Genomic DNA, 72,089 nt, shown 5'->3' on the forward strand with positions numbered 1-72,089 from the left:
GTAAAACCCTCCCAATTCATTCGTGAAGCCAGTAAAACCCTGATGCTGGAATATAAAAGGCTAAGAAAAATTAACAAACCAATTTAATTCATGAATATGTATGCAGAACTCCTAAATAAAATATTAACAAATTAAATCAGGCAATATGTAAAAATATCATTCATTATGCTACCATCTCAAAGAACAGAAAAGGAATTTAATAACTTTAACATCTTTTCATAATACAAATTTGTAATCACCTAAAAACAAAGATAATCTGTTAGGCAAATGAAACCTTCGTAAGGAACTACTGCATGCACTGCCCTCTGTTCATGAGGATCTACTGCATGCATTGTCCTCTCTGCTTAAGGAACTACTGCATGCATTGCCCTCTGTTCATGAGGATCTACTGCATGCACTGCCCTCCAGATCAGATAATTACAAGCCCACCTTTGCTATAAGGCACAAGGCAGGGACACTTGCTTCCATTCCATATTGCTATAAGGGGTTTTATATGACAATATTAAAAGAATCACAAAGCGGTAATTTTCAAAGACAATATTTGTGGACACATAGGCAGTGGTAAGCATTCTAGTCATAACTTATTATCATCAATGCTATTGTTTAATAAGGTTCTTCTTTGTAGAGCATGAAAACTGAATTATAGTTTACATATAAGCTATAATAAGAACTAGCGTTAAAAATGAGGAATACGCTCCAGGCTGTGGTGGTGCATGCCTTTAATCCCAGCACTGAGGAGGCAGAGGCAGCTCTGAGTTTGAGGCCAGCCTCATCGACAAAGTAAGTTCCAGTAGAGTCAAGGTACACAAATAAATCCTGTCTCAGAAAAAAAAAAAAAAAAAAAAAAAAAAAAAAAAAAAAAAGAGAGACGTAACATTTTTAGTTTCCAAGCATTTAGACCAAACCCAACTAAGAGAGGTATAATACACTTAAGGAAAAAAAAATCATAACACTTTAAAAAAGGGACATTAAAGAAGCCTGGAATAACATAAGTACCCATGACCATACCCTGAAAGACCTTGGTATCATTAAATCTTCAGTCATCTTCAAATGGATGTGTGGAGTCCATGTGATGCTAATAAAACTGCAACAGGAATAGGGACACAAGTGTATACTGGAAAGTTTATGAGCTGTTGTAAGATGTGTATGCCATGCAGAGGGTAAAGGTCATCATGACCTTTTGAAGGGAAAAACAAAGGAAGATGTGATATGGGAAAGCAGGACATACAACAGGCTGTGGGAAGGTAAGAAGATACTTAGACTAGTGAAACAAAATAGACCCCCAGGACAGCTGCAAGCAAAGCTAGATGCATGGTGTTCAGCAATTGTGTTGTGAATCAGTGGGCAGAGGCAGGACATAATAAATGATGAGGCAGCCATATGCTTGACCAAGGACTGAGTCTCCACATCACACACAAAAGTGAAGGCGTGGAGTTGAAACTATGATAACGTTTTAAAGTGCAAGCGCAAGAGAAGATCCTTATGTTTTTGGAAAGACAAGGACTTATTTAACTGCATGTAGATATCAAGAGCCACAAAGTAACTAATTTCAACCTAACTTTTATAAAATTATTTTTAAAGATTAAAAAAACGTTAATTTGGGGGGGGGGGAGGAATGGGAGGATACAAGGGATGGGATAAACATTGAGATGTAACAAGAATAAATTAATAAAAAAAAAAGTTAATTTATTTATTTATTTATTTGTGTGTGTGTGTGTGTGTGTGTGTGTGTGTGTATGCGGGTGTGCAGATACATGTGTAGGAGTCAACAGACAACCTTAGTCCTCAAATTCCACTTTGTTTGAGACGTTTTCTCTGGTTGTCTCCCATTATGTATGCTAAGCTAGCTAATCCATGAGTCCCTGGGATATCTCCTGTCTCCACCTCCCACCTCTATATGGGATTATAGATGTATGCTACCAAATTAATAAATAATCTGTGTTATTGGGGATGGGGATCCTGTAAATACGTACACATCCTCACACTTGCACAGCAAACACATTACCCACTAAGCCATCTCCTTAGCTCTTGAGTGTCTCGCTGTAAAGGCAACAGTGTCCCTCATGAAGAGGCCATCATGACCTAGGCGCCCGCCCCCCAGAACTTCAGCGTAGACATTAAGAGCAGCCACAGCCAGCCACAGAAGGCTACTCTCACTTTGTGTTGTGAGTTCCCAGAGCCCCCTTGTGATTACTTGACACCATCACTGTCTCAGGGATGCAGCGTCTACCTGTCAGAGTAAACTCAGTCGGGTGGAAAAATCATGAGGGTCCCATTTTTTTTTTTTTTCAGAATAAAACAGATTTTTTTTTTTTTTTTTTTTTTTTTTTTTGTTTTTCGAGACAGAGTTTCTCTGTGTAGCCTTGGCTATTCTAGACTCACTTTGTAGACCAGGCTGGCCTCGAACTCACAGTGATCCGCCTGCCTCTGCCTCCCCAGTGCTGGGATTAAAGGCGTGCGCCATCATGCCTGGCATAAAACAGATTTCTATGTATGCAGGTTCCTCCCATTCTCTAGCAAATCAGAGCATGTAATTTGTTAACAAAGGGAAGACTGTTCACAGAACAAAGACAAATGAAGTGCAGAAGGGAGCAGACATTACTGAGACCAGGATATGCTCCACAGAGAAATTCTCAACACTAAATTTTGCTTATTATTTGTGTTTCTTTGGTCCTGGCAAAGTTCTCCCTTTTTCTTGCTTAGTCACTCTTTCTCTTCCACAGCGTCCTCCAAACGGCTCCAGAAATAAAGGTAAATATGTGATGCAAAGCTAAAATACGTTGAAACAGTTAGGGGGTGCTTCATCCCAGTGCTCCCCCCAAAGCCTAGGCCATCCTACCTCAATCACAGCCGAGGTCAGTATCACTAAACTGGATGCTGCATCAATTGGCTGAACATCATAGATTTAGGTAAGTATAAGTTCTCATAGCAACCCCTTGATATAAACCAGCCACAATTTCATTCCTGCTATGTTTCAAAAAAGCCAAAAGCTTTCAAATTTGTTGTCCCACCCTGCTCCGTTAATATAAACACACTAAGCTTATCAAAAGCCTGGCACAATGGGTCCAAGAATATTCCTTGCTCTTGTCTAACTGAGACTTAACTTGTTTTCACGCACTTCTCAGATCATTACCGCCCCGCTGTATAATTGAATCTGTTTATATTAGCATCAAGCCTTCTCGGAATGAATTCATCATTGGGGAGTGGGCACACAGTAGCAGCAATTAGCTGTGTTCACATCTGTCCAGTGGCTTTTCCTGTAGGATATCTGACTTATTTTCAAGTGGGGTCCTATCACTTCAGCTTTTATTAAATCCTCCTTTTCTATCTCTTTCCATTCCTTCATCTGAGGTACCGAGACTAAAAGTCCAGTTTTTGGAATAGATGAACTAGCATATGGTGGCCTTTCTCTTTATGATTGTCCCAAATCTTTGATCTCTGTCGTCCTTTCATTTGGGACTTTTTAATATAAAACTGTCATTGACCTTGGAAGTGCCAGCTGTCCTCTTGAAATATGAGGGCTGGTAATGATGATACACAGCATTGATAATAACAAATGGGGCTTCATATTTCAGCTGAGCTGGGTTTTTATGTTCTGCTTTTAGACTCAATGTATTCAGTATGGATAGAAAAATATTAAAATGTAATTCAACTGGCTGATCTCTCTCTCTCTCTCTCTCTCTCTCTCTCTCTCTCTCTCTCTCTCTCTCTCTCTCTCTCACTTCCCTTATATTTTTTCTTGCTACCAAGCAAGATATCTGAAATTGAAACTTACATCAAGTCTCCTCTCGGCTCAAGCTAGTGCAGGCATTAGGGTTAGGCTCCTCTTTCAGGAGTTTTGATGTTCTTATGTGGAGAGATTAGGTTTCCATCTATGATGGAGAAATCTTTTTTACCATGACGCTCAGCCCTGCCATAGCCTGCAAAGCAAACACAATAACTTAAATTCCTTCATAGTTTTAGGTGAAAATCAAGCCAATGCACAGGTTTGTGTATAGAAACACAGAAAGGAAACAACATAAAAGGAATAAGGCTTAAGCCAAATTCTCGTCATTTCCCGAAAGAAAATGACTCTCCATGCAACCTTGAATGATCGGCCTTTGGTCAGTTTCCCCCTTTGTAGGCACACCCTTCCCTTCTCCTGGGATCAATAAACAGGTAGATAATACTGAAAGGGAACCAGAACCCTGTGTCTCATTTTGGCAGGAAGAACAGGGCTTTCTTTTGAGACTGATTGCACAGTGTAGTAGATACAGTTAATCATGGGGCGCTGCGCATTTCAGAATCAGGAGCAGGTTAATTTTCAAATGTTCCCACCACAGAATTAGATGAGCTTTTTTTTTTTTTTTTTTTTTTTTTGAGGCAGCAGCTAAAGTTGATCTAATTACTCCACTTCATATTAAAAAATTCACAGCATCCCTTTGTGCTTCACAAATACGCACAACTGTGAGTTGTCAACATGTAATTAAAAACCAGTTTTAAACAGAAATGTTCATAGTATCTTGGCAAGAATTTGGTTATAGTAGGAACTTAAAGAGAAATGGCAAATGTTTCATTTTTCTACCTTTCAGACAGAGGCCTTTAAAAGGCCCTTGGCACCCTATTAATATGTGCAAACTTTTGGGCTTAAGGAATAATTTTAGAATTAGCTTAACCCCACTGACTTAAACCTTTGCAGGAGGCTCCTAGCTAGGTCCGTATCAGATCTGTTCCACAGCCACTCTGGCCATGATGTCACTGTTGGGTGGGATTCACGGAGCCAAATTTGCCCTTCAACAAGGTGCAGCTAGACTCAAACTGAATCCGAAAAAATAAAAAACCCATGCAGCTTTTGTCGGACCAAAGGGAAGAGACAGAACTTTCAGCCCACAGGAAAACGCTTGACATTAACATCTCCATGGGCATCTCAATGGAGGGGCTGTCTGCCACTGCTGGGCTGTTAGTTAATTTTATGCTCCAGGAGTGTTTGGATTCCACATTTTTTTTTTCTTTAACAGACCACTTCCTGCGTCTCATCTTGTATCTCTAATTAGAAACAAGACCCAGATCCCAGCACAACGGTATGGCCCGAGACCATATGGTGCTGGGCTGCGTATTGCTGGTTATAATCATATGGACCCTCACACTCCCCAAACCTGTCCATCTGCTAACTATTCTGACTGCAGCGCTACGCCATCGGATACCACTCCCGATTAGATTATTCTGAAGGACATATGCCCGAGTTCACAGAATACAGCATAAACGAACTGGTTACATGTGGTCTGCGGAGCAGGATTGAAGTGCAAAGATTGGTTCCCCGACAACTGTCGACAGGGATTTGGGGTTCAGGATGGATGATGATGGCGGTGGTTGTGATGACGGTGATGGTGGTGATGATGGTGGTGGTGGTGGTTGTGATGACGGTGATGGTGGTGGTGATGATGGTGATGGTGATGATGACAACGATGATGGTAGTGGTGCTGTGTTTCCACTTCCAAAAGAACTTGAAGAGAGTTTGCAAATAAAGGAACAGTTTTCATGACACGCTCCTGAACCTAAAGAAAAAGCTGATGAGCCAATGGGACGTGAGGTGGTAAACTGATGGGTCTGCATATTTTCAAATATTTGAGAATACAGGAACTTGTTAGGGTGACATCAAAGTTCCTGTCAAAGCTGAAAGAGGCCCCTTCACCAGCACTTCCTGCCATCATGTTCTGTGTTCACCTGCAGGTCACGCCTCTTCAGCACGCTAAGTCACCAATAAGTCCTCCCAGTCAGGGAAGACCCATCCCCAGCAGTATCGAGAGTGACTTGACAGTGGACACAGGCCTCTCTGTAGTCTGCACATCAGTTTTCTTCCTTAAGTATGTCACCCCCTCCCACAGGATGAGTGCCTCAATTGCTCCAGAGACAAATTATAATCTCCTCAGAGGATGCTTCTGTTAGCTGTTTTGACCCAGTGATAACAAAAATAAGTAGTAGGGAGCCTTCAGATAGAACTGTTGGGTTAGGTGTAATAGCTAGGGTAAAAGGTGATACTATCATGCCTGTGTCTTAGGGCATGACTGGAGAATAAAACTTAACTATTGCTCAGGAAAGTCGAGTCAGTAGCTTAGATACACCTATGCCCTTCAGGGAGCCTCCAACCTGCTGGTTGCCTCAGGTCAATTCAAGGAGCAGTTATCTACATTTGTGGGAGAGATGCGTCACTATCAGAAAGAAGACACCGATAGTACAGTTCACTATGAGGAGACCTGTAGTCTGTTTGAGGCACTTCACAGATGGGGCAGTGTGCGGCTTCGGCGAGAGTATCTATCCTTAAACACTGCCATGCTCTGGGTGTTCTGGGAAAGGAGATGGAATCTGGTACTGAAGAGAAAAGAGATCACAGTGATGATGAGGCCAGATGTAACCAAGGATGATGGGTGGAAGGAAAGTAGCTGTGTTCGTGCAAGCTCTAGAAGCCCATTGCTGGACTCATGTATCTTCCAACCGAGAATCTACCCTTTCAGTGAGACTCCAAAACTATCTGGGTGTGGCATTCCATCTCTGTAATCCCAGCTCTTGGAAAGCTGAGGCAAGAGGACCATGAATCTGAGGCTAGCCTGGATCAGGTAGGGAGGTCAAGGGCAGTCTGTGCATATCCTTTTAGGGGGAAAAAAATCAAGTAAATTGAGATATGAAGATTCCCTTCCGCTGAAAATTCTAACTCTGTACAATACGAGGCATCAAATCATGCAAAAATAACAACGGACATAGCAATGAGTGGGTGTTCAAAGCAAGAGCAATATTAGCCACTCCTCAGGCCAAGAGGAAAAATGCAAGTCCACACTAGCCCTCTGTGTGGAAATGCCCCACTATTTTATCATTGAAGGTAAAAGAATTAAATTTATTTTTGGTGCCTGTGTTTTGCGTAATACATATGCAGAGATCAAGAATCTACAAACTCACCACCCTTTTCAGACATGCAAATTTTAATTGGGTGTATGGCTATGTGGATGTGTACACGTGAGTGCAGAGACCTGTGGAGGTCAGAGGTGCCAGATTCCCTGAGGCAGTTTGAGGTGGTTGTGAGGCACTCAAAGTGGGTGCTGTGAGTCAGACTCTTTTGTAAGAGCAGTGTGCTTTCTTAACCACTGAGCCATCTCTCCAGGCCCCGCAGTCAGTTATTTATTAATTTATTTTTGAATTTTTGAGACAAGTGTGTGTTTGTGTGTGAGTATGTGTGTATGTGTGTGTTTGTGTGTATGTGTGTGTGTAATCTTGTCTGTCCTGGAATTACCTATGTAGACCAGGCTGGCCTCGAACTCACAGAGATCAGACTGCCTCTGCCTTCCTAATACAGGGATTAAAGGTGTGCACTGCTACTGCCCGATGTCACTTTGTCCTTGAGGCTTCCATGGCACTTCTCATTGATTTTGCATTTATTACATTGCACAGTAGGAATTTATTTGTCTTTCTAGCAAAGTTTGTTTAGCATGTTGACAAAGTACAACCCTGATATTCCTTCTGTAAAACATGCTGGTTGTTGTTTGTGGTGTGTGCTGACTAAGGGTTCTAACTCCTCAATACACCCCTGGACACCTCACACCAGTGGAACTTTTTGCTTAGTGAGAACCAGCTAGGCTGTCTCCCAACTCTGATATGAATGTCCTTGCTACCACAATTACACACTTCAAATATTATAGAAACTGACAGACTATAGGTGCTAAAAGAGCCACTTTATGAAAAGATGGAATAGTTTAGAAATTACTAATAAAACCCAAGCTACTAAAAACTGCTGCACTGGGTAGAAGTGATATTACTGTCATAAAGGAGAGAAAGAAAGAAAGGAAGGAAGGAAGGAAGGAAGGAAGGAAGGAAGGAAGGAAGACAGGAGGAAGGGAAGGAGGAGAGGGGGGAGGGAGAATACACAAACAAACAAACAGATAAATTGAGCACAGAAACCAGACAGGAGTCTGCATGCAGCACTGGAAAACGCCATGAGATTCTGCTCCGCTTGCAACAACTTGAAACTGAGTGTGACTTATACTCAGGCGGAGGGCCCACACTTTAGCAATGGTACACGGAATTATAGGGGGATTAAGCACATTTGTTTGTATTAAATAGGAACATTTAATTATGCTATTGTGTACCGTGCTTATTCTCTCGGTTCTAGCTTATTTTTACTTCTCTTACTGAACACCCAGTCCCAATTATAAAAAGGACGTCTTGTGTGTGGTCACTAATTTACAAGCCCCTGTGTGTTCTGAAGCAGTGATGTCCCAGGCCCAGAGATTGGAGACTGAGGATCAAGAATGGCTGTGTGGGATGGGCGTGGTGGCACACGCCACAAAACAAACATACACCTCACCAGCATGGCTGCGTGCTGTAGAGAACTGTGGTGGTTTGGATGAGAATGGTCCTCATTGGCTCATACGCTTGCATGTTTGGTTCCTAGTTGGCGGAATGTTTAGGAAGCCTTAAGAAGTGTGTCCTTGTTGGATGAGTGCTGTCCCTGGGGGTGGGTTTTGAGGTTTCAGGGGCTCATATCAGGCCCAGTTTCACTCTCTGCCTCCATCTTGTGAGCCAGATGTAAGCTCCAAGCCACATCTGCTGTACATAAGCACCCGTCTGCTGCCATGATCATCATGGACTCGCCCGCTGAAACTGTAAGTAAGCTCCCTGTTATACAGTGCCTCGGTCATGGCGTCTCTGCACAGCAATAGAACAGTGGCTAAGAAAAGGACCATAGGGCTTGGGGGTCAGGGCTGTGTAGCTTTTTAAGAGCTTGAGATAGAAAAATACTTAATGTTAATTTTCTCCTTTTCCTATGCTTGGGTAGGTGATACGCATGTAAGTGGGCACTGTGTGTGTGTGTGTGTGTGTGTGTGTGTTGTGTGTGTGTGTGTGTGTGTGTGTGAGAAATGTGCATGTGGAAACAGAAGATAGATATTGATATCAGGAATCTTTCTCAATAGCTAGCTCTCCCCCGCCCCCACCCCCCGCCTCTCTCTTTCTCATTTTTCAAGACAGGGCCATGTGTAGTTCTGGATCTTTCCTGGCTGTCCTGGAACTCACTCTGTAGATCATCAGGCTGGCTTCAGCTCACAGAGATATGCCTGCTTCTGCCTCCCGAGTGTGCTACCATGGCCTGGCAATGCAGGCTCTCTTAATCACACCACAGAGCTGGCAGATAGCAGTAGCTACAGTAGTCAGCTTCCTCCAGGGATGCCTTGGGTCTGCCGTCCAAGGCTGAAATTACAGATGAGCGATCAGCAGGAATTTACATGGGTTCTAGAGATTTGGACTATTGTCCCACTTATGTGGCAATGGCTTAACCACTGAGGCATTTCCTTAACCCTAGAAAAAGTTCTCAATAAATTTTCTTTCAAGTAAAGCCTTATGCAGTCAGAGACCTTCTAGGATGACCTTTAATCGTTGAGATAGCCAGGAAGATTCTGTTAAATGAATGGTGTGGTGTTCTCACTAATATCCACGATGGTGTCGTCCTGCTGACTCTCCTCATTTTCCACATCAAGTTTTCACTCAAAGTCTTTCCTCTTTAAAAGTCTGGGGCTGTTGAGCTCCTGAGAGCAGTGCTCACTGAAGGAGCTCTCTTAAACTTGAATAATGTACACTCTTCCTTTAAAGGGAAGAGCCGCCTCACAGTGGTCCCCTTTCCTGCTTGTCCTATTACATTAATCTGCTATACTATAAAACAAGTACATTTTTCATGTGAATTAAAAAAGAATGTGTGTTCACAGTTCTTATCAAACTACAAAGCCAAGGCAATTCAGAAATTAAACACCAACAGAAAGGCAAAACCATTAAAATTCAAATTAACAGCACTAATTTAAAGCATAGGCATGGGATTGTTTTACAAGAGCGCTGTTGCTGACTGAGGGGTTAATACACTGGTGCAGCCTCGGGTCTATACATCATCCATTGTGTAGTGTGACTTTGAGAGTAACAACAACAACAAGAAGAATGTTCACTCAAGCGGGGTCCTTTGCCTACTTCAGGAAGCAGCTTCCCAATAAAGTCAACGGAGTGAATAATGATCCTAGAACAATCCCACGAAGCTCCAACTATGTAAATTTTGTTTGAACATTATGGCATTTAAAAAGTATGACTGGGGTTATTTAGTCCAACTATGAAAGCAGTGAATACTTCGTGTTTGTCTGTCAATTGGTTACTCATGCTTAGAGGCCAAGCAGCACAGCAACGTGGAGAACAAACATACTAGATAACTTAGTAGACTTCTTCCTACAGTTTATCTTATTTGTATTTTTTAATAATTTATTCGCATTGCACCCCGATTTTAGTCCCCTCCCTTGTTTCCTCCTGTTCCCACCCTCCCTCCCTCTTCCTCCCATCCCCTTCCCCCAGTCCTCTGAAAGGGGGAGCCCTCCTCTTCTACTGTCTGATCCCTCATTAGGACTGCCTGCATCGTCTTCCTCTGTGGCCTGGCAAGGCCACCCTGAAAGAGAGATTGATCAATTAGTGGGCACCAGAGTCCATGTCAGAGATAGCCCCTGCTCCCCTTACTGGGAGACCCACATGCTGACTGGGCTGCCCATCGGCTACATCTGAACAGGGTGTCTAGGTTCCTGCCATGCATTGTCCTTGGTTGATGCATCAGTCTCTGCAGCAGCTCACCCCCCCACCATGCAGATTTGCTGGCTTTGTCTTTCTACGGTTTTAATTCTGCATGTTGGTGCCATCAGAGTCCTTGTCATGACCAGTTTCCCACATTTCTCTCACGACATTGAAACTGTCACAGTGCCATTTGATGCAAGCAAGGCCACACATAAACACAGTCTCAGGTGTTATAATTACAAGACATTAATTAATCTATTAAAAGGTCCTAATTTTGATAAGACAGGACATTACATTATTTTTTAAGTTTATCAGTAAAAAGAATTTTTTTTAAGTGAAGTTAAAAGTCTTTGGCCTACAGAAATTCTGTAGAACATACCCGGGTCTGTCAAGAGCTCTGCTGATTCATTTTAAAAAAAAAATTGACTTAGTGCCTAGGGAAGGGAAAGAGATGAATAAAATTTCCAGAAGATTTGGGGCAGTCAAATGTGGGGCACTACTGGAGAGGGTAAAGTCTGACATATCCAGATATCCAACTGAGCTCGGTCAATTATGACAGACTCGCTTTCTCAGCGGGGTTCTCTCTTCCCCGATCTGGGACCCACATATTATCTAAGGAGTGTCACATAGTCCTCGGGGAAGATTACAGGCTGGGTCCCTTCTAAGTATCCTGGCATCCTTAGCCCCAATGAATGAGACACACTCACCCACAAACCCCTCCCCACTGCCCAAGGTTTATAAATAAAAACTAGCTGGCATGCTTGGTCGGGTGCTCGCCATTCCTCCATGACCGTCTGAGACACCTTTAATTCTGGGGGAGAAGTGCTGCTCAATGCTTGGTTGTCAGGCAGCGATGGCAGATCAGCCATGGCAGCTGGGAAACCTGCGTCATCACTGCCAGCTCAGTGCTGACCACCAGTGAAGCACCCACCTGACCTGCCTGCCCGTCTGTTTCAGATAACCACCCACTTCCTCTGGCCTGCTTAGCACAGCAGCTACACAAAGGGTTGTAACACGTTGGTACCATCATTGGCTTGTGGAGCTCCCGAGTCTCTACTGCCACCTGATTCCAGCCATCTCATTCTAAAAGAGCTGAACTGTAACACCCAGTGGAAACTCATTTCCACCTCCCGCAGTGAAACCAGGAACTTGGCCTAATGCTTGGGCCTCAGGCCTGACCCTGATGGATCTGAGCCTCCCGAGTGAGAAACTGGACTTCAGAAGCAAGCAGCACCTGTACCAACCAGCCTGACATGGAACCCAGGCCACCCAATGAAAGCTGAATGACAACACTTTTTTCTAGAATAAGGCATCAATTTCTACTATTTTAATTAAACCAACAAACAAATCCCCCAAACAACAAAAATCACGGGGCTGGAGAGATGGCTCAATGGTTATAAGAGCACTGGCTGCTCCTGTAGAGGACTTGGTTTGGTTTCCATGTGGCGGGTCATGTCTGTGTAACTCCAGTTCCAGGGGGCACAGCACTCTCTTCTGGCTTCCAAGCACACTCAACTGGTGTCAGGCAAAGCCCTTGAGGCATGCGTGCTTTCTCCACAAGCACCTCAGCAGCTGGGGGCCTTGCCTCACTCTCTGCCTCCACCACCTTTAACAGCTGAAGGCAAACAGTAAAGATGGGGGGGGGGGGAAGAATGCTACAAAAGGATAACTTCTATTGAACTTTACTGACCTAGAGCTTTCTGATCCTAGAGGCCAAATTGTTAAGTGGCTTTGTAGGTTCTTTCACTTTGTCAAGTTACAAACATAAATAACCTTTCTAGGAAATAAATCCACAAAATGAGCATTGCATCGGAGATGACCATCTGTCCTATAAAAGTCCTGACCCCTAAGTGGCAGCATAGCTGCTTAGCCATGAACTACACTTCTCACTCCACCTTACAGATGAAGTCATATGAGTGGGTTGTGACCATGAGTCTACAGGGTACTTTGAGACCAGGGCTCTGGGCCTGCTTCACCATCTTTTTCTCCATTTTCCCGTGCAGACTTAAAATGTAATAACTAGGATCAGAAGTGAGTGTATACAATTTTTCTATAAAAACCCAGACAAATCATCAAATCATTTACATTTTGTATATAATAATAGGTCTGTTACACTATTGTACTAGTTATTACCATGAAATGAGTTCACCCATGGTATGCATACAACATGCTCACGTGCATGTGTGTGTGTGTGTGTGTGCACATATATGCACACCCACACAGTCAGCACACACTCATACATAGATAGCCATCACACACACAGCCACCACACACACATAGCCATCACACACACTCACACACACACACACGCACACACAGCTATAACATACACACTCACACAATTCAGCTATCACATACACAGCCAACCATCACACACATACACACATACACACACTTACACACACAGTCATCGCATACACACACTCACACACACTACCATCACACATAATGTCCAGAAGTGGGTTTATGAGTGATTCTACATCCAGTTGTGTTGATCTTGAAGGTTAACCATTTCTGTTGGCTCCTACTATGGAGCATAACTTAAAGATGCTCTGTGAGCCAGGGAAAGGGGTCCACACAAGACACTTCTCCCTGTCTTGCTTGCTGGGCTTGCAGTTGATTTGCCTGGGAGGCCTGTGGACAGACAAGGAGGAAGGGAGAATAGAAAGAGCTAGAATCCTAAACCAAATGCTTCCAGTTGCTTGGTGGCTTCATTTAGTAAGACTTCACAAGAAAATGATGAGTTCAGCCAAAGACTGATTAGGCAAAAAAAAAAAAAAAAAAAAAAAAAAAAAAAAAAAAAAAAAAAAAAAAAAAAAAAAAAAAGAAAGAAAAGAAAGAAAAGAAAAGAAAAAGACATTGGAAAGAGTCCAGAGGGGCAGGACTTGCCAATGCTGAAGACTGCATCTGGATGTGAAACAAAAAAATAAAATCAAAGATTGCAATAGCCCTGAGTGTCCAGGAAGGCTTCCAGGGGAATAAAGTGAGTCATCCTTCTATGGAAGGAACACCTGAGGACCCTGCCCTTTCACCAGGCTGGTAGCCGTAATGGATCTCAAGCTGAAAAGGACTGCCCTATGGGAAAGAAAGCGACAAAAGACCTGGACCAGAGGGCTGTGTCTTGGAAAGGACTTTGTCTTACTCTCCCATATATCATAGTGCAAGCAAATAGATCAATGCTCACTAAGTTTCCGAGGGCTCTGTATTGGCAAGAAGAGGTGTCATCTCACCCCTGTGGACAGATTATACACACCTGCCCCTGGCTTTATCACTGTGCCCCACAACAGGAGACTTTGCACAGTGAGGTTGGAGAACGAATCCCAACCCATCCTACACAGACTTCAGCAGCCACGTGGCTCTGATGAGCCAATGTGGGAGCAGGAGTTAGTCAACAAAGCATTACCTCAGAAGAGAGACGTCATAAAAGACAAAGTGGTATTTAATGTGAACAAGAAATAAACCTTTCTCAATGTAAATCACTGAGATTCGGGGGATTGCTCGTTAGGCAGCAAGCAGCAATAGCTGAGAATGTGAAGAAATTATATCTCTGATTCTACATCCGTCATTGAAGACCTTTTTTTTTTTTTAAATGTCAGAGTTGTGGAAACTGGACAGAACCCAATGATTCCAGTTCCCCAAGAATATTCCCAGAAGGCTTTCTGGAAGAGGGAACCAGACTCGAACAAAGGAGACCCTCCTGAAGGCAAACACAGGGTCTAAGGAAGGAACTCCCATAACCCTCCAAATATCAGCTTTGTCAGTGCTGTGCTAGTAGAATTTCATACTGTTGTCCTGTGTCTGCTGTGTGCTTCCTGGTTTTTTGATTATCCCGATCAGGATCTCACTGTGTGCATCCTGTCTTTGATTAATCACGCCATGATCTCTTTCTCAGTGTATCACTGCCAGGCCAAGAGAAGAGCAGGTAGACCCGGTACATAGGGGACTACATCCCCAAGACACCGTGATGTCTGAGCTTGTTGCAGAAAGTGACTGATGCCTATACTTGATCCAGAGAGCAGCAGTTCTCAACCTGTGGACTGCAACTCCTGGGAGTTGAATGATCTCTTCACAAGGGTCACACTAGTGTAGTGCATATAAACATGTTTTTGTTTTGATCCCAAGTGTGGGATGGGGAACAGACTTGTGAGAGAACAGGTGATGTTTACCCACTAGATGATGAACCATTTTGTGCGGGGGCTTGGATTTTGCCAGCTGAACACGTCTTAGTACAGACTCTGGGAGGATACACACACACACACACACACACACACACACACACACATACGTATACACACATGTATATATACATATGTATATTATATGAGCCCAAAACAAGTGTAGGGGGGGCTTTTGGGGTCTTGGTATTGTTTGGCTGTTCATCGCTCCACTTCAAGATGCTCCTAGAGAGAACTGGTCCAGAGAATGCTTCGGGACTCCAGGTTCCAGCTGCTGTTCCAGGTTTCAGCAGCAACTTTGATGGAATTGCTGGTCTGCTGAAATCCTGCTGACTATGCCAAGGCAATCACTCTCAGGAACTAAGTCCAAAAAGGTCTACTTCTCCTGTTCCCATTAACCTCTTCTCTCTCCTATCTAGGGTAGGTGGGTTGGAAGGGAGGTGTAAGCATTTAAAGAACGCCAAATAAAGTAGGTTTGGAAAAGTTTGAAGCCTACACCCGAGACAATTGGAAATATCAGACATTTTCGTTACAATTCATAACAGTAGCAAAATTACAGTTACGAAGTAGCAACAAAAATAATTTTGTGGCTGGAGGTCACCCCAGAATGGAGAACTGTATGAAAGGGTCGAAGCAGCTTTAGGAAGGTTGAGAACACTGCTATAGAGGAAACTAAGTGTACTGCGTGTGTGGAGGGGAAGTAAAACAAATACTTAATACTGGAACAGCAGACTGCAGACAAAGGCTTGTGCTCCCCCTCCCACCCCTCTCCAGCCCCCACCCATCCTTCACCCTGTCCCATTAAAGCCGTGGGACTCCTCCTTGTGGCCAAAGGAATGCCTGTGAATGTTGCAGTTGTCCTATCCATGCTGGGGCTTTAAGAAGAAGGCGTGTCTTCTCTCCCCATGTTGTTGCCCAGATGTAGCAGGTTAAGATAAAGGCTCGGAGAATGTTGGGAGCAAGGGGCAGGAAGTGCGGCCTGCTGATCAGTATCCATGCCTTGGATTTATACATGAATGAGGAGGAAAAATAAAACCTCTATTGCATTTAAATCACTTTTCATTTTAGCAAGTGTGTGTGTGTGTGTGTGTGTGTGTGTGTGTGTGTGTGTGTGTGTGTTTGTGTGCTATATGATAAGGTTTTACGCTGGAGCTCAGGCTGACCTGAAACTGAATATTTAGTCCGGGCTGGATTTGAATTAACAGGTCCTCTAGGCTTTAGCTCCTGAGCGCAACAGTTCAGGTGAGCACCCCTACACTCAATCATTTTTGCATTTTTTAAAGTTTATTTGACCATAACTAATGTTACACAAACTAATGCAAAAATATAGTCCCAGAGATATGTAGAGTCACGGTAAGCTTCAATACTGCTGAGGGGGCCGGATGAGCTACATCATGCAATCTAGGCACATAATAATGTAACAAATGTGCTGCCACGCTGCTTCTCAAGGCAACAACTAAACATCACTTTCCTTTCTGTAACTTTACTTCTCTTTGATTTTATGCCTAGCGTATGTTTACAGAAAAAAAATTTTTTTTTCTTTATCCTGTCCTTTTTACAGGGATCTTAGCTCCTCAAGTTAGAATACGCTAAAAGCTTATACAATTGGCCATGGTTATTTTGACGTTGGAATCCATCCAGATCGTAGCCTACTGTCCCCTGTTCTCCTTCTCACACACAAATCTTTGTTGTCCTGTCACCTTAGCAGCTTCCATTGGGCCCTCCCAGCTCCACTCTTGGTTTTCGCTCTCACCCATGACTTTTCATTCTGGATACTCCTGGAATGCAGTGGCATTTGCCCTCTGTCACCGTGTACCTCCTCTGTGGCTCTGGCCAGTGCTGTAGTCTCCCTCCCTAGATCCACTTGGGGAAAGGGGACTTTTGTGTTTCAGTTGATTCGATCTCAGCTCTTCTTACCACCAGGGAGAGAATGTTATATTCCATGACATTAGGCAGTGTCATGAATCATGTCATTTTTTGCAAGATTGGCGTGCATGCTAAACCGAGTGCCACTACTGAACACACGAACAGCCATCTTGCATGAAGATGCACAATGGGAATTCTGTTGAGACATCAAGAGGCTGACAGAGCCCTTTAGTCAGTATCTTCAGCCTTTTAAATTTGAAACAGTTACCTTCCTGGGAGGAAGCATTGGGTTCTTTCCTTTTAGCTTCTAGAGAAAGAAGAGCCTGCACACAAGCATCTGTTGTATAAGTCACTGATGACTCAGGTCTCCTGTCTTATCATCTTCATCACAAAATTCTACTGCAGGCCTGCTGTAGAACTTCTTTAAGTCTCTACTTGGCTTAGTCCTTGTTCATTCAAACTTCTTTAGATTTGTAACCCAGAAGGGGAAGACCTACTTTTTGTCAGTGAGGCCCAGTGGTCAGCTAAACTCAACTGACTTAGGACCTGAGTATCAGCAAGGTGGACATGCTCTGTCATTGTGCAAAACCAACATCTTCTGCAAGTTCAAAAGCATCTGATGTGGCATTCCCTCAAGCCCTCCACCATTCACAGAAACATTTTGGAATCAATCAAATCTGCTATGTTCTATCCTCATAATCATTTAAGGTGATGGGAGACTTATCAACCCCCGCTGTGAACCAGTTGTGTGACACACCTTACTTAGCAAAGTGAGACTTCTGGAGACTCGCTAATGTGGGGAGTGAAAAGTGAGGACAGCCTTACAGAAACACCTTCTTCAGTGTGGGTATTTACTGATGTTTATCTGGTCCAATATCTCTGTTATATCTTAACAAGTCATAAATGGGATATTCTACGACTTTCTAAATGAAAAGATTCTCTTTTTAAATTAAATTTTATTATTCAGATTACAACCTGATTGTTATCCCCTCCTTTGTATCTTCCCGTTCCCCCTCCCTCCCTCTTTCACCCTATTCCCCTCCCCTAGACCTGTGACAGGAGGAGACCTCCTCCCCCACCAGATGATCACAGCCCATCAGGTCTCATCCAGATAGCCTGCTTCCCCTTCTTCTGAGTGACACCAGGCCTCCCCACCAAGGGGAAGTGGTCAAATAGGGGGGCACCAGAGTTCATGTCAGAGGCAGTCCTCACTCTCCACACAACTATGGAGAATGCGCTGTCCATTGGCTGGATCTGAATGGAGTCTAGGTTTACTACATGCATTGTCCTTGGTTGGTACAGCAGTTTGGTTATCTTATGTGTATGACTTTCAATGATATACATAAGTTGATTGGCTATTTGCCATAGTGCCACTTCCTGGCCAAATATGAGAAGTGTGAGTTGAGGAGGTCTGTGCTAGGGATATAAGGATCCTTGTGTTTTTCTCAACCAAGAGGATCCAATGACAGCAAAAGGAAAGGATTACAATTTCATTGAGGGAGTATGAATTATTCTAGATGTGTTTTTATTGCATGTTGTTTCTGAGATTTTATGGTCAGTTATCTTCTGTTTGTCTAATCCAATGGTTCCCAAAAGTACATCCTTCAGACCAACTGGAATATGCAGAAATTCATTAGAAGTTCACATAAATCTATTGCTTTATAGACCTGTGAACTTTTAGTATTAATTTTAGCCACTTTAATGAACAATTCCTTTTGTTTTCTAGATTTTGTTTGACGCTGTATAATCTGATAGCCCCTTAGAACAGTCATTTGGCTAAGTCAGTATTTTCCCTTAGACTTTGATATCTCCCATCCCCCAATTTATTACTGAGGTTGATGATGTCAGAATCACATTTCTAGGACATAAGAGCTGTGTTAATGATCAGATTAGCCAACCTTACACAGCCTCCTCAAAAAGGAAGGTGCTGATCTGATGGAAAATGAGCCATTTACAAAGACTTGGGTTTATTACAAAACTGCAGTGGTTCAACTTTGTTTGGATTCCTGCTATGACCATCATGCCAGAGAGTCCTCTGAGCCAAGTTACCACAAGAACACTGTGGAGACATCCCCCATTGCATGTCTGGATGGTTCTGCCCTGCTCTGATTCTACTGAGCTGTGCGTGTATCGATCCCTATGGTCATATAGGGCTAACACGTTATTGACGTGTAACACTGAGTATGTTCGTCCTTTGTTATGTCTTGTGATCTGAGGAACCACCCACCTCCTCTCCCACGTCCTTCCTAAGCCTCTCCTGACCATTGAACATTTATCTCAGAGCCATGAGGCTTGGAAGTTGTTAAGTCCTTCCCTCCGAAGTGCTCTCTGGTCTTGTGTATATCTCTAGTTATGGAAGTCTGACATGCAGAGCAGGACACAGTCTTCATGGACTTCAAAACTCACCACTCATTTAAAGACGAGTATGAAGTGTCCTAGACAAATGAAACGCAGGAAGAATGTCGCCAGGTTGAAACAAAGTGAGCAGGTTCTTGTAGCTGTCTGCATCATCTGCACAACCCTCCCTTAGTCACCCCTCCACCTCCCAAAGCGGTATCTGAAGGAGGTCACTGCTCTCATGCATGGGATGGTGGTCATTGTCTGTCACTTTAATGTTTTTTTTAAATATCATCAAAGATGAGTCTAAATCTTTCCACTGTTCATTCTTTCTCAAGACGGTAACTGTCTATTGTGGTCTTATAAAATCTCCGTGAGTTTTATAATACTCCGTGAGTACAGCTCTGAGTCATTGCTTTCCAGCTCATCACTGTATTTGCCTTTTCGGGTTTAACTTTATTCTTACTGTTACCTTTTAAGACCTTTGAGAGCTGACCCCTGCAGAAGTGGAGATTACTCGGCCTCCATATTTTTTTTATGTGATCCTTTCATATGAATTTGAAGCTGTGCTTAAAATCACCACAAATATCTATGAGGCAGGTAATGAAAGTGTGTGATGTCCTTCCAGAACATTTGAGCCCTGAGACCAGTAATCGCTTCCCAATACCCCAGGTGATACTCCTTTGGTGTTCTGAGCCTCCCTCGAGAAGATTAAATTTGGCCCATATCTCTGTGATTCTGGAAGTCTATTAATAGGTTAATCTCTGAGCTGGATCTGGCAGATATAAATGTGAGCATTCCCAATGAACAGCAAGTGACTGCACACATAGCACAATGTCTGTCTCAAAGCTAGAAGGAAAGAACCAAGCATCCTCAATGTTGTGGCCTGTTGATTCTACTGAAATATCAGATTCTTCAAAGGACTTGATCAATAAGATCAGTACACAGGAAGGTCATGCTCACCTCAACACTGTTGAGGTCCATCACTGTGGTTTCAAGGGCATTCTGGGAGAATACTTTAGAAGCAAGTGTTCTCAATTTTCTGATGCTTAAAATAGATCCATCAATGAAATGATGTTTGCTTTCTGTATTGTTATAGCAGAAATGAAAATAATTCTAAGGGATTTCTTCCCACAGATTAAAGAAAAATAATTTTAGCCTTTTTTTTTTTACCCAATGGAGTCTATCTTCATTAGATAGAAGGCAATGATAAATCACTTTTGGCAAGTTATTCAAAAATGAAAAGAGATAGTTATAAATTACACCCCTCAGAAAGATTATATCTGAACCTTTAGTAGCAAATATCCTGGAAAACATACAAATCTCTATAGACCTCAAAATAGAATACTAATCAAGTGAATTATATTGGCTTCCATGCTAGTAAAATTGTGCCCTTTATTTGTCAAAAGGAGAAGCCTGTGAAACACCATAAAACATTCCTGGAAAAGCCGATTAAATTACTCAGACTGCAAAACTCAAATAAAGTAGTAGTTGAATCATCATTACTTTTCCTATGAAAAATTTAAAGTATAGAAAATAATTAACCAACTCCCATGAAAATCAACAAATGTTGTTCACACCTTGATATTTTTGTTGTAATTCCTAATTTTCTCTTCTCTCACAGAGACATCGTATACATTGATGATTTAAAAATATGATACATGTTTTTATACTCGGTACACTTACATGATATGTTATTTCTTCTTAGTATACATAAATACTGCCCATGATGGCAATTTTAGATGTAAACTTAAGTGGGATAAGGAATGTCTACACACCTGAAAAAGCATCACTTGGGTATGCCTATAAAGGCTTTCCACAGAAGCTTAGCATGTGAATCTGAGTAGACCCACCCTGAGTGTGGGCAAGCACCATTCAACAACTTGGCTCCCTGTAGAGAATAAATACAAAGTCCTGTTGGTTTCTCCATTTCCCGTTACTCATCCTTGGAAACTGGAGTATAGGTCTCTTTCCTTGCATGTCAGCCACCCCCACTTTCCCAGTTTTTTATAATTCTTTTTCTAAATCACATTTTAACTTAATGATGGGGGCTGCATGCCTTGAGGAGTGTGTGGATGTCAGATGACAACTTGTGGGAGCCAGTTTTCTTCTACCACCACGTGGGTACCAAGTCAGGTTGTCAAGCTTGGTAGCAGGCACCATTTGCCACTGAGCCAGCTCGTTAGCTTCAATTATTTGGATTCTTAAGACATGCCAGTGAATCCTTCTCTAATTTCTCAGGCTTTTGTCCTTGGACCAATAGTTATGCCATCAGCTTCTCTAGTTTTTGGAAGTTGGACACCACTCATATTCCAGGGCTCCCATCCTGAAGACAACTTGTGCCGAGGCCTCTCAACTATGATAATTTAGTCAGGCACTTCCCCAATACATTGCTTTTTATATAACTGTACACATGTCATATTTGCCATGGCTAGAAAGAATCCTCAAATGTACATATGACCATTTCTGGAGTCAAAATTTTTCTTCCTCATTATGTGATTGAGAATAAATGATAGAGAGACTCTCTTGTGTACTGTATGGAAGCATCACCTGTCAATAAAAAACTTGATGGCAGGAAATAGGAAGTGGGAGTTTCAGCAGAAAAGTATAGACTCTGGGAAAAAGAGAGGTGGGAGATTTGTGCTAGGACTCTGAGGAAGATGGACTAGGAAACTGAGGAGAGGTAACCAGCCATATGGCACACATAGAACACAATAATATGAGTAATGAGCTAGTCAGAGAATGAGCCAAACGTTATGGCTTAGGCATCTCTTCACAAATAATAAAGCCTCAGAGTCATTCTTCCAGGAACTGGGACATGGGAGGAACACCCTGCAGTTACAATAAGCATGTTGCCAAATGTATACATACACCACTGTCTTTCATTAGATGTAGTGTTTTATTTATTGACATAATATACTGTACTAGTGATGGAAAAGTGGGTCACTTCCTATAGCATTATGGGAAAGACTGTGATGGTGGTGATAATGGTGGTGGTGTGGCATTTTTAATGCTTCAATGGTTACTATCCTTTCTGAGTCACCTTGTGCATAAGATATGGAGTTTATTCAGAAATACCTTTATATTTGTGTAGGGCTATTAAAATCCTCTCCATGACAGCCATACCAGCAGCAAGAGCTCTTGACTCTCTATGCCCTTTTTAGTATGTAATATTGGCAATGTGGTAACCACTTGACATTCCTTTTGGCTTTTCATCACTTTACTACACACTGGAAAAATTTCCAATTTTGACTTCTCCTTCAGAAGCTAGGTTCCCTCCTCACCAGAGGCTCTGCCAACACAGTCATGAATTAAAAACCTAAGAGAAGCAGATGGTCCTTGGAAGCCATTGTTTTTAGAAGCTGCCATTTCCATCTCTCAAGGACCTCAGACACAAGAGGTTCCCAAACCAGGGAGGGTTTCTAATGGTTGTTGAGTTTCCCTCCTGTTCAGTGGTGGGACTTTGGGTGTGGTTTCTGGGCCTTCCATAGACTGTGAGCTCTCTGATGGCTGAGTGTGGCTCTAAAGTGCACACTCTGCAGATCTGCTGCCTGCTCATAGTCTAAATCATTGTCTTTTGACAAACTAGCCATGTGACCTTGGGCAAATAATCTCTCAAAGCCTCCTCTTCTTCCTCTGTCACATGGAAAGGGGGGGGGGGGGAAGATAACCGCATCTATCTTATAGCCTTCTGATGATTAATGGAGCAAAATCTATGGTGCATTTGGAACTGTGCCTGGCACATAGTCAGCAAGCAGTGTGCACCAGCTATGATGATTGAATATGCTCTTTTCTCCCGATTTAACTGTGGTTGGCCTCTATAGATGGCAACTACAGAACCATGTCTAATCATTTGGGTCGTTCCACTTTTCCTAATCTGTGAAATGAATCTTAGTTTTGATTGCAAATCCCTTGATACAATTGAATCAATGCACTCTCTCATATGCTCATGGACAGTTCCTATTTTGTGTTCTCTGTACTCCTGTTAATAGCCTTCACATATTCTCCACTGGGTTTCATTTCTTTTCCTTGTAAAACTCTATGTGGTCGTTTCTGTGCTCCGGATGTTCAACCTTTCTTTCCTTTATGTGTTGAAAATACGTTTCTTCAACTCTTTCATTGCCTTTAACTTTAGTCATGGTAGGTTTTATTGCATTGAGGGTTCATATTTTGATGTGATCCAATTTTTTTTCATCGATTTCTTTATCAGTTAGGCATTCTGTGTCCAGCTGAAATTCTCAACTCTTCCTGCAATCATAAATATATTATCCTATTTCTCCCCTTAAGAGGTTTAACATCTTCCTTTTCAGATTGCACTGTTTATATTTTACTGTATGAGCTGTGAGTGTTATGAGTAAATGATGATAGCATTTACAGCAACAGTAGCTTTCTCATTAACAATGTGTGCAAAGGGTTTATCTATTCAGAAATTGAAGATACAATTTGCTGAGACAAAGGAAGCAAGAGGCAGGACATCAGAAAAGACTGATAGCTAAGTCTGGCTCGGGGCTGGGGTGGGGGAAGACCGACATATCTAGACGATATATTATCTTGCCTTTGTAAAGCCTTTCCAATATCTTACAAACATACCCCACATGCATCTAGGACAGAGCAATCTAAGCAAGGGTTTGTGACTGAGGAGGTAATTCTTATTAAGATTAAAGAGCAGCATAAGAAAATTTTCGGGAGCTCAAAGATGCCAACTGCCTTGGTCCATCCCTACTCAGAGTCAAAGCAATGAAGGTCTCCATTCACTGCACCAGTGCACCCGGCTGAAACTCAAAATGCATTGTGTCATTTTAAATTAGTCATTTCCAAAGTACCCTCCATATCTGTTTTGGCTCAGAGTAGAAGTCTGGTCCTGCAGATTTTTTCCTACCTCTCAAATAAAAATGACCATCTTCACTTTGCTTTTCTCTCTCTCCCCAAGGAGCTGATATAAGGCTGGACTTTGTGCATATACTGTATAAATATTCATTTACTTAAAACTGGCTTACTTTTGCTTGAAATTGAAATTGTTGGGGGGTACTGAGGTGCAGTTATAAAGGCATGGTTGAGTCCCTTGGAGACCTCTGTAATTACTTGGTGTCAATCTGACTTGCACTTGAAGTCCTACCAACAGACATTTAAGATTTATGAGTTAAGGCTTTGGTTTTATAACTGTAGGAATCAGTGAGAATCATGAAGCTTCTAAGCCTCGTTTTCTTAGCTCTTTATTCAGTAGGCCTGGAGGGAAGCCCAGGACTGAGCATTTTTATATAGAAAAAGGCCCGTTAATCTTACTTTGAGAAAATGTGAGGTAAGGCATTGCATTCTCTAGGCACAGTCTGCCTAAACGTTCTACACAGCCCGGAGCAAACTAGCAATTCATACACTAATGTAAATCGATGATCAGTTTTGCTTGTAATCTGGGATCTTTGGAAGAGAGCTATTTGGGGGGGGGGAATCTTTTGTTGAAACGAAAGGCAGAGGTCGAGATAGATTTAGAGGCTTAAGAGAGCTTTGCCAGGAAAGGAAAAGCTTTGAGGGTCAGTAAGTATTTCACACCAAAAATTCACAAGACCACGGTGGGGCCCAGGGCAGCGTTCCTTTGCTGGTCCCTCCATGCCACCCACTGTCCGTCCTTCCCACGCATGCTTCGGAACATAGTTTGCACAGTCCTCAGACCCTGCCCCATTGCTTTCTCTTCAGTAGCACTGACATTAAGTGGGTAAATTAAGGTGTGTACATTGTACAATAAAGCTGAATTGATTTGGATTTAGTTTTAGTATATTTAGTTAAAATATAACACAGGCAGCAAAAGACAAGACTGGTAAACTTTCAAAGAAACTTTAGTATCCAAAATAAAGCAAAAAGGGACAATATAATATAATGTGAGATGATGAGATGATATAGGGGAGTCTAAGAACTATGAGAAGCAGGGCAAGGTACTCCATGCCTATAACCCCAGCCACTGGGAAGTTGAGGCGAGAAGACCATATGTTTGAGGCCAGTTAGAGACACACAGAGAATTCCAAGCTGTCCTGGGCAATACAGCAAGACTGAATCTTTTAAAATAAGAGACTAAACCAGAACACTTATGACATGTGCAATTCCTCCACAGAGGAAAGAAAGGCACTGTGCCTACAGTACTTGGAGAAATAGTGCCATGAAGTCTCTGAAGTGGGGAAGAAGCATCGATACACTGAATGAAGAAGCCCTGTGAATAAAAAGCACATATAGCATATCACATATTCATAAAGATGCACAAAGCTACACATTGGCACATTTATAATCAAACTCCTAAAAACAGGTTAAAAATAGTTAAGTGATCACACTGGGATCGTTTCTTCACATGCCCTTTTGTCCCTTGGATAGACTTGGGATGTCGTTTTAGAAATAATAAAAGGGAGAACAAAAAGTGTTGGTAGAGCATTGACATTGTGCCAGTGGCTGGTGCAGACTGTTGAAATATGTCAGGAGAGAGGTGAGGGGAGCAGGGAGGGTGGGGGAAGGGGCACTGGAGATGAACTGTCCAAGCAGTTCCCAGTGCTAGTTAATGTTGTTCGGATATCTCCTGCCAGTCACAGCGCAGCCTCAAGAACTCTATAAGGCATCCGGGCGTGGTGGCGCACGCCTTTAATCCCAGCACTCGGGAGGCAGAGGCAGGCGGGTCGCTGTGAGTTCGAGGCCAGCCTGGTCTACAAAGTGAGTCCAGGACGGCCAAGGCTAACACAGAGAAACCCTGTCTCAGAAAACCAAAACCAACCAACCAAACAAACAAAAAAACCAGAACAAAATAAAAAAGAAAAGAACCTTACAGGGATGTGTTTATCCTACTGTACTCTATTACCACTACTGGAGTTTGTATTTGTGAGTTTGAACCAGTCACAGGGGCTTCCGGTAACAGTAGGAGAACAGACGGCAGACAGTATTGTTGTCTGATACACTCCAACAACATGAAGATGTTGCTTAGCCACAGAACCAGGCTCACCAAGGACTGATTTCCATGTCTACTCTCGAGCTTTCTAAGCGCAGCCCAATCATCACCAGAGACGCTTCCTCTAGCAGCTGAAGGGATCAGATAGATGCAGAGACCCCCAGCCAAACCTTAGGTGGCGCCCAGGGAACCCCAAGAAGAGCGTGGGGGAGGATTGTAGGAACCAGAAGGGTCATGGACACCACGTAGAAACCGACCCACAGAATCAACTGAGGCCTCACAGTTGATGGGGCCTCACAGGGACTGAAGCAGGAATCACCGAGCCTGCGTGGGTCGGAGTTAGGTCCCCAGTATAAACATTGTGGTTGTTTAGTTTGGGGTTTTTGTGGGACTCCTAACAGTTGGGAGTGAAGGCTGTCTCTGATGCTTTTGCCTGCTCTTAGGACCCTTTTCCTCTTGAGCTGTCTCCTCCGGCCTTGATATAAAGTGTGCCCACTCTTACTTACTGCGTCTTGCTATGCCATGTCCAGTTGCTACCATTAGAAGGGCTGTTCTTTTCTTAAGGGAAAAGTGGGTCTGGGGGAGCAGGTAGGTGGAAGGAACAGGGAAGAGTGGAGGGAGGGGAGACTGCTGTCAGCATACATTGTATGAAAGAAAAATAAAGAAATAAAAATAATACCATTGTCTCATAAGATCATTGAGACAATTACAGAATATATAGTATATATTATTTGTGTGTATATTATAACAGATGAAAATATACATATCCAATGGGTGCTTTACAACACTTGTTTGCCTTTAACTAAAAACTGAGAGGATTCAAATTCCCCACTGCTCATATCCTATTGATTCATCACAAAGGAGTTAGTAAAAAGCTATCATTGTTTTAAGAGGAGAGTCTTACAGTTGGTTATTTGTAATTCACCTTCCTCTCCAGAGGTATGACTTTTATTAGGTAATTCAAATCCGTTCTCCTTCACTACTATCTTAAGATTATTTCAAAGGAAAATTTTAGGATTGCACATATATATATATATAATAAGACAGGATAGATGCTTCTTAAAATTATTTCCAAGGATTTTTTTTCTTGAAAAATTAAAAAGTACTCGGGAGGCAGAAGCAGGTGGGTCAATGTGAGTTAGAGGCCAGCCTTGTCTACAAAGTGAGTCCAGGACAGCCAAGGCTACACAGAGAAACCCTGTCTCAAAAAACCAAAACAACAACAACAAAAAAGATGCAATTGAAAATAGATACATTTGATGGGCAGTGGTGGTTCACATTTTTAATCTCAGCACTTGAGAGGCAGAGGCAGGTGGATCTCTGTGAGTTCAAGGCCAGTCTGGTCTACAGAGTCAGTTGCAGGACAGCCAGGACTACACAGAGAAACACTGTCTCAAAACAAACAAACAAAAACCCGCAACAAAACAAAACAAAACAAAACAAAACAAAAACTCCTCACCAGACATGGTAGCCCAAGCCTTTAATCCCAGCACTCAGAAGGCAGAGACAGGTGGATTTCTGTGAGCTTGAGGTCAACCTGTTCTACAAAGTGAGTCCAGGACAGCCAAGGCTACACGGAGAAACCCTGTCTTGAATGCCTTCCCCCCCCAAAAAAAGACAGACTCCTTGAATTTTAATAAACACAAGACACCCTGATCACCACTCAGTGCTCCTTCAGTGTGTTGCATAAATATTCAATTACCTGTGGCTTTTACTTACAAAACCACATTTAAGGAATAATTATTTTTCCTGTTCAGCAGAAATTAAAATTCACTCCTCATGATAGTTGAATTTTATTCACTATAAATAATTTTCAGGTGTTCCTTTCAGAGTTCTGAATATTTTGGCATATATTTCCCACTTCCTTGCAAGGGAAGTCAAGTCTGAATGAATTTGTCTCTAGTCTCATTATAAGCACTTCTCAAAGACACACCAGGTGGAGTTATCACTATGACATTTTCTGTGTTGGATGCAATCACTCTCCTACGAATATGTTGCTATATTTGGAAATTTATTTCCCGTCATGCAAATTTCATCTCACATGTTTCTGTTAATAGGGTTATCAAAAGATTAAAATTTCATTCAAAGTAAAAGACAATATTCTGTAACAGAAGCTTTTGTGCTTTCTGGATTTAGGGAAATAATGAATCCAGAAGCTCACCCAAACAATTAATTTTTAAATCTCCTTGGTATACGTTAGGTCATATACTCTCTCTGCTGTGCCTGGCTGCAATTGGTTGCATTATCTCATCTGTGACAATATTTGCTGCAGTGAATGATACATCTAAAAATGCAGTATTTGCCTAGCTGAGGGACCCATTCAATTCCAGATACTGATGGAGCGATGCTCAACGTGTTTTCTTGTGATCAATAAGAAAAATTCCATAAAAAAAAAAAAAAAAAAAAAACTCTGACTCCACAGACGTTATCAGCCATGTCACGTTTAATAGTTACGTAGTGCTATGTTCCTGGGGAAGGTTCCAAACACTCTATAAAGTCAGGAGAAGTGATAAACAAACCTCAAAGATCATAGCATTGGCTCGAAATGCTGTCTGTCCTGGGGTGAAATTAATGCTGCCTTAGAACACAAAGTGATGCTTCCTGCTGCCCACAGGAAGTAGGCAAGAAAGAAAAGCTGAGTCATGGCTCCAGGCAGCTGGATGAGACATCTGTGTATTTCGGTTGTGTATTAAAATTTTCTGGGGTACCTCAGACTAGGATTCCGGTCTATGCCTTCATTGTCCAATTAAAAATAACACATACTCGAGATGGCAGAATATCAAACCTAAATAAAAGGTAGAATTTACCTGGGACACGAATCCTGGAGTGTGTATTTAGAGTCCACATTTAGATGGACAAAGCAAAATTTAATCCACAAGTTGGAGGAAAAAAACTAATATGGATATTTGTGAACAAATTTACTAGCTAAAAGTTCTCTCTCTCCCCCTCCCTTCCCCTCCCCCTCCCTTTCCCTCCCCCTTGTCTACTTCCCCTCCCCCTCCCCCTTCTCTGTTCCAAAGAGAAAGTGGTCATCCAATGTAAACTAAAATTCCAGTGTGATCCAATTGCTGTGTGAGATGAAATCTAAAATCGGCTCACAGTGATCTCAGCCTCCAGCATCTCCACCTCTGTGGAAGCTGCTCCTTCTGAGCACACAGAAGAGTGCTCATTGGTCCCTCACTGGAAGAGCGTGGCAGGGATAATGATGCGATCCCTGTTTTGTATCACTCTCCATAGGCTCTGTATTTACCGCTAGAGACCTTGTGATGTTCGCAGCATTTTTGAGATGATCACGCAGCAGGAAGAGGAGGGCAGAATCCTAGAACATGGACAACTTCAAGGACTTTACTACGGCACCATCACTAGTCAGAAAACATCCTGGGGCCGCTGGTCATCTTGCAGTGATAAAAATGAATTCAGCCAACAACCTGACTGATGACCTTATGAACAGATTCTGGCCCAATCAAGATGCCAGGTGTCTTAGAGTTTTATTGCTGTGAAGAGGCACCGTGACCAAGGCAAGTCTCATAAAAGAGAACACTTTAATTGAGATGGCATAGCACCATGCAGAGGACTTGGTTTTGATTCCCAGCACCCATGTTTGATGGTTCGTAACCACCTGTAACTCCAGCTCCAGGGAATCAGATAACCCCTTCTGGTCTTTGCAGACATCTACACAGACACGTGTGATGACCCGTCATTAAAAGTAAGACAAATTTTAACATAACAAAAATAAAGCAAATATAAATACGCAAGGTAAATGAGTGAATACACCAAGAGGTATGTTCAAGCATGTTGCTAGCCAAACTGTTTGGAATAATCCCAAACCTTAAACAATCATATGCTGGTGACTTGATCTTGGACTGTGCAGTCACCAGAACTGTGGGAAATGAAGTCCTATTATTGACAAGTTGCCATTCTACAATACTTTTGCTAGAGCAATGCAAAAAGATTAATAATACACACACACACACACACACACACACATGCATACACATTACACATATGCATGCACATGCATTCCAGGCAGGGAGAAGGTGTCATTAAACAAATAGACTCCTGGCACTCATGGTGCTTCATTGCCTCTCTCAAGTTGAGGAGATTCTTAACCCCGGCCCTTGCAGCTACAGCCAGGTCGACCTGCTGTGCACACATCTACTTATAAAATAGTTTATGGAGCGCTTTCACATCATTATCTCTTTTGATACTTGGAACAGCCTTCTGGTAGAGCCAGGGGCTATCATTATCCATTTATCGAGGAAACCGAAACTTTGAAGTTAAGTGAGCATTTCATGGTCTTTAAAGAACTCCTAGAATCCCAAAGCCCATGTTGTTTTAATTCTCCCCTTTCCTTCCACCCAGGGCCCTGGCCTTCGGGCACAGCGGGGCTTGGCTCACAGGATAGGTAGTACACGCTGTGTGGTGGGACTATTCAGCTCTCAGCTTACCCCACATCAGTACATGTGATGTGTGAGAACTGACTCAATCATCATTGAATAATAGAACTGCACAATTGGTATCCAGAACAAAATGGTAATCAAATAACACTGGCAAATCCATCATTCTGGACACAGTCAAGCCACTCTGAAGGTAATGGAAATATGGCACGAATGTAAATGCAGGAAGGCTGTACTTTTTTACAAAATCTCACCAGAAATACTCCGTGCTTGGTTGTTTATGAGCTTGAGAGAGTACTGGAAAAAAAAAAAAGCAAACCGCGAGACTGTTGCCATCCTGAGATAGTCAACAGCATTAGTGCTTTCACAGAGACTGCATATCTATCATATGTGATGTCACATCTCTACATGGTCATGCCTTATATTCATGCTTAGCGGTGGGTTTGTAGCCCTGGCCTGCATATAAAAGACAAAATTGTATGTTACAGTTGTGAGAAATGTGGATTTTTCATATTCGCTTCATACTTTCCAGGGGGAGATCCTCAGTGAATATAGAAAACTGCTTTGATTTTCCTAAATAACGGAGCACTCACAGCATCTCCCAGAGTTTTTTTTCCTGAGTTGGGGGAGTCTTATGTCTCTCCCGAGGAACAAGCAAACGATAGCCTTTATCATCAGTGCAGAGGACAAACTCCACCACAGGAGAGCTTCCTGGCTTAGACCATGATGCATTTCTATCTCAGGCGCCACCACCTCCTTGAGTCTGTACCACAGTAGACAGCACCAGTCGCCTCTACTTCCTGACTTTGTCCCATCTGTCCTTTTCCATCACAGTTAGCACGTAAGTAGTCATTCAGTTTAGAGCATGAATGTGGCCCAATGGAAGGCAAAGGCATGAGAGTCCAAACACATAGGATAAGCCTCACCTTTGTCTGTGGACACCTGTCACTTTGAGCCTGTCACATTGGTCCTCTGAGTCTTAGGTACCATCATCTTCTCAACTCTTGAAGTTATTCAGACTTGCTTCTCCTCTTCTGTTTGAAGGGAGAAAGGATCTGCTACTTTATTTGGTTGGTATCCTAATTTGCTTTCATTCGTTGTGATAAAACAGGACTAAAACCTTGTTGGGGAAGAACAGGTTTATTTGGCTTGTGTTCTGATTACAGTTTTCCTCTGAAGGAAGTCAGAGCTAAGAGCCCAGCAGCTGCTGTGGAGGGATGCTGCTTACTGGCTTGCTTTCCATAACATGTTCAGCATGCTTTCTTGTACGCCTAGGACCACCTGCCTAAGAGTGGCACCTCCCGAGGTGGGCTGTGCCCTCCTACAATAATCACTAATCAAGAAAAAGCCCCACAGAGAGGTCCGCAGACCAGTCTGATGGAGGCTATCCATCAGTTGAGGTTCTCTCCCCACAGATGGCTCTAGTTCGTTACAGTAATTGCCAAAACCCAACCAGCACTGAAGATAACTACCTGAAGAAGGCCTTCACTCTGCCTGGTGCTCATACATACCGATACACACATGAATACGGACCCTATCTCTTTTTTTGTAATAAGATCAAATGTAGCATAAATATTGGGCTCAGATAAAGCTAAATATGATCATAATCACTTAGGAAGAACAGAGTCTGAGTGGGAACTTGTCTTTCACAAATTTTTTATTGGGATTGGGAAAAGTTTTTTTTTTTTTTTTTTAAATAGAGAGCTTCTGATGAGCCAAACTCTTAAATGGGTGTTAGGGCTGAATACAATTGATATTTTTATTTTTAGAATGTACATAGAGTAAAAAGAATATGAGGAAGTTGAAGGAAAAGCCAACTGATGGTGTAATAAGAGATGAAACAAACTAACAGGATAAAGAGTGGTCAGCAAGGTGAGTAGGAACAGGAAGTTTCCCTGAAGAAACGGTGGCTATGTTGGGACATCTGGACAGAGGTCTAAAAACCTGATGACAGAGTTCAGGCAAAGGAGAAGCATACATGAAGCAACGACTTCCAAGATGTCTCCACTCATTCAAGGGAGACAGTGAGCACTGGGGTCAGCACAGGTTAGTCATGGTACCACCACACATGAGGTCAAATTGCTGAACCAGGCTGTAAGGTCTGTATTATGGCATGAGACAGAAACAGGGCTCAGAGGGTTTCTCTGTGTAGCCTTGGCTGTCCTGGACTCACTTTGTAGACCCGGCTGGCCTCGAACTAATAGAGATCGGCCTGCCTTTGCCTCCTGCGTGCTGGGATTACAGGCATGCACCACTGCACCTGCTCTGGCTAATCTTGACTTAGGTGTGTTTCCCCCAGTAATCGCAAATCCACTGGTTTCACTCCACCCACTGTCTTTGCCCTTTGGAAAAAGCAATTATGTTCTGCTGAGAGAATCTCACTTTTCCTGGAAGAATGGATCGTGAGAGGCAGTAATCAAGGGCTAGAGAGAAGAAATGGCGGTGTGACAGATGACGGGGAATTAAATCATGCAGCTACCATGTTGGGAGGCTGGGGAAAGCACTTTACCTGTCTTGATATCTGTTTTGACAGCTGTAAAATGGAGGCTTAGACAAGATAATCTTGCCAGTCCCTTGCCTTCTCTAAAGAAAAAATTGTTTATTTGTAGCTCTCAAATGGATTTTTAAACTAATTTTCTTGCTATTTTAACATCTCTGCCATGGTTTTATGAAGCACACCAGTTGCGTGCTAACTCTAGTCCTGTACACGACCAGCTCACAGTGTTTAAATGATTGATTTCCATTTGCACATGTTCCCATTATATTTTAGTGCTACTTCGCACGCCCCTAATTTGCACATGACAGAGGGAGGACTGGGTCTACTAGACACCAACATTTGGGGTGAAGTGTTTGATCAAGTGAAAGTGCAAGTTTGTCTTTTTATCACCGACGAAGCATGACACATGTGGATTCTCCACCTTCTTTCTTTTTTTTTTTTTTGAGGTCACAACACCATTACATTTCTCCCTCCCCATTTGTTCCTTCCAGCTCCCCTACATGCCCTGTCCATTCTCCTTCAAATCCATGGCCTAATTTCCATTAATTTTTATGATATGCATATATGTAAATGCACATACATGCAATATGCCTATATACACACATATTCATGTATACACATACATATATATACACACAAACATACATACATACATACATACATACATATTCCTAGTGCTACTAGTGCTGCTTGTATGTATGTTCCCAGGAGTGATAGTTTGTCACTGGACACTTGGTTGCTGTTTTATTCCTTGGGTAAGAACATCTCTCCCACTCCCAGCTTTCCTCAGGTACCTATAGTTCTCTGTGCAATGTTGAGGCCTCGTGGGCCTTCCTCCTCCACTGAGGCACGCCCGTTGGTGTCATCCTTGCTCAGCTGTCATTTACGTAGTCACGTCGGTGAAAGTTTGCGGGTGTAGCTTCCGATCTTACTAGGAGACACCATCTCACAGCACGCACCCCGATCCTCTGCCTCTTGGAATCTTTCCACACCTTCTTCTGCAATGTTCCCTGGGCCTTAGGTGTGAGGTTCTTTTGTAGAGATATCCCATGGGACTGGGCTCCACAGCTCTGCGTTCTGACTGGTTGGTTGTGGTTGTCTTACGGTTGCAAAGACAAGTTTCCTTGGAAGCCCTGCCTGGTACTGGAAACCTAGCTAGCTACCCGGTGCTGGGGAAGCCATGGCTATCGGAAGAGACTCTACAGCAGTCTATAAACATTTGTCCTAACACCCACAGGGGAGTGTGGTCTCCACCCATCTCCTTCCTTTAAATCTCCAAGCAGTGTTTGCCAGGCATCTGATCGTCACAGTTTCATCTTCTACCTTTTAAATATCAGCGATACTTTTACAATCTTATGAGTCCCAGAGCGACAAATCCACACGAGAGGAAGTTCTCTGGTAAGTCTTTATCTATGCGGGACTTCGATTCTTTCTTATCAGTGTCTAAGCTGCATTTATGTTCTGGCCATTAACTTCTCTCACTAAGAATATACAGTGAAATCAACACAGGGTATTCTTTAAATTATCTCTGATAACATCCTTTATTCATTTTATAAGATCCAATTATTCTAGGCCATTTTCCTATCTAAATATATACTTTGATCCAAATAACTTTTCTTTTTAAAAAAAAAAATCTTAAAATTTTTTTTTTGTAATTAGTATATATATATTCACTTTACATCCTGATCATAGCCCCTTCCTTCCTCTCCTCCTGGTCCCTCTCTTCCACCCTCTTCCCCCATCCCACTTTTCCTTCTCCTCAGAAAAGGGGAGCTCCCCTATTACTAACCTCCACCCCAGAACATCAAGTCACATCAGGACTGAGCTCCTCTTCATCCACTGAGGCCAGGCAAGGCAACCCAGTTAAGGAGAAGTGATCGAAAGCAGGCAATAAAGTCCATGTCATAGACAGCACCCGCTTAACTTACTAGGGTACCCACAAAAAGATCAAAGTGCCCATCAGTTACATATGCGTAAAAGGGGCCTAGGTCCAACCCATGCATGCATGCTCTTCTTTGGTGCTTCCATCTCTGTAAGCCCCCGTGGGTCTAGGTTAGTTGGCTCTGTTGGTCTTCCTGTGGCTTTCTTGTCCCCTCCAGGTCCTTCTATCCTTCTTACCTGCCCCCTCCCCAACCCTCCCACACTCTTCCACTGGACTCCCTGATCTCCACCTAATGCTTGGCTGTGAGTCTCAGCAGGTGAGTCCATGAGCTGCTTGGGTGGAGCTCCTCAGAGGACAGTTACGCTAGTCAGGTATGGTGTGTGGGGTAGGCTCTCTCCCAGGGGTGGTCTCAGGTTGGGCCAGGCATTGGTTGGACATTGCCCCAGTCTCTGTTCCATCTTTATCTCTGCAGGGTAAATTTTGGCTCTAAGGTTTTGTGGGTGGATTGGTGTTCCCCTCCCACTGCTGTAGGTCTTACCTGGCTAGAAGGGGACCTCCTCAGCTTCTATGTTCCCCGCTGCTAAGAGGCTCAGCTACAGTCATCTCCATACCTTCCCTGGAGCCTACCCTGTCACAGGTCTAGCAGCGTGTCTCAGAGATGCCATCACTTCATGTTCCCTTTCCTGTCCAAGTCTTCTCCCCTTCCCTCCCCACCCTCCCCACATCTGACCCCCCCCAACTCGTTTCCCTCCACACACCCTCTCCTTCCTAGTTCCCTCTCTTCATCTACTTCCATTGTCCTTTCTATTTCCCCATCTGAGTGAGATTGAAGGAACGCCTCCCTCGGGCCTTCCTTGTTACCTACCTTCTTTAGGTCTGTGTGCTTTTGTGTGGTTATCCTGTATTATGTAGCTAATTCCTGAGTATAGGAGAGTACATAATGTATGTATCTTTCTCAGTCTGGCTCATCTCATTTAGGACAATCATTTCTAGTACCGTTTATTTGCCTGCAAGTTTCATGATATCCTTGTTTTTAATAGCTCTGTAGTATTCCATTGTGTAAATGTACCACAGTTTCTTCATCCGTTCTTTGGTTGAGGGACATCTAGGTTGTTTCCACTTTCTGGCTATTACGAATAAGGTGGCTATGAGTATAGTTGAGCAAATGTCCTTGTGTGAGGAGCATCTTTAGGGTATATACCCAGGAGTATTATAGCTGGGTCTTGAGCTCTGTTCCCTATTCCCAATTTCCCAAGAAAGCATCAGATTGATTCCCATAGTGGTTTTACAAGTTTGCTCTCCCACTAGTAATGGACAAGTGGCCCCTCGCCCCATTAGCCACATTCTCTCCAGCATGTGCTGTCACTTGAGTTTTTGATCTTAGCCATACTGGGTATAAGATGAAATCTCAGAATAATTTTGATTTGCATTTCCCTGATGACTAAGGACATTGAACATTTCTTTAAGTGCTTCTCAGCCATTACGGATTCCTATGTTGAGAATTCTTTGTTTAACACTAAACTCCATTTTCTAATTGGATTATTTGGTTTGCCTGGGATGAAGCCTACTTGGTGTGGTGGATGATATTTTTGATGTGTTCTTGGACTCGGTTTACTCAAAGTAACTTTTCAATGTGTTCCATATTTCTTATTTGTTTTTATACGTTACTTATTTTTATTTATTATTTTACTTAGGAGGCAGAAGACATTCAATAGGTAGTTTATCGATAAAAAATACAAAGCTGTACCAAACATGAAGATACATGGTTTATTTCAGTGTCTATCAAGCTATCAGTTCCATTAGAGCAATTAAAATGTACATTTGTTTTTAAAATTGAAGTTCAGAAGCTGCTTTGGGTAAATATAAAGACACACATGGTTTGTACTGTGGTATAGTCTTACAAATATCATACACATTAATAGTTTAATTGTCTGTCCATGTGTGATTAGGCACTAGACATTGGAGATGTGTCATAGCTTCGGCAGCAGGCAATGTTGTTTGCCTAATTCAGCCACAGCTTTTCTTTCCTTCCCTAATTTTGAAGGCAGAATCCCAGCTGAACTCAGAGATCCACCATTTTTCCAATGCAGTGCCGAAGTCAATCAGGGCGTTCCTGGTGGCAGTCTCCTCCTCCTCCTTCCTCCCTTTACCCCATTTTCATCTCTGACAGCTGCTTGGGGAAAGTTGGTTAAATAAGATCTTTTCATTTTTTAGATGGATTAGGCAGCAGTAGAATCATAGTTCCGGTGCTAGCGAGTCCTTGTGGAAACAATCCCTTCTGAATATTCTGCCCTTGACTTACAGAAAGTCTCTCATTCTGCTTGGCAAGATGCCGCCATCCCAGCCACGGGCACTTCTAACTCCAGTCCTTCTGAATGGTTAATTTCTGCATAAATGTATGCTGGTCTATGCTCTGAGGATTATTTGGAGCAATCACTGGAGACACGGCCAGCTCAGTGTTTGGGCTGATCTCTCGTCTCAGGGACCTGGCTTTAGGATCACTGCATGTTTTAATTCTCCCAAGTCCTTGCCTGTGTTTGCCCATCCCAGTATGTGAGGTGGCTTCCCTTGAACTGCATTTTGGAAATTCTCTCCAGGCAGCAGCCAGTGCGTCATCCTAACAGTAGCAGTCACCATCTAGTTTTCAAGGATCACCAGTCCTTAGCTGATTGTTGTCCAGTTTGTTTGTTTGTTTGTTTTGTTGTTGTCCAATTTTAAAAATGCATTTTTTCATGTATTTCATCCATTTGTTGGATTGTTTTACGGAAAATGACAGTTCTGGTCTTACACTCCATTCTTTCAGCTTCACAGTTTAAATTTTTTATTTTCAGTTTTCAGTTAAGCAAATAAATTTCTCTGTAGTCACGTTGATCTTTTTTAGAGGTCTTCTTTTGCTCTCCACAGTTTTCATAAAACATTTCTGCAAAATATTCATACTGGCATTTAACCGAGGGTCATTACAGAATCAGGGTTACACTCTCAGACCAGTTCTAATTGGGTCTGTAGTATTTTTGCAGATCTTTACTATCCTGTGGGTTTCCTTTGCTGGGCTGCATGCATAGCTTTGTAGTTAGGTAGGGAGGTGTGACCATCTCCAGTGGATGGGTTATGAATGGAATCAACATGCTTTGCCTTTAGGTCAGAGCTTTCAAAGGTAGAGTGAATTCTCTATTCGTTCTCTTGCTTGCTAGAGAACGCTCTCAATGGAGGCTGAGATAACAGTATCAAGCAAATGTCAACATTCCATTAACCCAGTGCCTCTCAAACTTCCCAATGCTGCAGTCCTTTAATACAGTTCCTCATGCTGTGGTGACCCCAAGCATAAAATTATTTTGTTGCTGCTTCATACTCTCGTTTTGCCACTGTTATGATTCATAATGTAAACATCTGATATGCAGGATATCTGACATGTGACCCATGCAAAAGGATAGCTTGGCTCCCAATGGGGTTGGGACCCACAGATTGAGAACCACCGCATGAGCTGACTCCTAGAAAGACTTTCTACCTAATTACACTCAATACTTAGGGAGAGCAAGAGTTAACATGTGGTGTGTAAAACCGTTGAGATCTTGGAGCTAACCTGATGATGCAACTAACCCTGACTACCACAACTAATATTCTCTGAGATAAGCATAGCTTTTCTTTCTTTCATTTTTGATGTAAAAAAAAATGTATTCTCTTGATACCTAAATTGTAATAGTAGAGCTGAGAGCAGATCTTCACTGCTTGAGAATAACCAATAACTTTAGAACCTCTCCAAAATAATTTTGGGAAAAGATAATAATGTTATTACACAAAATGATGAGAACACTTTAAGCTAAAATACATGGGATGATGCAAGATCTGCATGCAAATGGTTATTACCATCTGACTGAATTCAATACCGCAAAATGCACCAAGACCAAATCAGGCTTATTGCAAATGTAATTTAGTGTTAAGAAATCTACTAACACAAAATATCTACATTAAAAGGTTAAAGAATGAAAATAGTCTTCACAAAGTGCTAAAAAGAATTTTGATTTGATTTAAGATAAAAATAGCATCTTAGCAAATGTGACCAGGAAGGCTCTTGCTTAAACTCACAACATGAACCAACTGCCAATTTCAGTAACAGCTGAACACAGCTTTCTCTTTTAAAGCAGTGAAAAGACAAGGCATGTGTGCTGGCTAGCTGTACTGCCAACCTGATGCCAGCTGCAGTCATTCAAGAAGGGGCAACCTCAGCTGAGAAAATTCCTCCATCAAACTGACCTGTGGGCAAAACTGTGAGTCACTATTTAACAAACGGGCTCTAGTTAATGGTACATGAGAATGGGCAGAGGTCACAGCTGAGTAGGACCACTCCTGGACAGGTGGTCCCAAGCTGTCAATGCAAGCGGGCCAAGAACACCATGAGAAACAAGCCAATAAAGAGTGTTCCCGGTGGCTTCTGCTTCAGGTTCTGTCTCCAGATTCCTGCCTGGAGTTCTTGCCCTTGTTGGAGCCTGCTCTTTGACATAACTTCAGCCATTTCTGCATTCATCTTCCATTTTGCTTATAAGGTGAAATTACGTTCATTAAAAAAAACTTTTCAACTTTTCTTTCTAGAAGTAGTTATTCATAGCTGACCCTAACAGACCCTGCTAGAGGGTCAAAGTTAACCTTATATTTCACTATGACGCAATGGTCTCAGAATCCATGCTCTGTGAATTCCACACTTGGCTACACTCTCTGGTTGTCATCTGGAAGACCCTAACCACCACCTCATTTACCTCACTTGGGACCAATCATCTTAAAGGTTAGCTGCTAAAAGTTTGTTCAGTTAGCGAAAAAAAAAAAAAGAAAAGAAAAGAAAAGAAAAGAAATATTGCTTTGTACAGTTAGCAGAAATGTATTGCTGGCCCCCCATTGTCTTCTGCACTTGGTTTTCCTATAAATGACTGTCATAAAAACAGGTTGATGTCACAGTTAAGCTCCCGAGTCCTTTCTGTGGCCCTGATTGGGATCAGCTTGGCAAAAAGGCATTTAATAAACCATCAGTAACTCACTGAGATTGACGCCTGAGTGGTTTGTGTGGCAAATACTGGGCTACAACACCCTGAGTCCCCTCCATGTTAGACTGTGATAGAGACATGGAAGCTGCAACAGAGTCTTTCCTCCCCATGTTTCTTTTAGTCATGGTTTTTTTATCACAGCAATAGAAACCCTAAGGCATTCTTTTTCATCACTCTTATTTACTGTTTTTCTGCAGCTTCTTATATGTGTTTATGGCATTCATATGTTTATGTACTCGAGTGTATATGTGCATGCGTGTGTATGTGTGTGTGTGTGTGTGTGTGTGTGTGTGTGTGAGAGAGAGAGAGAGAGAGAGAGAGAGAGAGAGAGAGAGAGAGAGAGAGAGAGAAGCTCAGAGATTGACAGTTGCTGTTCTAGTCAGTTACCAGCCATCTTAATTTTTATCAATTAATTTTGTTATTTGACAATTTCATTCAGGCCTGTGACATAGTCTGAGTACTCTGTAACCTTCCTATCTTTATCAATGCCCCTTAATCCCCACCAGTCTCTCTCCCAGATTCCTAGTTTTGGGGATTGCTTTGTGAGACATTTAGCTGAAGCAGAGCCACCTGTGGACTTAGAACTCTCCACCGGAGCCTGATGGTGTCATCATCAGGAACACAGCTGAAGGCAATGACTTTCCCAACTCTGAATCTGTCACTAGCAAATAGTTCAATGAGTGGTAGGGCCCACCCAAGTCCCTACACTGCCCATACTTGACTGTTGATAGGTCCATTCTAGAGCAAGACCCAGTGCAGGTACCCTCAGCTGCTGTGAAATCATTATTTCAATGGCTGCGTCTTGTCTGGAATATGACATTTTTGCTGCCCTTCTCCTTATCACCAAGTTCTTACATTCATCAACAGTGTTCTCTGAGCACCAGGAGTGATGGTACAAATGTGTTATTTAAGGCTGAGCACTCATGTGCCACTTATTCTCAGCACTGTGTACAGCCATGAGTCTCTGTGTTGAGCATCATTCACTGGAGAGAGACACTTTTTATGATTAAGACTGAAAGTAGCATTTATCTATGGTATAAACATAAGATTTAGAGCTCAGCTCAACGCTATGTCTATTTAGCTGAACAGTACTCATTTCCTCTATTGTCTGCCGTTTGATTCAGTTTGATTCCCAGCATTCCCCATTTCTACTTTCATATTATCTGCATTCTACTGTTCCCTTCTATTAAAGCATCTTACTCCCAATGGCCTTGCTAAACTTCCCTAACTTCTCAGGTGTTCCAAATTGAGCACAGAATTAGAGATATGGGGCCAAGATTATTTTTTTAAAAATAATTTATTCATGAGCAGGGCGTGATGGCGTCTGCCTTTAATCCCAGCACTCGGGAGGAAGGCAGGCAGGTCACTGTGAGTTTGAGGCCAGCCTGGTCTACAAATGAGTCTAGGACAGCCAAGGCTATACAGAGATACCTTGTCTTGAAAAAACAAAACAATATTTATTCATATCACATCCTGATTGTTATCTCCTTGCTTGTGTCTTCCCGTTCCCCCCCTCCCTCCCTCTTTCGCCCCATTCCCCTCCCCTAGGCCTCTAACAGGTGGGGTCCTCCTCTCCCACCGTATGACCACCGCCTATCAGGTCTCATCCGAATAGCCTGGTTCCCCTTCTTCTGTGTGCCTCTGGGCCTCCCCACCAAGGAGAAGTGATCAAATCGTGGACACCCGAGTTCATGTCAGACGCAGTCCCCTCTCCCTCCACAACTGTGGAGAGCGAGCTGTCCACTGGTTATATCTGAACAGGGGGTCTATGTTCTCTGCATGCATTGACCTTGGTTGGTACAGCAGTCTGTGAAGGCTCCTCCCCCAGGTCCACATCCTCCAGCCCTGATGGTCTCCTTGTGGGGCTCCTGAACCCTCTGGGTCTTTCCATCCTCCTATTCTTCCATGAAACTCTCACTCTCCACCCAGATTCCAGCAGCAAGTCCCAGCATCTGTCCTGATCCCTGCTGGGTGGAGTCTCTCAGAGAACATCTGTGTTGGGCTAATATCCACTTATAAGTCAGTATATACCATGTATGTCTTTCTGGGTCTGGGTTACCTCACTCAGGATGACCATTTCTAGCTCCATCCATTTGAAGGTAGGATTCTTATGTAAGGGAGAACATGCCATGTTTGTTTTTCTGTGGTTGGGTGACTCTCATTTCATATAAAAAGTTTCAATATTCTTATATATATTTGCAATATTTCCTTTGTGTTAGAGATGGCTAAAATTCTATTGTACCATATTTTCACTCCCATTAATCAGTTCTTGGATATCTACACTGATCTCATTCCTAGCTTTTGTGACTAGGGCAGCAGTGAGCAAGGATGAGCAAGCATCTTCATAGCAGGTACATGATTCTTTGGGTATATGCCCAGGAGTAGAATAGTTGAAACCCTGAGTCATCTCCACAATGATTTCCAGAGTGCCTGAACCATTGTTGCATTTTCTGCCAACAGTGAATACAGGTTCTTCTTTCCCCACGTCCTCACCAGCATTTGTTGTAATGTAATTTCTTTTTTTCTGCTTCAAAATTATTTTTGGACAGGGTCTTACCATGTAGTTCTGGCTGTCCTGGAACTTGCTATAGAAACTGTGCTGGCCTTATGTGTATAGCGTTCCACCTGCTGTTGCCTCCTGAGTACTGGGGAAAAGGCCCTCGCATTTAGTTCTTGATAATAGCCATCCCAACTGGAGTGCAATAGAATCTTGAAGCAGTTTCACTTTGCGTCTCTGACAGTTAATGATGATGTTGAATACTTCTTAAACTGTCTATCAGCCGTTTTTATTTCTTCCTTGGGGAATTCACTGTTCAGATAGAGAGCAGCCTTTATTGAGAAGTCTTATGGAAACTGAGACGATAACACAGAGTGTGCATTTCATCACGCCCATTACATTGCAGAATAGCACAGGAAATATAGCATGACCATTTATTCAGCACATGGAAAGTTACCCTGGCCCTAAGAGACTTAGGAGGCATTTAATCATTTAACTGGAAACACAGTAGTCCCTTGCTCACCAACTTTACAACTGTGATTGTAATAATAATAATAATAGTAATAATAATAATAATAACAACCTTGCCTATCCTCACTGTACCTCAATATTCATGACACCTCAGTCTACCTACTTTCTTTATGATATTATTTGATGCTAAGGAAAATTCTGTTCCAAAAATAGTCACAACATTTTTTTTTTTTTTAATCCCATATGTTCATCAAGAACCTTGACACACACCAAAAATATACAGTCTGTTTGGTCCCTTCTTGAACTCTTAGGCCACTAAAACACAGAAGAGGTGATGGTATGTGGCTTTCAAAGCTGTTTATAAACTGAACACAGTTTTGCTTGGCTTTTTGGAGGGTGGGATCTCATTAGCAAAACAACAACCCTTGATGAAGCTTAAACTACCCAACACGAGGGGGAAATACAGACAAAAGTGGAGGATGCCAGCTAGTGCCCAACACATACTTCTGAATACGAGTTATGAGCTTCTGGATGACCACAGGCTACAACCCGTGAGTCAGCTGAACACAACTCCAGGGACTGAAGAGATGCCGTGTCCTTCCCAAAGTCCTGCCCCACGAAGGTGATGAATGGTGCCTTTATGACCCCCAGTGTTGGTGTAATGTGCTGTGCAGCCATAGTAACTAGGACAAAGACGAGAATTTAAGTCTTACACTTAGAGCTTATCTAGAGCAAGTGGCTGGGTCCTCCCATCTCAGTATTAGGCCATAAATAGTTTCCTTATCACTTGGATTTATCCATGTTCTGTGAAGTTCTTTAAAAAGGTCAATTCTCTGTATAGAAATGGATAGTTTATCCTTTACTTTTGAATCAAAAAGAAAGTGCTATGGGAAGAGATATTATTCATAGCAACAGTCAGCAAAAAAGCTGATCACTAACAAAAACCCCATAGTGCCTAAATAAAGAAAAATGAACACTTTTTCTTCTAAATAACGCAAAAGATGTCATAACAAAGTGTGTATGATTAGTGGGCTTCTAAGGGAAAAACTAAAAATATGTTCCCTTGGCATGTACATATTAATCCTAAAGTTTATTTGGAAAAGTAAATGGACATTTTTATGAAATTTTTGAAAATGGTTGTGTCATCCCAGGTCCAAATAATTAGGAGAGAGAAAACAATAACTTCAACAAGAGTATTTTAATGTCAAGAATTGTTAACTACAAACAAACATTAGGAAAGAAAAGGGTTACCCAGCTAAAAAGTAGAGAGAAAGAGAATATGAAAAAGAAAAAAAAATCACATGCAATAAGCCACGGATTGGGTCTCCTAGCAAAAAGAGCTCTTGCTCACCTTCTCAGGGGCCAGCCCCCAGACCTCATTGAAACATAATTATGGTTCACTTTCAGTGGTTGCTGTGGTGGGACACCTGTGGAATGTGCTTGACATCAGAACTCTAGGCTGCTGGGTAAAACCCTGGGCTCCTAAGAGCTGCTGGCTACAATGCGGAGCACAAACATGGAGCTCGAGAACTTCTGACAATGTCTCTGTAGCGTTTTCTACCTACAAAATCCCAAAGGAGCTGGGTGGTGGTGCTCACGCCTTTATCCCAACACTCAGGAGGCAGAGGCAGGTGGATCTCTGCATTGGAGGCCAGCTTTGTCTACAGAGCAAGTTCCAGGACAGCCTGTCTCAAGAAAAGCAAAAACAAAAAAACAACCTCTCTCCAAAACCCAACAACAACAACAACAAATACATAAAAATAGTAAAGGAAAATATTCAAAAGACCCTACCTCATTTTTCCTAAGCACCCAATGAAGAGTTAATTTGGAGACGAGAAATAATAAATTAAATACTTTCACCCATGTGGTTTGAGACATTATGACCTGACATTGAAATATATTTCAAAACTTTAATATTGAAAACAACCACAGAGTGGCACAAGACTGATCACTGGAAAAGAGTGATGGTAGAATGCTCAGAAATAGATTATATATATATATGTGTGTGTGTGTGTGTGTGTGTGTGTGTGTGTGTGTGTCATGTATTCAAACATGGATGTATATATAAGCACAAAATTTAGCATATGAAAAGATACCATTTAAAATAATTAGATACATTAGTTATTACTTTTAAAGGATGTTTAACACAAAATTAGATTCTCATTTAATATTATATATTAAGGTAAAGCTCAGATGTATTTTAAAATAGAAATTTCCCCAAGTCACACACAGGTACCAGTCCTAGACCACTTGTTGGTTTCCATGACAAAAAGCAGGGCTCAGATGAGAAGAACCCTCTTCTAGTCTCTGGGGGAAGCTGAGTCTGGAAGTCAAGGCTCTACCACTTGTGTCAGCAAAACATTTCCAGGTTGATGGAAAACAATAAAGACAAAAAAGATAAAGCAGGACAAGAGCAATGCTGCCTACGGGGGCCCCATAGCACTGCAGAGGAGTGGGTGACTGGAGGCATGACATAATGCCGAATACACTGGTCATAAAACACACAGTGGGAACTCAAAGATTGCACCGCGAAAACCCCTGAATGCTGTCAACACCGGGAATAACTACATCCTGGGCAAGCAATCCTAATCAAAAAGGCCATCTGGAAATAAGAGGAGGGTGGTAGAATAAGTTTTGACAAATTCCTGCACTAAGAAAAATTCTGTGACATGGTTGTTAAGACTATAGACTCCGGTTACGCATTGGAATCTGTATCTTCCATTTCTTACCTTTCCAGACTTGAGCAAGTCTTAAGAGAACATCCTAGGAAGGCTTTCTTCAGCATTAAACATGTGCTACAATAATGTACCGAGTGTGTCTGGCACACAGTGCTGATGAAAATTAACTATAAGTGTTTTCTTTTAATAGTATCATGAAAACATTAAATTATGTCTTGACAGTTCATCTAGTAAAACAAGAACATGCTTACAATGTATCATCACGGGAAGAGGAAAGGATATAAAATTTTATGTAAATTTTATGAAACAAATTAAGAAGAGAATCGTAATACGCACATAAAAACCAGGACAGTGTACACCAATATGTTATTAGTGTTATCTCTAGATTATTTTCTGCACTCCTCTGCAATAAACACCTATTTTGAAATATTTTTAAATATCATATACAAAATCATAAGAATGGCTGAAAATGTGCTCCACTTTCTCCTCCTTGAGAATCTACTGTGCTCGCCCTTGGCATAAATAAAACATTACACATCATTTTATTCTGCTATTCTTACATCTTCAACACATTCTTTCCTGTAGCTTCTCGGGGGATCGCTTTCCCTTCACTGTCTCCTTGCCTCTTGGCAGATAGAATTACCAAGAGAGCTAGTGAAGAGTGTCCTTTTGGGGTGTAGCTGATTCAATGCTAGTCCCACACGCTGTCTGATTAGCTCTGCGACCCTGATAGGACTGAAGGTTAGTGATAGAACAACTTAGATTGATTTATTAATATTCAGAAGACTGTTTTCTCCTATTAAAAACTATAACTTGATATCCATTGCGTGTCTAAGTAGTCACTACTCTCATCACCTAAAGAACAATATTAAATGATAACGGTGGTCAAATGATGGAATACAATGCCGAAAGCAGAGAAGATGCTCAACAAATACCCAATAAATTGAACTTAGGGAGATGCAGAATTACCACACCCGACTTAAGTTGTCCTTCCCCGTTGAGATACTGTGTATTTCACTGTGTGCCAAGGGAGGGCTGCCATAAATCTCTGCCTCGGGAACGGGGCCAGGGTATGTTTAATGGTACTAAGCTAGTTTTCTACACGATCCCTTTGACAAAGCATTTGAAGACAGTTTCTCTCCTCTTTATAATAATGAATATTCCTATGTTTACTGGTCATCTCCTGACAGGACTATTTTCCACTGTCCACTCTCTTGTGACTCACACTCACCACCGTCAGGGTCTCTGGTCCCTCACTGTATACCTGCACCCGTTTGACTCATATGCTAGCATACATAACCACAAGTTGTAGTTTGTTTGTTTTTCAGGGAAGTTTAAGTTAGGAAGTGAGAAACAATAAACCATAACCAAGAAGACAGGCCCTCAGGAGTCCAAGGTACACCCACTCACCTGCCACATCCACAGGGTGTCATTGACCTCATGATCCAGGCTGGCTGGTGAATATGTACCCACCACAGCCCTGTTCTAGGTAGTACGGAGCATGCTGTCTGTATCGCTTTCCTTTATCAAACAGCAAACCTTCTAGAGGTGCCTCATGAAAATTCCTTTTTGTCTGTCTTAGTTGTCTTTTGTCCTATAACAAATTATACCAAAACACAGTAGTGGGAAAGAACAGACATTTGTCACCTCACAGGTTCTTGTGTGTCAGCAACCACAACCCATATACAATTTGGCTGGATACTCAAGGCTTAGGGTCTCCCTCAAGGCTGTGATTCGAGTTTGCAGGCTATCCAGTCATTCAAAGGCTCGCCTGGGAGGACGTGGCTCTGAGGTCATTCCCAAGGTTGTTGGCAAGCCTCTGGTCCTTGCTGGCTGCTGGGAGAAGACAATCATTTTCTTACAACACAGATCATGCCATAGAGGTGATCACACCGTGGGGGCTTCTCTCTAAGCAGCGAGTGAAAGAAAAAATAGCAAGATGAAAGCCAGCATCTCGCCCCAACCCACTGCTGGATGTGATACCCTCTCACGTTCATCTATTGTGTCCAGCGGAAGTGAATTGCTGAGTCCATCCCAGGCTCAAGAAGAGGATGTTTCCAGGTACATAAATACAGACAGGAAGTACCCACCAGGGACCAACCATGTTAGAAGCTTCCCGTCACAGGATCTCATTACACAAAGCATGGCCTCTCACACCACCAGGGAGTCTGAGTGATTTGGAGCAACTCCCCTCCAAGACAAAAACTTCCATCTTGGAGGAAAGTTTATAAAGATATTTGATGTTAGAAAGAAGTCGTTCTCAAATCTGTAGAGTGTGATCTCTTTGCGGGGGGGGGGGGGAGGCTGTCAAATAATTCTTTCACAGGGGCCACATTATCAGATATTCTTCATATCAGGTATTTATGTTACAATTCATATCAGTAGCAAAATTACAGTTATGAAATAGCAACGAAAATAATGTTGTGGTTGGGGGGGGGAGGGTCACCACAGCATGCATGAGGAGTTGTATTAAAGGGTCGCAGCATTTAGGAAGGTTAAGAACCACTGTAAAGGGAGGTGAAACACTCCACCCTCTACGGATGCTTCTCATGCTTAGGAAGTTAACAATGAAGTCCCCCACACTGACCAGATTCACTAGGTCCATACCCCTGCAGGTACACATGAGGACTGCTGAGAGATGCTCAAACAAGCTGAGTTGCCTAGAAAAGCCTTGGACCAGCAAGCCACCTGGAAGAGGCAGCTACCAGCCAAACTGCCTGGAAGACACTCCAGTTAGCTAAGCTGCTTAGGAGAGACACTCTCCAACCTGCCAGGCAGCCTGCAAAATTGTGCAGTGTGCTGTAGGTTTCCAGCGTTCATAATCTGTTGCCTGTGGAGGGGGGAGGCTTTGGTGATATCACTGTCTTTGAGTCCTGCACGTAAGCCCAACAAACTTATATTTCAGCGTCAAGTTCGTCTGTCTCTCATTGGTTCCCGGTCTCGGGTGAGTTGGCAGTTGTTCATGTCTTCCCAGGAACAGTGTTGCACAACTCTGGGGGGACTGTAGATCTTAGTTACAGGAGAATGTACCTGGCTAAGACTCAGGCTTCTGCGACTAACTGAGAAGGGAGAGGTAAGTATCTGGACGCAGCACACAGACACTCTATGCCTCGCTCGCTGGCACTTTAACTCACTCTGCAATCTCCTGCTCCTCCTCCCACTCTTCTTTCTTCTTCATTCAACAGTCCCTGGTTCAATAGATATCTCTATAGCTGTCATTGTTGGGCCAAAGCAGCACTCGCTTTGACTGAGACTTAGACGAACAGCAGGAGTAGGAAGCGGCACTCACTGTGTTCTCTCAAGCCTGTCTTCCGAGGGTAAAGTAATGTCAAAACAATAAGCCTGTTCCTTAGGAAATCTCTGGAAGGCAACACCCTCTCTTTTTGTTTACGTGTTAACTGCCCTTAGGGGAACCCTCAACACACAGCACTTGGAGATAATACTGGTCGACCTCAACGTATCTCCTTCCTGTACACATCCTTAAAAGTAATCCCAAGAGAAGAGTCTTCTAAGAGAGTTACCCAAAGGTGTAACAAGTCCAGCCCTTGGATAGATATGTGGGGAGCTGGCGTGTAGTCTCAGTTTGCTTTATACAGACTATGTAGCCTCAGGAAAACCCATCGCTCCTCTGGTACTCCATCTCCTGGCTGTTATTTAACTAATTAATTAAGATAATCAAGTTCCTCATGCAGGAGGGGAAGGGAATGGTATGGCTGGTGGCTTTCTCTTGCTCCTTTAAGTTTCACATTCACTTAAACACACACACACACACACACACACACACACACACACACACACACACACACACACACGTACAAGGGGCCTAGATCTAGATACGGCATCATCCTGCATACACCTAGTAAAGTTAAGGGAAAAGGGATGTTTGGATCCTATGATGGTTTTCTTCCCTTCCTGACATTTGATGCTTCTAAGTCACACACCTTCTCAAATCAGAGATCACCAGTGGCCTCCCAATGCCCACTGACCCACTCATGTATTAAATAAGAACACTGAATGCTCACAGTAGCCGGTCTTTATAAAGAAATATTTTTAAAGATTTATTTATTTAATGTGAGTGTGTGTGTATGTGAGTGTGTGTGTGTGTGTGTGTGTGTGCTCGCACGTGCACATGCCCTATGTGTGCAGGTGCCTGAGGATACGAGAAGAGTGTGTTAGAGTTCTTGGAGTTGCAGGCAATTCTGAGAACTCATGTCTTTTACAAGAGCAGCATGTACTCTTAACTGCTGAGCCATCTCCCCAGCTCCAACCCCAGAGCCTTTGAGGGGTGGGCAGTGAGGAAGGTGAACATCACTTACCCAGTTTTTGCTCTCAGAAAACTTATCAGTAATGGTTAGAACCACACAATGTAAGAATCAGGGGCTATGTAGACTGTATGTGCTGATTAAGGGCTAGAGTAGACCCCCGTGGTAAATCGAAGAGTAAGTCTTCTCTGTTCTTTCAAATCCTCTGGACTCTTATGCTACCTGTGGTGTCCTGTTTGGTTTTGTTTTTTGCTCTGTGCTTTCTGTTTCTCTCTGTTCAAATTAGTCTGCAAGCTACATGCACTAACTTATGTTGAATACACTCTTTGGTGCTACAAAATACCTATTGTCTTCAAATTAAAAAATCTATCTGGAACCCCCTCTCTCATTTCTATTGTTGGGTCGTGTATACTTTAATTAACTTCAGACACCGGGAAGCTTTGAATTCTAGCCTATCTACAAAGCTTGGGGGGCCATATTTTTCCTGCCTAATTCTCTCTCTGTCTTGTTTTCTCTAAACTCACCCGGTCTCTGTGGGTTATCCATCTTTGCGTAGCCCTTGTCTTAGTTTCTTTTATATTGCTGTGATAAAATGCCTCGACTAAAGTGGCTTGCAAAAGAAAGCATTTAATTTGGATCATGGTTTCAGAGGGTTAGAGCCTATGGTGGTCGAGCAAAGGAAAGCCTGCCCCCAGTACACATCTCCCTCAGGACACACCTTTTAATCCTTATTAATTAATCAACTCTACCAACTGGGGGCTAAGTCTTCAAACACGAGCCGATGAGGGTCATTTTTTTTTTTTCAGACCACAGCATTATTCAAAGTGACTAGTCTACTTGCTTTACAGTACAATCATTTGTTCCATGGAAATCCATTAAAGTTCCTTTCAAGGATTCTGGTGACACAGGTTTTGAAACATATTCCAATTATATCAGGTATGTCTTCTTTTGTTGTAATGTTAAGCATGGGTGCATAAGGCAGATTGAGGCCGTCTGTGTCCATTACATGTTTGTGAGACACACCATTAGTGACGAGTGAGAAATTGAGCCAAGTGTTTTCAGGCCTACTTCCACCAGCCTTTCCACCAGGAAACTGTCTCTGTCTGTCAGTCAGTTGCTGGGAAGTTGTTTCTGTATTTCCATCACTCCTATGCTGTGCTTGATATTTTCTCAATGGTATAATACAAATTCTTTCTGAAAATAGCTTGAGATACAAATTGACACTTGAAAGAGTATGCAGGACAGTAGTTGAACCTTTTTTCGGAACGTAGATTCTGCCAGCCATTTGTTGCATGACCTGCCACAAGTCGCCTGTCCACCCACACTTCCTTTCCCATTACGAACTAGAAATTGGTAGCTCCAGGGAAGTATGTGGCTAAAAGGGTGCCTGTGAAATCTGACACGCGTCGTGAAAAGCTTGTTATGTGATTTAAATTCATTACCACTGATATCAATCAGCCTCCCTTCCTGATACATTATTCATTTCAGTTAATTAATATAATTAGTAGATCTCCACAATTGTGTCTTTCACAATGAGCAGAGCATCTCTTTTGTCTCTGTCCTTTTTTTCTTGCTGGCATTTAGCTTGTTACTTACAGTGATCAACGTGCACACTTCACTCATGGGAGAAAAGGCAGTACATTAATTGTTATCAGCCACCAAATAGATTCCTTTACTTTTAAGAGAGAGAGAGAGAGAGAGAGAGAGAGAGAGAGAGAGAGAGAGAGAGAGAGAGAGAGAGAGAGAGAGAGAGAGAGAGAACCCCTCCCCACTAACAATTGCTATGCCCCGCCACACTTGAATACAATGGTTGTGGAGAATTGTTCTTACCTGTTTTTGCTGATAGAAAACTGAAAGTCTAAATTTTCATGCCTCACATAGGATAATTTACTCACATAGCATTGGTCTCCAGGAGGAACTGAGAATCTACTCAGAACAAGGCTTAAGTATAGACGTGGCCTAAGGCGGTTTCAAATTTTGACTTGGAATGTAAACCAAACTCTAGCATCTTCACTTACTTTAAACACCCGTTCTTGCTTGCTTTCTCTTTTTATGTTGCCCCAGGAGTCTCATGTTGTCACGGGTCCCCATTTCTTCTCAGCTCCATCTTCTGCTTGTCTTATTCTGTCCCCCATGGGCGTTCTTCTATCCCTATAATACTAAGCACCCTAGAATGGCAGAGCTGGAAAGGACAGTGAACTCATCTGCTTGTAAATGACACTTTGGTTCTGACTGCAACATTGTCATGGCTGTTTGCCTTCAACAATTAAACCTTCAACAATCAAAAAAAAAAAAAAATCCCTAATCCTCAGAAATGACCAATTTCCTCCATCTTTTGATGACACTGTTCCAAGTTTTTCTCTATTCAATAAAATATCTGCTACTTGTTCATTTCCACCTTTGCTCACCTGTTTATTGAAGATGAGAGATTAGAAAGACTATTTAAGGATCATGGTAAGGGTTTCCAAAGAAGGGAGAGAGAAAAAGTGTATGGAGAAGCATGAAAGCCAAGATGGAGGTTATCGGGGGGGGGGGGGGGGGGCGCAAGTAACCTACCACCCTCTGCTATTGTTTCAATGTTCATCTATTACAAGTACCAACTTGTAAAGTGATGGTCCAGGGGGTAGGCTATTGGGGGGTGGGCCATTGGGGAAAGTGGGTAGATCTTGAGACCCTGACTTTAGAGTTTGGAATAATGACATCATCAAAAAATTGGCCTCATAGCAAAGACCCTGAAGAGCCTTTCTACATCCCTTTCTACCATGTGAAGACTCACCACAAAGGAACCATCTATGAATCAGAAAATGTGCCTTCCGTGGACACCACATTTGATGGCACCTTGATCGTGTGCCAGCCTCCAGGAATCACAAAAAAAAAAAAGCAAGCTACTGTCGTTTATAATCTCCATAGTCCGTGCTGCCTTGTTATAGTAACTCAAATGGGCTAAGATAACTTTATTGTCTCTCTTTTCTGTCTTGGAGGAGTCTCCAACTTTTGCTGTCGGTGCCCTTCTCCAAGCCCTGTACTATAGACATTACCACTTACTGTCTTCAATTGCTCATGCCTCTTATATCCTTTCAATCATGCTAAGCAATTGTTCTGCGGCTCTGCCTGGCTTCCGGTTACCACCTTCCTTTCCCTCTTTTCATAAACAACCATAGGTGTGGTCCACAGGCAATGCACTCCAGTTACCCGCCTCTTTGTTTAGAATGGAGACCGCTGAAGTACTATCTGCCCAATTTTTCCTGGAAAGTTCATTTATTCTTATTTTACGAGTAGGGATACTGTGTCTGCAAGTATCTGTACACCACCTGCAAAGGCCGGAAGAGGCCATCAGATCTGTCATCTTGAACTGGAGTTAAGATGTTTGTTAGTTGCCCAGAGGGTGCTGGGAACAAAACTTGGGTCCTCTGGAAGAGCAACCAGTGCGTTAACCACTTAGTCGCCTCTCCAGTCTTTTGTTCTTCTTTTTAAACCAAAGCTAGTCGGGTTTTTTAAAAGTCACTCTTTAAAAAATTTGTTCACTTTACACGCCAACTGTAGCCCCCTCGCTCATTGCCTCCCAGTCCCACCTCCCTCTCTCATCCCCCTTCCCCTCAGTCCTCAGAAAGGGGAAGCCCTCCTCCTCTATCATCTGACCTCAGCCCATCAACTCTTATCTGCACTGCCTGCATCCTCTTCCTCTGTGGCCTGGCAAGGCCACCCCTGCAGACGGATGTGATCAACAAGTGGGGACCAGAGTCCATGTCAGAAGTGGCCCCTACTCTCTATTTTATGGGACCCACAAAGAGACTGCGCTGCCAATCTACTGCATCTGAGCAGAGGGTCTAGGTCCTCACCATGCATGGTCCTTGGTTGGTGCATCAGTCTGCAGCATGGAAAGGTCTCCCATGCTCATGGATTGGTAGGATTAACATAGCAAAAAGTGGCCATCTTACCAAATCTACAGATTTGTACTAAATCTACAGATTTAATGCAATTCCCATCAAAATGCCAACACAATTCTTTAGAGACCTGGAAAGAACAATTCTCAACTTCATATGGAAAAACAAACAAACAAAAAACCCTGAACATCTAAGACAATCCTGTACAATAAAAGATCTTCTGGAGGTATCTCCATCCCAGATCTCAAGCAATACTATAGAGCAACATTAATAAAAATGGCAAGGTACTGGCATAGAAATAGACAGGTGGATCAATGGAATCAAATCGAAGACTCAGAAATAAAACTACATACCCATGGACACTTGATTTTTTTTCTTTTTTTTTTTACAAAGAAGCCAAAGCTAGTAGTTTTAAGGATTAGGAACCATAAAGCTAGCAAAAGCTCCCCCTCTCCCCAGACCCCTGTAAAGAAGTTCCCACTCTTGCTCCGTACTAAAACTCCAGCATAGTAGAGCATGGAGAAAGTCCATACCGACGCCACATGCAAACCCCACAGCCTCTCCTTGGAGGCAATTCCTTCTCCTTCAAGTTTCTTCCTTGGGTGACTTCCCCCTTTTCTTTTTGCCTGCTCTCTCACTGTCCCTTTCTACACTCTTTCATTTGTTCATGCGTTGTATGAAATAGTTTTCCAGGCATCCATCTTTTCCTCTTTTTTACAAACTACATATGCTCCCAAACTGTTCTAAACTATGGCCCAGCCGTGTCCTTTCTGTGGCAGCATTCTCCCTCAACTCTATTTCCAGCTTCCTACTATTCCTACTAGCAATCATCTATGTTAACATTAAAAAAAAAAAAAATTTTATAGGCCAGGTGTGGTGGCGCATGCCTTTAATCCCAGCACTCAGGAGGCAGAGGCAGGCGGATCAATGTAAGTTCGAGGCCAGCTGGGTCTACAAAGGAAGTCCAGAATAGCCAAGGGTACACAGAGAAACCCTGTCTCAAAACAACAACAACAACAACAACAACAACAACAAAAGATTGTATTTTATTTATTATGTATACAGTATTCTGCCCCCATGTGTGCCTGCATGCCAGAAGAGGGCACCAGATCTTCAGATCTCATTATAGATGTTTGTGAGCCATGGTGTGGTTGCTGGGAATTGAACTCAGGACCTTTGGAAGAACAGACAGTGCTCTTAACCTCTGGGCCATCTCTCCAGACACGACATTTTTTTTTTTAAAGAATAAAACTCTCCTCAAAGTGTCCTCCACCCCTAAACTGTTTCTCTAATTTGTGGGGTGAACAAAATATCAGTGAGATGGTTTCAACTCTACCATAAAACTCAAACCCCATTGGTCTGAGAAAAATGTATTGTTCTATACAAAGAGTGCTTGGGAAACAGTCCAGCTCTTGATTAGTCATCTCATATTACCAAAGATATATTGAGCAAGATGTTGGCTTCTTTTCACCTTTGCTTGCTGTGATTATCAGCCCATGGCTTCCTTTCCATGCTAGATGCCCACGAGATAGCTATGCAGTTCCAGGACAACAGCCAAATACACCGGTATCCCCCTGGAGGAAGGTAGGGGCCATTTCTTCTCCTGGGTCTTTTCTCATCTACAAATTAAAACTTCCCACTGAGCCTCCTCCTCTTATCCCGTTGGCCGGAACTGTATCACATGTACTTTCCAAAACAGTGTCCTAGGAAATGGAAACAGAAGAACCACTGTGACACGTATGACTGTCTTGCAACACATAGTTGCCTTAAGATAGGTGTGTGTCTGATCAGAGTCAGAGCTCTGCTAAAAAGAGAGAGGGAGAGAGAGAGAGAGAGAGAGAGAGAGAGAGAGAGAGAGAGAGAGAGAGAGAGAGAGAGAGAGAGAGAGATCAGTTAATTTGGTTATGACCAGATTGATTAGTATGAACAAAGCTCCAAATCAATATTTAGAGGTGTAAAGAAATCCAGAGGCAGACAAGCCAGTGTAGCTGGTACCCAGACAAGCCAGAGAAGAAAAGAGGAGTTCGAGCTCACCGTGGGCCTTCTTCCCTTCTGCCCAAGCATCCCTTGCCCCAGACCAGCCATTGGTGATGCCTTCTAGGCAGCAGAATTAGGAAAGCAACACAAATGATGCAGCCCCTCCCTCCCTTTAAGCCTTTAAAAACCATGTTTTTTTCTGCAAAGTTTTATTAGTATATTAATCGGCATGCAAAGATACAGGATTTATTGTGGCTTTTTTTTGTATGTAATTCTTGCTGTTGATTTCTTCCCCCAAATCTCTTGTCCTGTTCGCCTGCCTGTCTCCTGCTGGTCCTCTTACTCTGTCACATAGCTCTCTTCCATCTTTCACATAACATATCTTCTGCTACTGTTTCCCCCTGCCCCAATACATCGCTTGTCTTCTCATGTCCCCTTTTCTAGTTTTACGGTCATAGTGACACACATCACTATGATATAGGGTCTGCCTATAAGAGAAAACATTTGGCTTATTTCTCTTAACATAACGGCCCCTCAGTTCTACCCACTTTTCTGCTCATGCCGGGATTTCATTCTTCTCTATGGCTGAATAAAATTCCACTGTGCATATGAACCACATTTTCTCTGACGGTTGATGGCCACCTGGCATGATTCTATTTCTTTGTTACTGAGGCTAGTGCAGCCATGAATGTGATGTGCGAATATCTCTGTGGTATGTTGGCTTAGCATCGTTTGTGTCTGTGACACAACTGGGCCTTAATGGAAGTCACGCGCCTGGCTCTGAGAGCTGGCTAGCTTCATGCCAAGTTGACGCAAGCTAAAACCGTCTGAAAGAAGGGAGCCTCAGTGGAGAAAATGTCTCCCCAAGATCATGCTGTCGGCAAGCATGTAGGCCATTTTCTTAATGAGAGATTGATGGGAGAAGGGCTCGTACCGTTATGGGTGGTGCCATCGCTGGGCTGGTGGTTCTGTAAGAAAGCAGGCTGAGCAAGGCAGTAAGCAGCATCTGGATATGACTCTGTCAGCTCCTGCCTCCAGCCCTGCTTGAGTCCCTGGCCTGATTTCCTTCACTGATGGATTATTGAAGGAGAAATAAACATTTTTTTTTGTAGATCACAAGTGGGGGATGAGAAAAAAGACTTGTGAGAGAGCAGGTGATGTTTATCCCCTTAGAAGTCGAAGCACCATGTGGGGAAGATTGGTTATTAAGCAGCTGAAAAACATCCTTGAACAAATGCTGAGAGGAGGTATAAATGTGAGCCAAAAACGAGAGGCGGGGCCTTTGGAGACTTGGGATAGCTTTGACTGTTTGTCGCTCCACTTCAAGATGCTCCTAGAGAGAACCACTCAAAGGAAGGCTTCAGGACCCCGGGCTCCTGCTGAGGTTCTGTGTTCTGGTTACTCCAGGTTCCAGCAGAAGAAATCTTGCTGATTATGCCAGGAGAATCATTCCTTGGAACTGATACCCTTATGGTTTCGTTATTGTATTCTTTAATCTTCTTTTCCTGTTGTTTAGGTTAGTCATGTCATAAGTGAGGTACTCTCGGTTAATAAGTTTGTAATAAAATATATTTGTTAATAAAATTGAGCCTACAGATTATGATGTGGCAGTGTAAGCCAAATAAGCCCTTTCCCCCTCTTCACCTTGTTTTTGGTCATGGTGTTCCATTGTAGCACTAGTAACCCTAACTAAGATATTCTAGGAGAGATCTTCACATGGATCCCCACAGTGGCCACACCCATTTACACCCCAGCAGCAGCGGGTAAGCATTATCTCCCCTGGCCCATCCTTACCATCCTCTGTTCTGACGATACCTCCTTGATGTCCCAGGCAAGATTTCTGCTCATGTTACAAAAGAGGCTGGCGGGTGACATTTCTAGCTTGCTTCTGGCTTCGTCACCTGGGAAGAGGGTCTACTGGGAGGGCCACCAGCCGCTGTACCGCGTGGCGTATGAATGTACCTGAAGTGTGAGCCAACACTTCACCGTTCCCCTGAGCCTTCGAGCTAGAATCTAGTGCTCTAAAGTTGTGTCCTCACGTCAGCCAGCATATTCAATAGGCCCCAAGACCCCAGTCAATTAGTCTGAAAACCACCTGCCGGCTGCTTCTGGCTTGACCAGACCTAATGCTGCCTGGATGCTGCTCTAGCCCCCCTTCAGTTCCCCTTACTTCCTACCTGTGCCTCACTTATGTTCTGTCTACACATAACCTTTAGGCTCTTTCTTAAATATGACTTTGTTTGATCTATAGAGACAACAACAGTAGAAGAAAATTAACCCACTGAGTGTGCCAATCAAAATGCTTGCTATGTTGACCTCCACCAACGTCACACTAATCTGTACATATTAGCCACTCAGACAAAATCCTTTTAGACTCGCCCATGGAACTCTGAATTTGGTGGTTTCTGCCATGATAATATACTGCTATACACTGTTAACGTCATTTTTTTTCCTTGTTCCGGAAGCTGCCCAATGGCTGCAACCAACGACAATTCTTTGTGCTTTCCTAGCTCGTGTCTATTCTGAGATACATGTGGCTTGGTCCAGCGTGATTTTTCTCTCTGTCGTTTCTTTGTACGGTCCAGCAAACAGTTTGAACTTGTGATAGCTAACTAAAGATAGGTGGGTTGTATTACCAATCACCTCTTAAGAAGGAACAAGAAATAACTCACTGACTCAAAAACACAGGTATGGAGGAAACTGAGGGAATCTTCAAGGTGATCCTGGAAACACCAAACAATGGAAACCATTTGGTAACTATGGAATGGTAGAAGCCTGTTGGTAGGTGAGATGCACAGTAGATATCACTGCCAAGAAGCTGACTCAGTCATCGTCATTGGAGTTGGAAGGTGTGTGAGTTGAGCCAATAGCATGGCTCTTGGAGCTGGAAAAAAACCCATAGCCCAAGCATGTTGCTGTAGATTGATATCTGCATGTATGCAGCAGAAACATGCAGGTATAGTTACTGTACTCATTTCCAGGAATGTATACTGTATCTGTGTATACAGTATAAACAGGCTCACTTATTTCATATAGTTTCTGGCCTCTGTTGGCCTGAAACTCACCATGCAGCTGAGGACACCCTTGAACTCTGGCCTTCATGCCTGCAGCTCCCACATGGTGGGATGACAAGTGTGCACCATACCTGGCCAGAAGCTCCTTAAGCTTATGTGCCCAGCCCATGTGGGTGCTTCTTCTAGTTCACACACTGTGACTCTGGATGTATCTTAAAATAATTTAAAAGCGACAAAAATAACAAAAGGATGTGTGTATTACTGGCAGGAAATCCGAGTTGAACTTTGACAAACTTCCTGGATATGAGCTTTCTGCAAGATGGTGATTTGGGGGATTTTGTTTCAATTCCTCTACACTAGAAGTGTTTCTCAGTCTTTGCTGGAAGTTCATGACTTCAGTCTTTGGAGGATTTCTAAACAAGTATTTCATTAAAATGCCCTTCAGTTTGTGTCTTTGTGGTGTTTCCTCATAGTTCAACTCAGCTGACCAATTTTGAGTAGGATTCATAACATCCTTTCAGGTGGCTCTCCTTGGTCTCATGTTAACTTCAGTGAGACCTGAGATGGTCCTGAGAAACCAAGATCTTGGCAACAGAAGCATATGCGCACATACACACACTCTTCAGCATTGTATCGCCTACACATGAATCCACAACGCTTCTAATTTCAGTCCAGTACTGCATAGCTCTGAATAGTCCATTGGCTTTCTGTCTTTACCATATCACAATTCTGTCCTGAGACAGTGGATTCCTGACTACCAAGAGATCAGTTCATCTACACATTGGGTCCGTTTTCCCCTCAGGTAACCAGTCTTCATTCTCCCTGGCTCCACCTCCCCCCAGCTGTGGTCCCCATCACATAGGCACTATCTTGTCCTCATTGTAAGTATAATGAGCCATGTATTGGCTTTTGTTCTTGCCTTCCTTGATCTTTGGTAGCATATTCTGGGCAAGCAGTAACATGTCTCATCTTACCTTATACTCAGCCTGCCTTTTTTCTAGTCTATTCTCTTGCCTCATGGCCTAACTTGTCATTTTTTTTTTTTTTTAGGTCTGACAATCCATACATTGTCATTTCTCCTTGGTCCTTTCTGTGCTCTGTCTAACCCAAGAGGAAGTGCTGTTATTACCCCACCACCCTTCCTTGTCCCAACTATTTGATTTGAGACTAATTTATATAGGAAATATGGAGAGAGAACGAAAGGTTGGGAAGGATGGACTTTTCAATTTTATAAAATAAGGTCATTTGCATTCCCACAAATTTAAAAAATTAGGTGATGGTACCCTGAAATCATTTAGGGGCACGATCTCATCACTGAAGCTCCCTTCCGTCAAAAATCATCTTGTGTTGAGTGCAATGCAGTGGGCATAGCCATTTTAGGAATCTTGCTAAGTTGACTTGGAGTTATATGTGGTTTAGCTAGAGGGAGAGATATATTAAGATACCTAACTTTATTTTGCAAAGAGTAAAGCATTCAAGTGAATGTCCTTGCCCAAGTGAAACAAGTCTGTTTTGTTACAACCTATCACTAAACATTTGCAGTCAATTGTTGTGACAACCAGTCATTTAAAAAGGTGAAGGCAGAGATCTTGTTATTAAGACCATTAATTAGCTTGCAAAATATGCTGCGTGCAGCTTCTTCTCTGAGGGTACTGGAGGGGAACGTAGTCCCACTCTGCGAGGTTAATGGTTGGTTTGATATTTTGTAAGAGCTAGGTTTTTCTCTCCTATGTATAATTATATATATATATAATAAATATATGATAATATATATGATTTGAATACATAAAAAGGTATCTCCTTTTATTATACTTGAGTCTGTTTATTAAAGAAGCATAATATGTTCAGATATAAAATAAAACATTCCAGCGAGCAGGCTAAGTGGATGAACATGCTTGCTGCCAAGCCTGGTGCCTTGAGTGTGCTCCCCAGAACCTGCATAATTGAAGGACAGAGCCAACCTTGGTTGTACTCTGACCTCTATGCATATACCATGGCACCCATACATGCACACCACACAGACACTAAATATATAAATAAATAATTTTTAATAAAATAGAGAACGTAAGACAAAGATGGGTGATGAAGTATGTAGAAGTTCTTCTGGCAATAAAAAGTTAAAAAAAAATTACCTATGATACAATTAGTAGAGAAAAGTGAAGCACACGGGTTTAATGGGGAAAAAAAAAAAAGAAAGAAAGAAAGAAAGAAAATTCCTTGCTGATTTGACAAAATAACTGGCATTAAGAAAGATAAAATAAAATCTATGCTATGTCACTGTAATGAAGACATTAATGACAGCGGGCTAATGATATAATTAATTCAGAGAGAACTGAAGGTTATCCTCTGCCTAAAAAAATCTTGAGCTGCAATGAAATCTTACTGCTCATGCGCCAAAGGTGATTGGTGGATGTTCCCCAGCTTTGTTGCAACGCCTAAAATGTTGCGCAACACTGCTAACAAAGAGATGTGACACTAGAATACATTTTTTTTTTTCTAAGTTGGTAGTAATAAAAGTAGAATTTTCAGCTAACTTGCTGTAGGCACATGAAGAGGCAGTGAATGAACATATCTGGGGGATGGGACTGTACAATTCTGTTAGGTAGCTAGTTAGGTGGCTAGTTAGGTGGCTAGTTAGGTGGCTAGTTAGGTGGCTAGTTAGACTTATACTAGTATCTAACTACTCATGCTAGTTAATGTGGTTTTATTTTCCTGGAAAGGTATATGTATCTTATTCATAATAAAGGACAGAGATGGTCACATTCCAATTTGCCCCCCCCCATTGGACACAGGTCCCTGAAGTCCAGACAGGATTACGCGGATGAGATTTGGCGAACACAGGTGAGTGGATGGATTTATGAATGAGTCGTACTGTCACACATGGTGTGTGTGAAGTTGCAGGACCCACAGCTGTCAGTAAGCAGGGTTAGTACAATGATTTCCTTATTCCCTTCTTACTTAAATTTTTAGGTTTTTTTTTTCCCCCTGAACTCCTTTGTGCCTGTACAATTCAACACTTGCAGATGTCCATTGCTGGAGAAACACTTGTGTTCTCTAAAGCTGTTGTTGAGGGGTTGAAGAGAAAAAGGAGGCTCTACTGTGCTCAGGGGGAGCCTAGCTTATCTTGATATTGTTAACAAAGGAAAGGAATCCTTTGGTGCGACGACTTTCCTTTCACTTTCTGATCTTACAACCTTCTCTTAACTTCTTTTCCTTCACACACAATAAGCCTTTTCTCTGCTTTTTTTCCCCCTTTCTATGTGGCGTGTTCCATTTCCTCTCTGGTGCTTAGCACCTTTGCTCTGTTTCGTCTGAACTCACTTGCTCTGCTTACCCACAATGCACATGGCACTGCAAAGCCCTGCTCCAGGCCTGCCTGCCTTAATCCTCCTGTTTCTTGTCATTGGTTCCCATCCAGGCCTACAGGCACAAATCCATTCTCTTCTTGACTCAGGCCTTTGGTTCATGTTGTCTCCTCCGCTGGCGTGTCACCATGCTCTTGACTCATCCATCCGACGACACCTTCTGCAGACTTTGCTGGGACCTCCCTCATGCCTAAGCAACAGGCTATGACATTGTGGATGTGATCTGTGTTTGTCAAAATGGAGGGAGCCCCTTCTCACTGAATGGGTCTATACTGCCCGCCCTTTACGCTAAGTAGTCACAGGTGCGCGGACATGCTCAGTAAAGCAAAACCGAGTGCTTCCTTTGTACTTACCATTGTCTGCTCTTCCAGAGGTCCTGAGTTCAATTCCTACAACCACATGGTGGCTCACAACCACCTATAATGTGATATGATGCCCTCTTCTGGCCTGCAGGCATACATGCAGGCAAAGCACTGTATACATAATAAATAAATATTCTTTAAAAAAAAAAAAGATATCGGAAAGACAAAAGTGCATCATGATGGGTCTTCATCCATCAATAGTTCTCTTTATAATTTAAAGCCATGGAAACAAAGGAGCATTGAATAGTTCCACATTCTAGTGCCCACCAAGAGTGCTACCCATAATTATAGAGTAATGAAACAATGCGCTCCAGTGCTGCTCATAGGTCAAATGATCTCACATCATTAAATGTCAAACTGTAGGACAGAGAGCTGGATAACTTAAACATCCTAGAATTTTCCTCTATTTTAATCAGAAAATACACATTTTCGCCCTTTGAGGAAATGAAGATGCTGCAGTCACCAGGAAACACTACCAGCAAAAGAAGTGGTCCCAGTGTCATAACCCAGCTGAGTTCTGAGAGAGTCCAGGCTGGCACAGGGCAGAAGTTAGTACATCCCTATTTCTTTCCAACCATGCCCAGCTCCAGGCCCAGCTCCAGAGCTGGCATAAATAGTAGCAAACTCTTGAAAGTAACCTTAACAGGGAAATAAGAGAGAAAAAAAAAAACAGAGACAACACTTCTGGGAAAGGAGGATCCCAAAGGTTGAGCCATAGCAGCAGCTTCCTGACTCCTGAGAATCTCCTTCAGCAAACAGATCTTTCACATCTGCTCTTGGTCCCTGGGAAGAACCAATGACTTGTCCCTGGATTCAGAAGGAAACTAAAACCTATTGAGTTGGAGCACAGGAGGGTGACGGGGTTCAGAATGACTCTCCTAGGCACAGGCGAGAAAGTGTTGACCTCCCTGATTTCTTGTGTTTCCTAGAACTGCATCCTGTTACGGTAGTAAGGGAGACACAGGTTGGGTGTTATGGTTCCTATTTTATAGATGAGGGACTCAAGTTCAGAGAAAAGATCTGTACTTCCTGCAGGATCCCATGGGGAAAGCTTGGGTTTCAAGCTGGGTGTCTGACTGGCTCAGCAGGGCTCCTCCAAGCTCTACCTCACTGCAGTTCAGCTTCTTTGAATGGATTTTGGAGCAATCAGGTGCCCAGGAGACACCAACACGGGCACTTAAAGTTTTTATAGCAAAGTTTTATAGTTTGTCATCTCCAGAGGGAAGCATTAGGACCTGGATTGGACCCTGGGGAATCCAGGAAGTACCACTCGATAACCTTGCCCACTTCAGAGAATACTTTTCTGTTTTGTTTGGTGTGTGTGTGTGTGTGTGTGTGTGTGTGTGTGTGTGTGTGTGTACACACATAGAGATCTATCAGGCCTGCAGCCTGAAGGACTGCTGCAGAGGGGGTGGGATTTAGTTTTGACACAAGTGGGAACAGAAATGTATTCCTCTCCAGTGTTTCATGTCTTGCAAGAGACCTTTTCCGGGACGACATGAGTAGGTTGCCCATTATAATGCTGAGGTTGGAGGGAGCACTTTATCTTAAGTTTTACCTCTTGATTGATGCTGTCCCCTTCGTAACTGGCATAAGCAGTTGAAGCAAGAGCATCTTTCAGTGTGCTTGGCATCTGCCCTGATTCCTGTGGGGCCTCATTAGGCATTATTACTTTTGGAGCTTGAGTGTGGTAGGAGTGGGAGGAGGCGACAGCAGACATCTGGGCTTTCTGAAGAAAGGCACTTTCATACAGAACCTTGGTTTTCCAGGCCACACCAGCCATGGGAGGCGTGGGAAGCTGAGGAGCAGAAGAATCAAGAGATTCAATAAAAGAACGTCTGTCCAATCTGGCCCTATGAACTATGGGAAGCTCCACTTCCTCCCAGGGTCCAGGGGTCGTGGAGAGAATCCTCAAAAGAAGTATCCACACGGCCCATCTTTCCAGCTCCAGGGGAGCCTCTATCTTCCCCTTCCGGGAGGAGGGTATTTGCGTTGGTGTCATACTGTTGTGACACCCATAGGGCCAGGTGGCCACAGTCCTTCCCAGTGAATCGTACAATAGAAGATATGGAGATCCCAGGTGTCTGGTCTCGGTGGGTGGCTACTGTTTTGTAATAATTACTGCAGTGCCAACCGCCCTTAGGCTGCGCTGAGAAATTTGCCCAGTGCCTCACTTCTGTTGGAGTCCACAGAGCCACCACGCTGCCTTGTCTGTGTCTTCCAGCACGTGGGCTCAGCTTTTTATCAGATGCTTCCTCTGGAAGAGCTGGCCCTGGGCTCTGGATGCAACCAAAGCCAGAGGGAAATGCGAGTGATAAGAACTTTGTTAACCTCAGGATTGCCCCTCTCCTCCGGCAGTGACTCATTCCTCTTGAGCTGAGTTTGTGCACCTCCACTTACTTTGGCTAAATCCCTGCCAACGAAACACAGCTCCATAGTCCCTCTAGTGTGGGGAACACATGCACTCCTGAGTGAATGTGTATTGTTGACATGAGCTTAGTCATGTCAGGGACCCATTGCTTCTGACCCATAGGAAATGGCAATGCTGCCACCTCTGGTTGAAGTACAAGCGTTTACAAATGACTGACCAGTGTGCCCAAACACAAGCAACCACAGCTTCCTCTTCTTAGTTGTTCCCTCCCTGAGACTGCTTACCTAAAGGGACATCCATCCCATCAAGACCAGCTAACCCTTTCCCTAAGGCTGTTCATAAACGACCGATGGTGCTGAGGTTCCAGGCTGTTGCCTGGCTGGTGAGCTCACCCGACTGCAGCTTTTATGTACCTGGGTCTGTATGCCTGGCCTTTCTTCATTTCATCATCACCCTAAACAGGTTTGCAGGACCAAGCTGTGCCAGATGTGGTATTCTATCAGGTAACTGCTGGCTACCAGGACTGAACTGCCGGTCCTCTGGCAGAGGCCTCCCAGCCACCAGATGTCACACTAAAACTTCGATACATACAATCCCCCCCATTGGGGATGTGATAGACTGAGTTCTAGTGAATGTCAGGGCATACCTGCTGTTTGCTCAGTGGTCACACTCTTCTTTCACCGTCTGTATCTTTCCACAGGCAGTTTTGCAGTTTTCAGGTTTTATCACAAAATTGCTTTTGGAATGCTAATTCATGCCTCAATTTTTATTTTTAAAAAAGTTATTTATTTTATAAACTTTATTATATAAAAATCTTCCAAATGATTTAAAAAAAAATTACACACCAAAATTAACCAGACCCAAAGTTTGTATAACTTAATGAACATATATACACTTAGGATGGACAATTTAATTTTATTGCCAGCTAAAATAGTCCTTAAATTGTTCAAGTCACTAACCCTTGCTGCTAAAGCTATTGGACAGGATTACCCGTTTAACCTAAATGCCATTTCATTGCACTTATGAAAGAGTGCCTGAAGAATTTAGACAACCCGATCAGCCAGGATGGAGCAATACATTTCAAGACTCTCTCCAACTTTGAAACAAACTCTATTACCAATTTCTAAGCTGAGGATTTCCCAAAGGTCTACTTAAAGGGACCAATGGTATTTTCATTGTGGTCATAATGAAAATTTAAGGTGATATAAATACTTTCGATTTTATTTTTGCAAGTCACATTAGGAACATTACAAGGGGGTGAAAGTAAATTTCATTTTTTTTGTTTTGTTTTGCTATATTCTTTATATGCCTCCAAAGAACAAAAGAGAGGTGAAGACATATTTAAAACTGTGTTTCGTTGAAGTTATTAGACTTTTAGTTTGAGGCATTTTAAGGAGTCTACTTCAATTTGTGAAATATTTAAATCAAATAGCTGGAGTCTTGATGCATAATCTTCATTGTTATAATGGGGCTAATCTTGGGTAAGCTTGTAATATGTTGCTTAGACAAAGAACTATAATCTTCTTATTTCTTATCCCCAAGGAAAAGACTGTGCATGCATAATCAGAAAAATCCTGGCTAATAATTAAACCAGGGGTCGGCATGCTTCATGAGAGTGTGAACTCTCCCTAAACTCATTGGATGACTCCAGAAGTTCTTGTTTTCTCTTAATTTGTCATCTTGAAATAAGTGTATAGAAATGAAATGTGATAGCTTGCCAAACTTTTTCTTTAGTTTAACTCATTTTTTAAAAATTGAAATAGACCTAAGGAAAAGCATCCAGGAGACTTCTTATTGCAATAGTGCAGTGGATATAGCCCAGTTCAATAGTGAGGAATGACATTTGCTCAGCACCCTAAACTTCAGAATTTGCCTGGTATTAGAACACAGGACAAGTGAGACTATCGCTGATAGAGGGAGACACAGAAAGCTGGAGACACACTGATGTGTCCAATCAGCCGGTGCTCAGGTGTTTCTTGCTACAGAATAGCCTTTCATCAAATAACTGTAACAAATAATTTAAAAACTCAACAGTATTTGTTTGGGTAAGAGATAGATGGTAAACTAGTGCTTGCTGCTACTGCTGTCAATGACCACCCTCCCAGGTGTGGGACAAGAGAGGAGTCTGCCCTGACCTAGGTCTACCTCAGTTCCTCTGTGAGTACTCTGTCATGTTTAAACCTCTGATGTCTCCTCTACAATGAAATAACTATTTTATCTGCTGCTCATCTGAAGAACGCCAGAGCTGTTTCAAATGCAAACTTGTCTGAATGCGTCTTCAGAGACCAGTCTGGCTGGTCTCCAGCACCTTGCAGAGAAATTTTCAAGACTAACTTTGAAACTCTGGCTTTTTTCCCAAGCTGACTTTAGGGCACTGACCCTGTTGTGACTTAGCTACGAAACGCTTCCCCCGACAGGCTCACGTTTTGAAACCCCAGTTGCTAGCAGGCAGTGCTGCTATTTTTTGAAGGTTCTAGAAACTTTTGGAGATTGGGCCTAGCTGGAAGAAGTAAGCGGCCAGAGGCAGTTCCCTATGCTTGCCCCTTTGGCCTACTTTCTCTGCTATCTGCCCACCTTGATGTGAATAGCTTTTGCCACACGCTTTCTTCACCTCCGATAATGAAGCTTGTGGAGCCAAACAATCATAGACAGAGTCCTCTGAGACCACATGCCAAGATAAAACCTTCCCCTCCTAGGGTGTTCCTGATAAGCTTTTTTTTTTTTTTTTTTTCAAGAGCAAAAAGCCCCTAACTCCATCTCTGAGAATTTGCATGTGACCCCAGCACACAAGCTGTCATTGGCTGTCCACTTCCATGCTAAGTGCCTTCATCCCTAGGGACCACAAAAGGAAACAGAACAAAAACCACTGTGATTTCTTGTCTTCTTTCCCTGTATACTCCTTGTTTTGAAATATAATGTATATAAGTTGGAGGACAGGAGGAAACATAGGTTGTTTTCTAGAACGCCTCTCACATGGGCCTGGGCTGTATAGCCCTGGGGAACCCGGGCCTGTGTGTTCAGTGTCCCATGCATGTTCCAGTTGGAACCTTTGCTTCAAAGGTCTGAGGCTTCGCTGCTACCTTCACTGTGTGGTTTGCTATGACCATGGAATTCAAAACGGTAGCATCGCCTGTTCACGTTGCCCCTGACTTTTACCTGACTCTCATTTTCCATTTTCTCCTGGAATGTGCACTTTGTTACTTACTCGTTTATGTGACCCTTCCGGGCAAACATCGCTGATTATTTAGCATGTTTATTATTTGTTGTCTGTTTCCTGCCTACAATCTCCAAAGACGGGCCTTAAACATGAGAACCGTGCCCCGCATATGGAATACTGAAGTTTTCTGCATTTGAATCTCCTGAGCAGAAATTATTTGGGGGGTTGATCTCTCTTTATTGCCATTAATAAAACTTCCACAAGTTGCTCATCAGTTATTAGATCTACACAAAGACAGGTACAATGTCTAAAACAACTGGCCATTTGACAGTTGTCCAAACCCATTACTGCAAATAGATTCAGAGTAGAAATTTGTAGGATGGAAATGTCTAAATCGAGCCAGTGGCCCATTTATTTTAAATTAGGCTCTTATCTACAAAATCCTATTATAGCAAAGTGATTTAAAGAGAGTCTTGTGTCTTCTCGTTAATGTGACTTAACCTGTATGTCAACAAGATTTCAATTAAATGCTTCGATGAGGAGTCTGCATTTTTTTTTTAAGATCACAAGAGTCATTTTAGCTGAGTGGTGGTGGCACATGTCTTTAATCCAAGCACTTGGGAGGCAGAGGCAGGAGGATCTTTTTGAATTCAAGGCCTGCCTGGGTCTATAGAGAGAGTTCTAGGACATCCAGGGCCACACAGAGAAGTCTTATCTTGCAAAACAAAACAACACAACAACAAAAAGAGATGTTTTAAACCAACGGCTCATTTCATAAACTCGCTATTACCAAACTCTTAATTATGCCTCTTACTCTCCTTAAAGTGTCTTCGGGAGGGACAGAAAAAAGTTTTCCATCTTTTACCCACAGGTGCCTTCAAAGGGCAAAGCTTGCACATTTAAATACATCCAGAATGTTATTTAAAACACTACACTATGTTTTTTCCTAACAACATTTGAAGCCAACAGATACCTGCTCATCTCAGAGGCAAATGCAATGAGTTTGATGAGAGCGCACAGTAGTGTATCACAGAAGTGTCATGGGTCAGGTTTGTTCTCTTTTTATTAAAATCCTAGTGTCTTGTTACTTAAGAGTTTTTATCATTGTGATGAGACACCATGACCAAAAGCAACTCGGGAAGCAAGTTTAGCTCATTCTTCCATGGAACAGTTCATCATCGAAGGCAGTCAGGACAGGAACTCTAACAGGACAGGATCCCAGAGGCAGGAGCTGATGCAGAAGCTGTGGAGGGGTGCTGCTCACTGGCTTGCTCCTCGTCCTTTTCTCAACCAGAGTTCTTATGGGACCCAGAACACCAAGCAAGGGATGACACCACCCACGATAGGCCGGACATGTCACTATCATTTGCTAGCTTTACAGTCTTGCTTTCCTAATTGTATGGCTAGATTTTTTTTTAAAATTTAAATTACAGCTCTTTCCTCTCAAGTGACTTTAGTGTGTGTCAAGTTGACATAAAACTAGCCAGGACATCTAGTTTGTCTTATTTTGTTCACAATAAGATATTGCAATTTATAAGAGCTGAATTCAAACACAAAAGGATGGAGATCGTGTTTTCCAGTACAGAAATTAAGCAGGGTGTTCTAACAGTTCTAGGAACCAGATAAGTGTCAGCTGGAGTCCTGTCCCCAGCTCTCCCTACCTGGACTTATGTTAGGCATGCTTTTTTTTTTTTTCTGAGACACTGACTCCTTTGCCCACGAAACAAGCCTGTTGGTACCCACCGTGAAGTCTCACCAGTGGCAGAACTTCAGATGTGCAAGCATCTGACTCATACATGCAAGCAATAAATCCTACCCCCCAAAGCCTGTATGTGCTGGCATGTATGTCACCGTGAGCCTTAACTAAACCATGCTGTTACTTCTGATGTGTCCAGTTCATCTCATTGGGAATGTTCACAAAAATACAAAGCTCACATCCCTTTTAGTTGCATTTGATCTACTATTACCTCTATTGGAAAACATCACGCAGGAACAGTGTCACGTTAAAAATACCCAGGTCCCTGAAACTCTGTTGCACAGGTCCGAGTACTGTCTGAAAACCTGGAAACAACCCTGACGTTTCAGGAGGTTTAAAGAGCGCCATTGGTCTTTGTTAAGCTAAGTGATGTGTATAATAGTTCCTGGGTGCTATTGCGTGAATTGTAGCCCTCAGAAATTGTTAAGTCCCTAACCCCAGGACTTATGAATGTGACTTTATTGAGAAATACAGTTTCTGTGGAGCATCAAGTTAAAATGCAACCACCAGAGTAGGCTATATTTCAGTACCACGGAGTCCTTATGGAAGGGATCAATTTGGACACAGACACACACATAAGTATATGCTATGGGAAGGTGAAGCCAAGATAGGACTTACGCGTCTGCTTGACAAGGAACGTTCAAGGTGGTCAGAAAGGACTAGAAGCCTGAAAACAAACAGGGAACAGAGCTTGCTCCCAACTTCAGATCGGGGAGGAGGGCCCTTTGGGCCTTTGTGTGACTGAAGCCCCAGGTTGTGCTTTTTTCAGCAACCCTATCATACAAGGGTGCTGGCCCATGGTGGGGGTTGGGCTAGGGGTGCTCAGGGAGGAGTGGGCGGCTTGTAAGCAGTTCCCAGCAGTGCTCTTGCTCCATTCGTTGTGTTCTCGGATGCTAGGTCTTGCCAGTGTCCCAGAGTTCATTCCACAATGTGGAGAAACCAGATGAACAGGAGGAAGAAGGGAGACAGAGAAGAAGAAGAAAGGGGCTGGGGAGGGGGTCCGGGGAGAGGGTCGGAAAGAAGAGGAAATGGAGGCTCAGCCAACTTGTTGAAATGCTGCTTTGAAGTGGGTGAAGGCGTGGCAGAGAGGTTTCCAGTCCTTTTCCCTTTCCACTCAACACCAGCAGTCTTCCCTTCACAGGAAAATAATCTTTTTCTCTTAACCACAAGGAAGAAAAGCTTTAGGCATCCATCTCTCCTGCTGAGCTGCAAGGGTCTGGTGGCAGTTAAGTGATTGTTGCAGTTGGCCCCTCTGGCCCGCCCTCAGCCTGTAGAGCACTAGCTGAGGTTGAAGGAGATTTGTCATTTCTCAGTTCCTCACCCTATGGCAGACCCTAGTCAGGCCCTTTTCTGCCTAATGAGGCCAGCAGAGCCACCAGCTGTCACTGCTTATCCTAGAATCAACCAAAGCTGCAGCAGGTAGCACCCATCTGCCACGTACAGGCACAAATTTGGGAATGCTGGGAAACATAGTTAGCAGTGGTCACTGTTAGTTATGTAAATATATTTAAACAGTTTTAGTGCTTGTGTGTGTGTATGTATGTGCGCGCGCACATGCGTGTAAGGCTGAGAGTTGTGTATGAAGGTCAGAAGACAACTCCTCAGAGCTGGTTCTGAAGGACAAGCCTGCCTCCATCTTAGGCTTAAAAACCACTTATCTTATTGTAAAGACAGACTAAGTTTATTCCTGTTTATGACTAAACCCCTGTCTCAAGGATTAGGCTATGTCCCACCTGTAAACCTTAACTACAAACGGTTCCGTTTTGCCTATTGCAGAATGGCAATCATGTCTTTGTTTTAAAGTTGTTTATAACCATCTGACAACCTTACCTTTGTTTCAGAAGGTTTTATGAGCACCCATGACTACCTTGTTTTACCCACCTTGCAACCATGTCTTTGTTTCCGGGGAGACCAACTTGTTCCGTTTGTGTTCTGCTCCTATAACCACGCCTATTTTGATCTCCAAATCCCCCATTTGGAAACCCCTTACCCCTGACCTATAAAGAGCCTGTCTTCCTCACATCCAATGCTGACCTCTCAAGGCCCATCTCAGGGGCTGGCATTCTGTGTATATGAATAAACACGCTTGCTTTAATTAGCTGCTTGCTTTAATCAATTTGGCCATGATGATTTGGGTCTGTGGTCTTTCTCCTCCCATCTTTGGGACTAACAGTTCTCTCCTTCTATCATGAGACATGAGGATTGAAATCAGGTCTTCAGGCTTGCATGGCAAGTGTTTTTACCTACTGAGTCACCATGCCAACCTCGTGTGAATTTTTTTAAGAAAGCATTCATTCAATGTTAGATAAGAGCCTACTACATATTAAAGACAGAATGGATGCAGTGGAATCAAGCCCTCCTTATGGTAGATGCTTGTTGCTTACCAGTCACTCTTCTTCACGCTGGACTGTGAAATTTTCATTTTGTCAGTCTCTCATGCAGCTTAGAATTGTAAGCAACACGTTTACGGCCAGGAATATAGGTTTTCTTACTAAAATTAGACAGAAGTGGCCATTTTGATTCTTCTCTCCTTCTTCCAGACATGACTTAGACATAGTAGTTGATTTACCACTGCTGTCTTCAAGCTATCAGTTAAAGACCATGTGACATGGATGAGCTTTTAAAGCCT

The 72,089-nt window shown here is 42.8% G+C and overlaps 1 pseudogene; it reads left to right on the top strand.

Annotated features, from left to right (window-relative positions):
• Window positions 1–4,731: 4,731 nt before the first annotated feature.
• On the top strand, window positions 4,732–29,293 carry LOC127210772 (proteasome subunit alpha type-1-like; annotated as a pseudogene).
• Window positions 29,294–72,089: the final 42,796 nt, after the last annotated feature.

This window comes from Acomys russatus, chromosome 28, assembly GCF_903995435.1.
Source record: "Acomys russatus chromosome 28, mAcoRus1.1, whole genome shotgun sequence".
Lineage (NCBI taxonomy): Eukaryota > Metazoa > Chordata > Mammalia > Rodentia > Muridae > Acomys > Acomys russatus.